This window comes from Erpetoichthys calabaricus, chromosome 9 (genome assembly GCF_900747795.2).
Source record: "Erpetoichthys calabaricus chromosome 9, fErpCal1.3, whole genome shotgun sequence".
NCBI classification, from domain to species: domain Eukaryota; kingdom Metazoa; phylum Chordata; class Cladistia; order Polypteriformes; family Polypteridae; genus Erpetoichthys; species Erpetoichthys calabaricus.
Window position 1 is genome coordinate 46,525,486 of NC_041402.2, and position 60,948 is coordinate 46,586,433.

The 60,948-nt window shown below is 37.3% G+C and overlaps 1 protein-coding gene across 1 annotated transcript; it reads right to left on the reverse strand.

Moving 5' to 3' along the window:
• Positions 1-11,608: 11,608 nt before the first annotated feature.
• slc38a7 (solute carrier family 38 member 7) lies at positions 11,609-60,527 on the reverse strand. The gene is made up of 11 exons (XM_028809555.2): positions 60,413-60,527; positions 48,935-49,372; positions 42,206-42,404; positions 34,288-34,432; positions 33,444-33,542; positions 27,365-27,422; positions 24,008-24,122; positions 18,685-18,832; positions 15,848-16,047; positions 14,220-14,274; positions 11,609-14,132 (listed from the first exon to the last, which is right to left on the reverse strand). The coding sequence occupies exons 2-11, from the start codon at positions 49,193-49,195 to the stop codon at positions 14,030-14,032; spliced, it is 1,383 nt and encodes a 460-aa protein (XP_028665388.1). The 5' UTR covers positions 49,196-49,372; positions 60,413-60,527; the 3' UTR covers positions 11,609-14,029.
• Positions 60,528-60,948: the final 421 nt, after the last annotated feature.

Sequence of the window (60,948 nt, forward strand, 5' to 3'; positions counted from 1 at the left end):
TTAAACTGCTTGGATTCATAACATGTCTGTTGTAATTGTATTACAAAAAGAAAATCAACAGTACTGTACAGCATTATAAATGTTCGACCTAGAGCACTAACATGCCCTAGAAGTGAACAAGGTGTTTCATTAACTTCAGATTTTGGCTTCTAAGTAAGAAACTGGCAGGAGCAAAAACTACATCCGTGGCAACCCTCCAACTTCTGAGCTGGCCCCGGGTGTCAGGACTTTATAACCTGTTAACATGACGGGCCGCTGCAGGGGATGGCATCCACTGAGAGGTGATCATTCATCCCAGGATCCCAGGGTCAGTGTTTTGGAATAAGACAGCTTTACAAGTTTATGTTTCTTAAGCCATTTTTCTGATAAGATGCTTGATGTAAAATTTTTCATGGTACTTTAACAAAAAAAAACAAATATTTGCAAAGCTTGTCTGTGAAGTTAAGTTCTAGGCTTTACTCAAAGGCAAATTAGCAGTCAAAAAGGAGTAAAAAGCAAATATTATTGAATTAACTTTTCTAGGGACACCACTTGTTTCACCTCTAGTGACTTCTGTTCATTAAGATCCAGTTTAAGGCTTTTAAAAATTATTTATGCTCAACTTTTCGCTTACCTGATCTTTTTCATAATATACCGTTTTATAGTATTATTTTTTAAAATATTCCTAATTGGAGTGTTTGATAGTGACCAACTTATAAAATCCTGCAATTTCAAAGTGAAAATATATGAATTAGCATAAGCTGCTCTAATTCAGGGTGTTAATAAGAAATGTAATGATTTACTTCATGAGGTAGAAGTACAAAATAAACAACAACAGTTGCACCAAATATTTGAAATATTAAAATGTGTGCTTTAATTTCAATGTTTAAAGTCCAAATATTCTCAATTGTAACAGAAATTTATCAGTTCCCCCCCTCTGATAGAGGTCTGTAAAGGGACAGAACCCCTGTAAGGAGTCAAAAATCAAAAATAACATCATATTCAGAATCACTGACCTTGAAATAGTCTAAAACAATACCCCATATATTATATTTGAAATTTGACATTTTTAACCTTCTGAGATTGCCTCTTAAAGGGCAAGTCCACCAGAAAAGAATCAAATACCAAAACTATCATATTTGTAATCAGCAACTTCAAAGCACACCTAAAACGACAGTTCACACGCCTATATTATTATCCCCAATTTTTTGAAGTTTTGTGACAAGGAGTAATTTTGCCCCCTCATATCTCACTAGGCGGTGAACCCCTGGGGTCAGCTGGTGTGGCATGCACAACGTGGAAGTCCTTTTGACCTTTTCTGCTAAAGGCACCTATTGATTTACGCTTTATCATAAAGGTGTATTTCCTACACAAAATATGGCCAAAAATGGCTTAAGAATAAAGTTTGTTTTGGGTCTAGAGGCCCAGAAAATGGGAGGAAAACCCAAAAAGCTCATTGTCTTGTACAGCTAGACATCAAGACGAGTGGAGATTTTCTCGTACTAGTGAGTCACGAGGCGCGAGACAGAAAAAAAACAAGTGTTCCTAAGTAATTCCTATAAACACAAAAAATCTTCCTTTATTTTATTTAGAAATAAAAATAATAATAATATTCTTTGCCATTGCTATGATGCACTTTAAAAGGGTCTATAAAACAGTTCGATGTGTGGAAGAAAATTTTAAGCAGACACCCCCCACTAGAATGCCCCGATTTAAGCAATAAAACACAGGCGGGAGAACATGTCAATCATTGTTCTTTATGTAAATCTCGCAAGAGGCAACAAGTGCATATCTTATTAGCAACAAGTTACAAACAAAAAAGTGTCCTCTGCACTATAAGTATACAATTCATTGATGAGGTCACTACTCAAAAAAAGGAATTCATTATATAATTAGAAAACTTGTAACATGATTGGTTCCACCTAATTGCTAACAGGACATGACAAACATAGATAGATAGATAGATAGATAGATAGATAGATAGATAGATAGATAGATAGATAGATAGATAGATAGATAGATAGATAGATAGATAGATACTTTATTAATCCCAATGGGATTACATTGATACCTTAAATGACCACAATTTAACCCTGTCCACTAGGTTGATTGATAGTCCTGTTTGTTTAGGGTGTACGTTACTTTTTAAATGTATTATTTTTATTCTTATTTTAGGAGACGTGTGAGTTTCCTTGCAGGCTTATCCTGTTTTGAATACATAGGACAAACATCTAATTTTTTATGATCCAGGTGGGTACAAAAAACAGGAAACTTAGTACTAAGTAAAAACATAGAATAATTATTATGCCATAAAATATAACATTTTCTCTTAGGGGGTTATATAGAATAATAAAAAATGCATTTATCATAGTGAATAATAAAATAACAGCATCAGTTTTTAAGCATAAGGTCAGAAGGATATGAGACTCCGACACATGCTAGGTGCACATTGGACCAGGATTCAAATTCAAATCTTCCAAATGTACAGTAGTGTCTTCACTAATTGACTAAAGTCTATCAAGTCAATTCAAGGTATTATCAACTGCAAACCTAATCTGGGTAGCATAACCCTTATTGACCATCAGAGGACGCTACCATCACAGCAGGAGGCCATTCAAGACTCAGAATATAACCCAAGCTGTAGGGTTTGTGGTTCCCCAGTCCACTAGGCGACGATGTGCTGTGTAGCCCTACAGGCGTACGGGGGGACAACCAATCTGGCCCTCTCCAATACACCTCTGTACTGAGACTAACATACAGCAATCTCCGATGTTGTTAGGGGAAGTTCTACCTGTAGGACATCAGAGATTGACGATGTCAGCTGAGACCCTGGAAATGCTTATGGGAGAGTGCCCAGAAGGTGCTTAAGGCACAATATATAAAAGGGCCCTGATTTCTTTGCTCAGAGAGCTTATATGTTGGGAGGCAGTGAGAAATAAGAGCTCAGCTGGTCAAAGAAAGGGAGGAAGGAAGGAGAGCCAAAGTACTGGAAGGTGAGCAGAGGAAACAAATGACAGAGTACCCAAGAGTTTCTCTGAAGTTGTGTATCACAGGTAATTCGCAGTAAAATCAATTCTATTATATTTATGTTGTTCACATCACATGTGTGTTTTTTTTAACATACATGCTGCATATTTTCCACAAAAATACACAGCAAAAGGCACCATTGTGCACCTTACTATGGCTTCTACACAGGAAAATGCACTACATAGGAACTTACCTCTTGCTGTTATCTAGCTACCACCCTTTCCTGTGCTGCGGAGGACTGAACTGAACAACGTTTCAGTCTGTAACACATCATTAGGATTGCAATCACCAAAACTGTCATCAGAATTAACAAAACGGGCATCATACCACCAGTATAACCATAACACACATCTCATTTTGTCTGCACATGACAGGAAATGAGTGCAGTTTTTTTTATTCTCAATATAAAACTTTATTTAAACACTAAATAACAGGACGATGCATTCAGAATTAGCACAAGAAAATGTTTCCAGACTCAAAGTTGTACATTTCATTGATTGCAAACAATCTAAAAACTCTTAAGTCCATGTCCACACTAGTAGATTTTTATTAAACAATCTTCATCTATACTGTTGTTTTTACAACATTTACAAAAGTATCTCCGCCTACATTAAAACAAAAATGCATATGATATAACATGTGGCAGTGAAATAATTCTTTAAAGTGTGGTAATGCCATCAGCCACTGTAGAGAACAATATATTTTTTTTGCTATTTGCGCATGTATGCAGCAGATAAACTGTGCTAAATGCAATTTAGGCATATGAAAAAGTTTGGGAATGTAGTATGAATTTTTTTTCACAGTGATCTAAATTAGGCAAACAGGGTATCCGACAACTAGTGTTGATCAGAGAAATTCGCAATAGAGCTTTTTGCAGTGAATCGGTTACCCTGTTTGCCAAATTGCTGTCTGAAAATTCACTAGGCAGCCATCTTAGGCAAATTTTTTTCCCAGTGTCCCAGCGTGCAAGACCAGCGTGACATCACAGAACTGTAGCAGTCAAATTTTGGATGAAGACTTCACATCTGCAGTATGTGCTTGGGCTTTGTCACATGTGCCTAGAACTTTAACGCATGCATACTGTAAGCGTACTCCACCTTGCATTTTACAGCGTTGCCCAGTCTGCTGTGTGCATGCGTGAATAGTTTATGGCATACAGTCATATGAAAAAGGTTGGGAACCCCTCTCAGCCTGTATAATAATTTACTCTACTTTCAACAAAAAAGATAACAGTGGTATGTCTTTCATTTCCTAGGAACATCTGAGTACTGGGGTGTTTTCCGAACAAAGATTTTTAGTGAAGCAGTATTTAGTTGTATGAAATTAAATCAAATGTGAAAAACTGGCTGTGCAAAAATGTGGGTCCCCTTGTAATTTTGCTGATTTGAATGCATGGAACTGCTCAATACTGATTACTTGCAACACCAAATTGGTTGGATTAGCTCATTAAGCCTTGAACTTCATGGACAGGTGTGTCCAATCATGAGAAAAGGTAATTAAGGTGGTCAATTGCAAGTTGTGCTTCCCTTTGACTCTCCTCTAAAGAGTGACAGCATAGGATCCTCAAAACAACTCTCAAAAGATCTGAAAACAAAGATTGTTCAGTATCATGGTTTAAGGGAAGGCTCCAAAAAGCTATCTCAGAGGTTTAAACTGTCAGTTTCAACTGTAAGGAATTCAATCAGGTAATGGAAGGCCACAGGCACAGTTGCTGTTAAACCCAGCAGGTCTGGCAGGCCAAGAAAAATACAGGAGTGGCAAATGCGCAGGATTGTGAGAATGGTTACAGACAACCCACACATCACCTCCAAAGACCTGCAAGAACATCTTGCTGCAGATGGTGTATCTGTACATTGTTCTACAATTCAGTGCAATTTGCACAAACAACATCTGTATGGCAGGATGATGAGAAAGAAGCCCTTTCTGCACTCACACCGCAAAAGAGTCGCTTGTTGTATGCAAATGCTCATTTAGACAAGCCAGATTCATTTTGGAACAAAGTGCTTTGGATGATGAGACAAGAACTGAGTTATTCGGTCATAGCAAAAAAGCGCTTTGCATGGCAGAAGAAGAACACCGCATTCCAAGAAAAACACCTGCTACCTACTGTCAAATTTGGTGGAGGTTCCATCATGCTGTGGGGTTGTGTGGCTAGTTCAGGGACTGGGGCCCCTGTTAAAGTCAAGGGTCGGATGAATTCAACCCAATATCAACAAATTCTTCAGGATAATGTTCAAGCATCAGTCACAAAGAGAAGTTACGCAGGGGTTGGATATTCCAACAAGACAATGAGCCAAAACACAGTTTGAAATCTGCAAAGGCATTCATGCAGAGGGAGAAGTACAATGTTCTGGAATGGCCGTCACAGTCCCCTGACTTGAATATCATCGAAAATCTATGGGATGATTTGAAGCGGGCTGTCCATGCTCAGCAGCCATCAAATTTAACTGAACTGGAGAGATTTTGTATGAAGAATGGTCAAAAATACCTCCATCTAGAATCCAGACACTCATCAAAGGCTATAGGAGGCGTCTAGAGGCTGTTATATTTGCAAAAGGAGGCTCAACTAAGTATTGATGTAATATCTCTGTTGGGGTGCCCAAATTTATGCACCTGTCTAATTTTGTTATGATGCATATTGCATATTTTCTGTTAATCCAATAAACTTAATGTCACTGCTGAAATACTACTGTTTCCATAAGGCATGTCATATATTAAAAGGAAGTTGCTACTTTGAAAGCTCAGCCAATGATAAACAAAAATCCAAAGAATTAAGAGGGGTTCCCAAACTTTTTCATATGACTGTATATGTGAAAGCAACACAACAAGCACAATAGAAAGCAACTCATCTGTGCCAGCTTGTTGGAATAAGGTTTTTCTTCCATGATGGGTGACCAATCAAATAATAAGATGTTGGACCCAATCAGGAAAGGCCATGTAATAAGCACAAACCAATCAGAGTTTGATTAGAGTCCACATTTTCACCCATCAACACTTAAACCCCAAGCTGGCTCTGGATAGCATATTAAAAAGTATTCATTTTTGTGGTTCAAAAACACAGGAGTAGTGTGGGACCTTTGCCTGAATCACTGGCTCATCGATAGTTCTTAGTACTTCACACTTTCACAGACATTATGGCTGCTTTCTAACTCACTACATTATCTCTCCATGCAGCAGGCATTTGTCTTCTTTACACTTACTTGGTTATTGTCTAATGGTTATCTCCTTCTAGCAAGATGTATTTATTTTTTTAATATTTTTTATTGATTTTAATTTGAAACAAATAACATTAAATACAATTAAGTCAAACTGAACAGATCAATATTCAACCCCCACCCAAGAGAAAGAGAGGAGAGACAGCCTACAAAGTAAATCTTCGAAACGGCAAGGAAGGAAGAGTATCCTTTTCCCCAATATGGACTTATTCTAAAATGTTATTGATTAAATTCTGTCATATTTTTTTAAAAAAAAAAGTTTTGAACAGATCCTCTAAGTGAGAATTTGATTTTTTCCAAACTCCAATAGTATAGGACATCAGTTACCCACTGACTTAAAAGATGTGTGATGGGATTCTTCCAAATGAGCAAGATAAGTCTATGTGCTAGTGGTGAGGTAATGGCAATTACAGTTTGTTTGTCCTTCTCCACTTTAAGCCCATCTGGGAGTGATTGTGACCCCAGGGCTGTCTGATAGGCAGATATTTGTCCAAAATGATGTTAATTTGGTGCACGCCCAAAACATGTGGCCTAGTAAGGCTGGAGCTCGATTGCAATATTCACAGTTTGAATCTTGCCGTGGATATATTTTGAACAAATTTAAATGAGATAAAAGTGCTTGGTAAAAAATGTTTAGTTGAATGATTACACATATGGAGCTTGAGTGTATTCTGTGCACGGCTGGCTTCCACTCCTTTTCCAAAATATTAATTGAAAGGTCTTTCCCCACTGTACCCTGGGATCTTTGAAAGGAAAGGGCTTTAAAATTTTTTAATATATTGTAGAGATGCTATCCGAGTCTTCAAGACTGATCAGTATTTCTTCTGGAACAGAAATAGGTTGGAGGTGAGGAAAATTGGAAAGGATCCATTTAGCAAAGTTTCTAATTTGAAAGTAATGCAAAAATTGCGTTAATGAGGAGTTAAATGTGAAGCTTAATTTTTCATAGGATGCAAAGGCATCTATGTACAGTATGTGTATGTGTTTTAATTCCAGACATTTTCCAAACATTAAATACTGTGTATGTTTGAGAGGTTAGAAAAAAGGTGGTTGTAATGTAGAGGTGCAACAGATTTTTATTGAAAAAGAGCTTTATATTTATTTGTGATATTTACCCCTAGGTATATAAACTGATCTGTTAAGATAAATGGGAAGGTGTCCAGTTTAATATTGCATGCTAGAGAGTTCACTGGAAAAAGCACATTTTAATTCAAACTGATTTTAAGGCCAGATATCGTTTGAAAATCTCCTAGTGCTTTTAGGACTGCTGGCATAGAAGTTTGTGGGTCAGATATATACATTACCATGTCATCTGCATATCGTGATATTTTCTGTTCAAGTCCTTCTCTGATCATCCCCTGTATCTCAATGTATTTTGAAAGTACACAACCCATGGCTCAATGGTGTTTGCACAAAGTACTGATGATAGGGGGAATTTTTGTCGAGTCCCATGTTCTTGTTTGAAGTAGTATGAAATAATGTTAATACAAACCAAGGCTTTTGGAACATCCATCCATCCATTATCCAACCCGCTACATCCTAACTACAGGGTCACGGGGGTCTGCTGGAGCCAATCCCAGCCAACAAAGGGCGCAAGGCAGGAAACAAACCCCGGGCAGGGCGCCAGCCCACCGCAGGGTACACACACACACACACCACGCACACACTATGGACAATTTAGAATCGCCAGTGCACCTAACCTGCATGTCTTTGGACTGTGGGAGGAAACCGGAGCACCCGGAGGAAACCCACACAGATACGGGGAGAACATGCAAACTCCACGCAGGGAAGACCCAGGAAGCAAACCCGGGTCTCCTAACTGCGAGGCAGCAGCGCTACCCACTGCGCCACCGTGCTGCCCGCTTTTGGAACAGTATAGAGTAATTTGATCCATGCACTTATGTTTGGGCTGTACCCAAATTTGTGCAATGTAGTGAATAGGTAGTCCCATTCAAATGCATCAAATGCTTTTATTGCATCCAAACATAATAATATGTCTGTGGTGTTAGATTTAATGGGTGAATATATTACATTAAACAAATGTCAGACATTAGAAGCTAAGTATCTGCCTTTAATAAATCCGGCTTGGTCTTGTGATGTTATAGAAGGAAGCACTTTCTCAATTCTTTTGGCTAGAACTTTTAAGAGTATCTTAACGTCATTATTCAGGAGTGAGACTGGTCTGTATGATGCACATTGTAGTAAGTCCTTATTTTTCTTAGGAAAGACAAAAATGAATGCTTGGCAAAAAGTTTGAGGTAGAATTGTGTTGTCTCTAGCTTCTATAAATATTGGTAATAATATTGGTATTGGTAATAATAGTGGAGCTAACTTATTTGAAAATGTTTTATAAAATTCCACTGGGCAGCTATCAGAGCCTGCTGCTTTCCCAATTTGAAGTGAGTTTATAGTGTCTAGTAATTCTGAGTGTCACAGGTTTATCCAGTTCCTCTGTAGTAAGAATATCTAGCTGTGGTATCTGTAATGACTCAAAAACTCATTAGATTGTGTCTTATCTTCTTTAAACGGAGTTAAATATAAGGACTTACAGTAGTCTCTAAACATGTGGGTTATATTTTTATGGTCAAAGATTTTATCTCCATTTGCATTTATGTATTTAAAATTTAACTTCCAACTCCCTTTTCAACTTGGTTTAATCTTTTTTTTTTGTAATTGATTAATTTCATAAAAGGAACTCCAACACCAAAGCAGCAAAACCTGTACTGGTTTATATTGTTTTGATCAGTTAGTCAATTGGCTACTTTTTGCCATTAGTCTTATCAACAAATAGAAATGAGCAAGAATCACAATTTTAATTTCATAAACCTAGAAATGAGCAAGAATCACAATTTTAATTTCATAAACCTAGATTTATATAATATATTGTTATTGTCTACTAAGTTCTCTAATCAGTGAATATAAAATTGTATACATAAAGCATTTGTATACAAACATACTGAATTAGACAATTACTAGGGGGCTCCGCCCCCTGCTCGCTTCGCTTGCCAACCCCTGGTCTTGGGTAACCCGAAATACATTTGAAAGAGATTACTGTCTGTCTCGGTAATTGTTACGTATCATGTCCATTGTCACGATATCTGTAGGTCTATGTAATATATGTAAATGAGAATAGCAGTGTAAGTGTTATGTTATGCAAGTATAGAATGTCTGAGTTTGTGCAGATCTATGTATGAGATATATTGAAGTGTAAAGGTGTAGATGACGTACATAGGATATCTTTATACACAACATTTGTAGTAAAGATGGCGTGTTGTCCTTGAATGAGTATTCCTTGGTATGGAGTTATTATAATCTTAAAATCACTTATTTATGTTAGTTGAGCTCTTTCATTTCTGAGCCGTGGCTCCTTCGCTTGCGGTGTATAGGCGCATGTGCCCTCCGTACTATCTCGGGTGTGACCATGCTGTGTTTTGTGGACGTTTGGGGACTCCATACTTTCTCTGGTTTGTCTGTGGGGCGGGACGAAGAAGCCTCTTCTGTTTGTGTTTTCTGTGAGTACATATATTATTGAATTACTGTAATGTGATTCACATATGCTGTGGAGTCCGGATCTTTGGGGCTTCTGTACTATCTCGGGTTATTGCTTGCGGTGCTTTAGAAACGTGTTGTAGGCGCCTGCACCTTCCGTACTATGTCGGGTTTGACTATGCTGTGTAGTGTGGACGTGTAGGGTTCTGTACTCTCTTTTTGTATCTCCGTCAGTCGAGCTCTTTCTTTTTGGAGCCGTGTCTGCTTTGCTTGCGGCATTTGAGACGCGCGTTATAGGCGCTTGCGTTCATTGATTTTATCCAGGCAGCTCCCTTAGTCGAGCTGTATCGTTTTGGAGCCGTGACCGTGTCTCCATTAGTTATACGTTGTTTACCGTTAGTAATATGGATATTTGCACTTACTGTTAATATGGAGCGTTTTCTGTCGTTGTACTGTTAGTAATGCATCACTGTAATGTGATTCACATATGCTGTGTAGTTTGGACGTGTGAGGATGCCGTATGTTTAATACGGAGCGTTTGTTTATTCTTATTACCCATCTGGTGTCGAGCCTGTGTTATCTGTGGTTGTACTGTTCATATTGTAGTACTGTAATGTGATTCACAAATAAGTGATTTTAACAGAAAGTGCAACACAACATATATGTTAGTTGAGCTGTTTCGTTTCTGCGCCGTGGGTACATCGCTTACGGTGTATAGGCGCATGTGCCCTCCGTACTATCTCGGGTGTGACTATGCTGTCCTTTGTGGACGTTTGGGGACTCTGTACTTTGTCTGTTTTGACTGTGGGGTGGGACGCTGAAGACTCTTCTGCTTGTGTTTTCCGTGAGTACATGGAGCCGTGACCGTGTCTCCATTAGTTATATGTTGTTTACTGTTAGTAATATGGATATTTGCACTTACTGTTAATACGGAGCATTTTCTGTGGTTGTACTGTTAGTAATGCATCACTGTAATGTGATTCACATATGCTGTGTAGTTTGGACGTGTGAGGATGCCGTATGTTTAATACGGAGCGTTCGTTTATTCTTATTACCCATCTGGTGTCGATCCTGTGTTTTCTGTGGTTGTATTGTTAATATTGTATTACTGTAATGTGATTCACATATGTTGTGGAGTCCGGATATTTGGGGCTTTTGTACCATCTCGGGTTTTTGCTTGCGGTGTTTTAGACGCGCGTGGACCATACTGTAATGTGCTTAATATTGTATTACTGTAATATGATTCACATATGTTGTGGAGTTCGGATCTGTGTGGTTTCTGTACTATCTCGTGTTTATGCTTGCGGTGTGTTAGAAGCGCGTGGATCATGCTGTGTAGTGTGGATGTTTAGTTCAGAAGTGCGTTGTAGGCGCCTGTGCCTTTCGTACTTTCCCGCGCCTTCCGTACTATCTTTGTGGACCTGTGGGGCCTCTATAGCCTCTTCCGTTTGACTCTGGGGTGCAGCACAGAATCCTCTTTTTTGTGTGGCTGTGTCGTTAGTCGTTAGCTATGGGCGCGTTGTTGCTTCATTTCTCATTCACGTTAGTTGAGCTCTTTCGTTTTTGGGCCGTGACTCCTTCGTTCGCGGTGGATCAGACTTCGCTTGCGGTTTATGAGACTCGCGCCGTAGGCGCCTGCGCACTATGTCTCATGGTTCCATCGCCGTGTACCTGTGTCCATGCCTTCCGGTTTACCATTCTCGGTTAGTAATATGGATTGTTACTTGGAAAATAACTAATTGTCTACAAACATGCCAGCATTTGCGAACATGCATTTTAACAAAAAACTGCTTCAGATTGCAATTTACAGATTGAAGTCTACTATGTCTGTGCACAGTAGATATATTAGTACTATGTGAGATGTATAGAAAGGCTGAGAAATGCAAAAAACAAAAATATCATAAACAGCATTTATTTGTTTTCATAGACAAGAAATCAATAACAAAATATATAAATTGTAAACATATTATAAAGCAAATTAAAAAAGAATTTTCACAGAAAACTTGCACTTAAATTTAAAAAGCAAAATAAGTCAAAACATAAAATATTGCACCGACACAGAGCCTAGTTGCAGCCCAAATTATTCTTTATTACTTCTGAAGGTGACTGTTCACAAAGGCTGAAATAATCACTTTTATTTCTTTATACACAGTAACAAAGCTGTAGAAATACATAGAGAGCATGTATTTGTGTACAGTAATCCTTATTTTATACCCGTTGGTACAACCAAAACTAAATGCCATTCTAAATTCAGAGGAACCCTATATATTTGACCCAGCAGCTCCACTGACTGCAGAAGGGTGCATAAAGTCTAACAGCAGTTTCCATCTAGTGCTACACTTCAAACTCCACAGAGGATTAGTGTTTTGTTTATTTTTACTTTTATTCTAGGATTTGTATTTGTCAGATTCTTAAGGTTTCACCTGCTGCTGTTTCTGCTCAGCCAATATGCACTAACTAGAATACTGCAACCTGTGGTACAAATCAAAAAGATGGGTTCCCAATCAAAATGTGACTCCCTTTTAATTTAAAAATGGCAGGTATGCCTATCTAAGCATTCTTCTTGGTTATCACTTTGCAATATATTACTTGGTCCTAAATTGTCTTGTAATAAAACTGCAATATAATATTCCCTGGTAATGCTTGCTAAACACATTCTGCACATAAATATATTATTCCCTTTCCTTTCACTAAATAATATGCATTTTCAGAGTCCCTGGTAACCAGATTGAAGCAAATATGATGGAACGCAAGTCCTTCACCCACATACACAAGTGAGGGTTAGAGTATATGGGTAGTCTGCAAATTTAAATGTCAGAGGAAGTTACGTAATTTAGCAGCTTAGCTGTAAAACTGTTCACACTGCAGGAACAAAAACAAATGAGCTCACCATTTTTTTAAATATAAATTAACTAAATGTGATTGGGTATATTATAATAAATGTGTGAGTGACATGAGCCAGTATGACATTAGACGTCTGTTGATACTTCCCAACATGGGTCCTGTAATTCAAATTAAAAAATGAAGGAAAATAATTGATTAAAAAAGTTTTATTCCTTCACAAAAGGAAAGAAAATATTCCATACTTTTCATGAATTAATTCTACATTTGAACTAGAAAAAGATACTAAACATTTAGTGTATGTTAAATTATAAAAAGCAGAAGATATTTAAAAATCACTCAAAATTTGTAGTAAGATAAAATACCCAACATAAATAATATAGTTCTTCTAAAATCCAAAAAACATGGATCTAAAGAACATGCAGCACCTTTTGCTAGCATTCATGCTCTCATTAAAGAACAATTCTTCCCTTCAATTTTATGATTTTTTCCCAAAACCAATAAAAAAAAAGCTTAACAGTAACCATTCTGCTAAGTATAAGCCATAATTCTTTCTATGTATTTGTGTTAAAACTTTTTACTTTCAATAACTGATGTGCAAAACTAGTCATCTAATTAACTTGAAATGGTATTCTGTTAAACTCCTGTGTCCAAACATCAGACACTGTAGCATGCACTGCAATGTTCTACCCAACTGACCAATTAATAGAAGCTGGAGATACAGAAAGTTAAAATAACTTTCCCAAAGAATTGTATCTAATAAATGGTTCTTGATTTTAAAATATAATATAGACTTGGATTGTATAGTTACTTTCAATTGTATGGCAATGAAGCCACAAACTACAGTAGGTAACTGATGACGTTCCAAACTGTGAATATAAACACTAACATCACACAATGCAACTGTAATCAGACATTGCTGGCCATACAAGAACAAACCTTATTAGACCCAAAAAACAGGGCTCCTTTCTCCTTTCTTTCTCCCTTGATATATCTGAAAAATTCTGTTACATTGTGAGAAGAACCATTTCTTGTCATGAAGCTGGATTAAAAATTACATTATTACAAAAGGAGACTGAAAAGCGCTGACAAACTTGTACTTCTAAGGAACCATTATGTAGAAGAAACAGAAACCACCAATAATAATGACTGTAATACTCTACAATTAAGGCTTGTACACCAATCACAAGTAAAATGAACATACTTGCTCTGGTTTTTAATACCTGTAAGGCTCAATTTAATAATCTAACCTGTACAGGGTGTACATTTGTGTGGTATAATAGTAGAAATATAATGGTAATATTTAATATTTTAAAGAAATTGGTTTTCATGGAATGATGATGCAAGTTATTCTCACTGGAGGAAACAGCCACAAAGTGAAAGACAGGAAGGACTCCATATTATCCAGTCCTGATCTTTCACGTAATGGGAAGCTTGTGTGAAGGGCTCTGCAGTCTTCAACTTAATAATAAATGGTGTTAGGAAATGATATCATGGTAGATGGCATTAGTGGTCGTCTGTCCAAAGATGAAGGCTCCCAGAGTCACCATAAAGATTCCATAAAACACCATGACCCACCATCTGTGATGGAAAAAAAATTCAGTCAGATTTTAGATAACTGCATTGCCTGCATCTCATTCATGTAGTAAAGTGGACAACAGGACTCACTTAGCAGGCTTCACTTCTTGGATTTCTGATAGCTTAACTTGAATTAAACACAACCCTGTAGGAAAAAAAATTATCTGTAATTTTACATTCTGCTACATTCACTTTGTTGACAAACAATTATTTATAATAAAAACACAAATGTAATTAAACGACTTGAATAATTTTAAGAATACTGATAATTATTCACCTATGATGAAAGTTGCAGGTTATTATATTTACTGATGTTGTACATTTTACCTGAAACTCTCTCCATCATATTACCAACATATTTCTCCTAATGTCTCTTGCATTGCCCCTTTGGTTGCCTTATGATCACAACAAGGGCATCTGCGGTTCCTGAGCAGATCACGTTACACCTATGCGCTCTGCTCCCCAGATGCCTCAATGTACAAAAGCAGCTGATAGTGTAATTTGGGGAAATACAGTAAAATACCATTCAACAGAACATTTGTTCGCAATACATGGACATTTTCATCCATCCATCCATTCATTATCCAACCTGCTACATCCTAACTACAGGGTCACGGGGGTCTGGTGGAGTCAATCCCAGCCAACACAGGGCGCAAGGCAGGAAACAAACCCCGGGCAGGGCACCAGCCCACCACAGATGGACATTTTCACTTCTGTAAATTTCCTGAATGTGTAGAAAGATTGCTGACGGAAAGACTGATTCTTTTATTGGTATATTGCATGAGATTAAGAAAGAAAACACATTAACTTTCATGGCCTACTAACCAATCAATCAATCAATCAATAGGCGGGAAGGTCATGGATTTTAAAATGCATTTACACTGAATTGCCATTCATTTTAGGTACACTGCCAACCTTCCAAAGTGCCGGTGGTGTGTGGCATAAATTAGGCAGACCAGTGTTTCTGGCATCAGTAATGTTAACTTACTTTAGTTACTCACTTAGATGTATAGTGAGATACTGGATGCTGTGCAGCCTCGTTTGCGATTCTGTTTCATCATAAGTGTAAGTGACAGACACCATATACAGCCGGCGACAATGCATCTTTCACTTTTACTACTAACCCAGTGATGTCTTTGAAGGTTATGTTTGTTTTAAATGCCTGTAATGTATGCTCCACACACACACACGACACACATTTATATGTTTAGAAGTGGTCTTTTTAGGTGACTTTTCAGCCATAAAAAGTTTATCCATCATAACTACAGCTTTGTTGCACTTTAGACCAGGTTAACAATTACTCTTTGCTGTTTAAAGATGCCATCTCTACTTTGCGCTCTGCTGGATTAGTTTAGAAATTTGAAACTGAGCGAACTGCCTAATTGTTTTCATTGTCTTTTATGCCAAATACACTCATTATGTGCATATGCATTATATGTCTGGGTCTGTAAGACTATCATTGACTATCCTGCAATTTATAAAGTGATATTTTATGGTTAGCAGTAGAAAAATGGCACTGCACGGATGGTGATTTTGAACACCAAGTTACTATAGGGAAGATCACTCATCTACCTCTGAATTAATAATTTCAAAACATTTAGTTTCAAACTCTGAATGAAAAATTCACCCACTAATACAATATAGTATATCTCCGGGTTAATGACAAAGACTTTTCACTGAATTTCAGACAGGTGCAACAATTAAAGATAATCACATACCTGGGAACACAAAAATGAAGCATGCTGCAAGTCCACCAATAACTGAGATTACACGACCAATGTCTGGGATGAATAGTGCCAGCAACAGTGTCAAAGTGAACCAAACAATGGTCTGAATGACCCGTCTTCTACGCTCACGGGTGACATCCACCTCCAATGGCTCACCCCGAAATCTCAGCCACAGTCCTTCGACCACAGCTCTGTGTAGAGAGTGAGAGGGAAGGATGAACATGGCAGATTTAAGTCTCTTAAATGTTTAAATTCATTTTAAAATTACACAGGTAAACTCTGATAACTGTGCTTTTACAGGGGACAAGATAATTTGGATTTAACATAAACAGTACTTTATAATGAACTGGTTACCCCTGGACAGTTATTGCACTCATTTTTGTTGCTATTAGACCTCATAGCCTTGTTATAATCTACAGTTCCTCTGGATATACCCTATATATTAACCGGTTTGTTCATAGACATACTGTACACTCAAGCAATTATAATAAATCTAACATGTTGTTTGCTTTATGAAGCACTGTAAAATTTGCTCATTATTTGTCTATATTGCATTACTTCCTTATTTCTTTCCTTCATGATGTCTTGACTTTTTGTAACTTTTGCTCTCAACATTGACTGTATACAACATAAAGGTTTCAGAAGGTTATTGGAAATAATTGTTTACATAGTCTGAACAATACTTTTGTTTATGGAGATTATGCATAATTTTATACAGTAATTCTTACCCTACATTCTTGTGTTCATTACTAGTAGGTATTAGAGCTTAATAGCAAGGTGTTTAAATGAATACAGTATAAGAGACAGGACAAGCAATATGGACAACTAAAGCAGCTTCCACTTCATACCTATGGAGATTCCCAAGGCTTTCAATGAACTCCTCAACAGCACAATGGAAACTAATTCAATTGGGTATTTTCAAGTTTTAATTGAGATAAAATAAGTACATCCCACCCCTTATTCCAACAAGAAGACATATAAAAATAAAGAGAAGCAGCAGGCAAGATTAAGCCTTGAATGGGAAGCCACACACGTTCACTGACTCTGTGCCAATCTAGTGCTTCTGATCAATTTAACACACATGACAATGGAGTCACACTAATCATTTAATGGCAGGCATTTCAAAACATCAGACAAATACTGAAAAACAAGGGAAAGGATTTCAGACCCTTCATGATAGAAATGCAAAGTATAAATCCTAATCAATGTATTTCTAGCGGTTTCATGAAGCAACTCTACCAGTGGTGTTACTAAAGGTAAGTATATGTACAACACTCATAATATAAAATGTCTTCATTATTAATTATGATGACAAACAACATAGTTTATGATGTAGGATTTACTGAAAAAATGCTACGGTTGGAATAAAGATAATTTCAGAGCATTTTATACACTGTAATATCCCTTGCATTAATTAGCCATTTTCCTTAGATAAATTAAATGAGACTTTTGAGTGAAAGATAATTTTGGTTACCTTTTTAAGAATTAAGAGTTCTTGTTAAAGTATACAGCCTATTTTTGCAGAGGACTACATTCAATGCTCTGTTGTTGGATGATTGATTCACTTAAGTAAATTTCACTAACTTAGAGCAGGGTTAGAGCGCCTTGGTCCTGGGGGCACACTGTCGCTGCAGGTTTTTGTTCCAACCAGTTTCTGTCTTTAATTGGACTCCTGGGCTAATTAAGTGAGGTGTTATTGCCCAAGTTCTGTGTTTTGGGAACAATATAGAAATTAGAAAACTAAGTTTGGAAAAAAAAAAAAAGAAAAAATTAGTATATATATCTTTTTTATTTATTAAAATGTACCAAGCAGTTATATGGAAAAAATGTATTTTTTTGTTTTTAACAATATTTTCATCTCAATTTTCATTCTACTTTTCTACGTGTTCCAACTGTTTAATTAATCCATTATTTACAAATTAGTGGGTCTTATGCTAAAGTAGTTGCAGCCTTTGATTATTTAGTGTTGTTTGCCTGCGTGTCTGCTCTGCTCGTTTTAAATTGTCATTAATAAGATACAACAAAGGGGAAAAAATGCACAGAGAAAGGGCAAAATATAATGAAATAACAAAAGAGAGTCAAGCATTTAAATCTAGAGCAAAAATAGAAATATTTCTAAATGTCTTATAAATGTAAAAATCATGCTGCTGTGCTTTTCTGAATGTAGAATAAAAGAAAAATACCAGCTAATTGAATGAGATCAGTGTTATCAGGTGTCGTCACTGATTAGGAATCTGGTTGGAACAAAAACCTGTAGCCACAGTGAGGACCGAGGTTGGGAAACACTGACTTAGAGCATGCTTTTTATTTACTGGGCTCACAGGCACCATCTAGTGGATTTTCAGTACAATAAGGCATTTTAAATGTGCTAATTACTTGCATTTCTGCCATGCAGTAATAGTAGTAGTATCGTCATGTGTACAAAGTACAGTGAAATCGCCACTTTCTGGTGAGATTTTAAATAAAAATGTGTTAAAATGCAGAAGCATAAATCAGATCACCTGACATACTCCTTAGCATTAGTTTCTAACCAAATATTATACTGACAGCAGTAAACTCTACCATTCATTTTTTTCCCTAACACTACTTATATATTCCTTATTTCTGTAAATTATACATTAACCGCATTCCCAGTCAGTATAAGAAAGCTGCTGGCATATATTTCATCACATCCGCCTATGTTTGGTGTATAAAACTGAAACATAAATACAGTCTTTCTGAATTTCAACTTTCTAAATTTTAATTTCAAATAAATACAAGTTTTATAAGACTACAAGGTTTTAAGTTATAAGAGAGCACCTCTCTGACAAGAGCGGGTTACACTGTACCTGCCACAGAAGTGTAGGATGGGATAGGAAGTAAGCACACATACTATGATGAAAGCTCTGGCAAAGGCCACAGCAATGTCATTAGAAGGATAGGACATCAGCACATCTTGATTAACTGTAGAACCAAACGTCAAGAAGCCACAAACCCCTAAAAGGCAAAAGAAAGAAAGAAGAACCTATCAGTGTGATTTATCCCTGACACAGATAAAAAAACAAAGTGATATAACATATGAGGTTGATTAAAAAAAAACAAAAAAAAAAAAACTTCACATTATACATTACTAATAAAAATCCACTTAATAATGAAAGGGTATTAATTATATATCTCTTTCCTTTTCTTTGAAACAAGCAATAATTTTTTCATAATGTACCAATAGATACACTGAAAGGGCTTCCAACAAAGAGACCAACATGGATCTCCAATAAGAAGTATTCTCAAATAAGATTTAACAGCAAGAATCAATCCATCGTCTTACTTCCATCTGAGGGTTTCAATGTCAATAATAGTATATCACTTTGAAAGATTTGTTGACATGTGCAATTGAAATTTCAGAAAATTTTCCAACACACTGAAAAAAACTTTCTACACTTCACCTTGTCAAAAAATATCTCTCAATAGAATCATTTTTCAACACTGATGAAAACAAGTTTTAACATGTAAATCATGTAACTATATAATGAATTTATGCTTCTTCAATTTTATTTCTGTAAACATGCTGCCAATGCTCATATCAAAAAGAGTAAGAAATTAGACTCTGGCTTGACTTTACTCTGTAATGGAAGAAAGAGATTAAGCATGTAGATGGATATTTTTCAGTCAGCCTCGTATTGTTCATGTGTAAAACCAATGATAAATACATGCATAAATGTATACATTCTCAAACCTGCTGAAGACAGTTTAGGGACATTAGGGCCTGGTATCTATGCCAACAGCACATCAGTCTATAAATGGGCCCATTCACATACAAACCTACATTCACCCCTATTATATACAGGTGCTGGTCATAAAATTAGAACATCATGACAAAGTTGATTTATTTCAGTAATTCCATTCAAAAAGTGAAACTTCTATATTAGATTCATTCATTACACACAGACTGATGTTTAATCAAATGTTTATTTCTTTTAATTTTGATGATTATAACTGACAACTAATGAAAGTCCCAAATTCAGTATCTCGGAAAATTAGAATATTGTGAAAAGGTTCAATATTGAAGACACCTGGTGCCACACTCTAATTAGCTAATTAACTCAAAACACCTGCAAAAGCATTTAAATGGTCTCTCAGTCTAGTTCTGTAGGCTACACAATCATGGGGAAGACTACTGACTTGACAGTTGTCCAAAAGACGACCATTGACACCTTGCACAAGGAGGGCAAGACACAAAAGGTCATTGCTAAAGAGGCTGGCTGTTCACAGAGCTCTGTGTCCAAGCACATTAATAGAGAGGCGAAGGGAAGGACAAGATGTGGTAGAAAAAAGTGTACAAGCAATAGGGATAACCGCACCCTGGAGAGGATTGTGAAACAAAACCCATTCAAAAATGTGGGGGAGATTCACAAAGAGTGGACTGCAGCTGGAGTCAGTGCTTCAAGAACCACCACGCACAGACGTATGCAAGACATGGGTTTCAGCTGTTGCATTCCTTGTGTCAAGCCACTCTTGAACAAGAGACAGCGTCAGAAGCGTCTCGCCTTTGGACTGCTGCTGAGTGGTCCAAAGTTATGTTCTCTGATGAAAGAAAATTTTGCATTTCCTTTGGAAATCAAGGTCCCAGAGTCTGGAGGAAGAGAGGAGAGGCACAGAATCCACGTTGCTTGAGGTCCAATGTAAAGTTTCCACAGTCAGTGATGGTTTGGGGTGCCATGTCATCTGCTGGTGTGGTCCATTGTGTTTTCTGAGGTCCAAGGTCAATGCAGCCGTCTACCAGGAAGTTTTAGAGCACTTCATGCTTCTTGCTGCTGATGAACTTTATGGAGATGCAGATTTCATTTTCCAACAGGACCTGGCACCTGCACACAGTGCCAAAGCTACCAGTACCTGGTTTAAGGACCATGGTATCCCTGTTCTTGATTGGCCAGCAAACTCGCCTGACCTTAACCCCATAGAAAATCTATGGGGTATTGTGAAGAGGAAGATGCAATACGCCAGACCCAACAATTCAGAAGAGCTGAAGGCCACTATCAGAGCAACATGGGCTCTCATAACACCTGAGCAGTGCCACAGACTGATCGACTCCATGCCACGCTGCATTGCTGCAGTAATCCAGGCCAAAGGAGCCCCAACTAAATATTGAGTGCTGTACATGCTCATACTTTTCATGTTCATACCTTTCAGTTGGCCAACATTTCTAAAAATCTTTTTTTTTGCATTGGTCTTAATTGATATTCTAATTTTCTGAGATACCGAATTTGGGACTTTCATTAGTTGTCAGTTATAATCATCAACATTAAAAGAAATAAACATTTGAAATACATCAGTCTGTGTGTAATAAGTTTCACTTTTTGAATGGAATTACTGAAATAAATCAACTTTGTCATGATATTCTAATTTTATGACCAGCACCTGTATATTGTGGCAGACGGCTGGGGACCCTACCCAGCTGGGACGCCTGGATGATACCTTCCCTGGGAAACGAGAGGGCAGCTGCCCTGGTCTGCGTGGGGGCCACTGGAACAGAGCTGGGAAGCTCATCCCTATTCCCGGACGGTTATGGAACCCTGGATGGCAGCACTTCCCCCACACCAGGAAGTGCTGCCAGAAGAAATCCCAGGGGCACCCAGAGTGCTTCTGGGTGCTCATCTGACACTTCCACCATACCAGGAAGTGTTGTCAGACGGAGTACCTGGAGCCCATCCGGGTTATTATAAAAGGGGACACCTTCCTCCAGTAGACAAGCCAGAGTTGGGAGGAAGGAGACAGAGCTTGTGAGGAGGGGAATGGAGGTCAGAGAAAGAGAAAGAGAGAGAGAGAGAGAGAGAGAGAGAGAGAAATATACATTCATATCTTTAAAGTAAGAAGCTTGCAAACCTTGAAAACAACTGCAAATTAAGGGGGTGATATTTCCTTATCTATATATAAATAATATACGCTTTAATATTGTACACTCAAATACAGTATTCACTATGGATTACTTCCCATATAAAATACAAGAGGGATAATAACTAAATCGTTGTGGACTAAAAGTGCTTTTAAAATATTTAATTTAACGTGTCAAAATAACATAGTGGTCAGAGCTGCTATATTATGGGTTTATCATACTGAGTTCGATTTCCATGAGAAGCTATTTCTTGCAAGGAGTTTGCATGTTCTCTCCATGTATGCATGGATGTTTTTATGGGTACCCTCCAGTTTTTCTCCTACTGTATATCCTAAACATGCACATTTTAGGCTATTTGGCAATTCCGAATTGCTCCTATGTGAATGTGACTAAGTGACTAAGCAATAGACTAGCACCCCATTCATGGTTGGCCTCTCCCTTATGTTTAATGCTAGTAGGACAAATTGCACACCACACAATCTTGAATTGGATTGTGTTAAAATTTTTTGCTATAAACCCAAAGTTCTCCTATTTTGGTAAATCTGAAAACAGGCAAGGACACATTATGTACAATATGCATGTTAAAGCGTTATTACATTCAGTTATAAAGAACAACACATACTATTTCACATTTTTCAATGAGACATTGGCTTTCACTTTGTCAAGTATACAGTAAGTATAGGGTAGCATCTAATATGATAAGCATGGGATCAGTATACCACATATATTTTTCATTAATTCTGGAAATGGGATTTGGTTCACTGCATCACTTGATCTGTCTTGAAGACTCAGATAGCATCTCTATAATATATAAAAACATTTTAAATTCCTTTCCTGTCAAAGATCCAAGGGTATGGTTGGGAAAGACCTTTCACTTAATATTTCAGAAAAGGAGTGGAAACCAGCCATACATAGAATACACTCTAGCTCCATATGAGCAAAGCATTCAATCATTCAACTTAAAATCTTTTATCAAGTGCATTTATCTCATTTAAAATTGTCAAAAGTGTATCTAGGGCAAGATTCAACCTGTGAACATTACAATCTAGCTCCAGCCTCACTAAGCCACAAGGTTTAAACCTGCACCAAATTAACATCATATTGGACAAAAATCTTTGAATGTCTCTCAGACAGTCTTGGTGTCACAATCACTCCTAACCCACTAACAGCTGTGTTTGGTGTTCTCCCAAATTGGCTTAAAGTATAGAAGGACAAACAAACTGTAATTGCCTTTACCTCTCTACTAGAATGTAGACTTATCTTGATCAACTTTTAAGTCAGTGGGCAACTGATGTCCTATACTATCTGAAACTGGAAAAAATCAAATTATCATTTAGAGGATCTGTTCAAAACTTTTTAAAAATATGGCAGGATCTTAACAATAACATTCTAGAATAAGCATCTTTATGAGGGAAAAGGATACATTTCCCTTCTTGCTACATTTCAGGATTTGCTCTGGCTGTTGGCTCTCCTCTCTTTCTCTTGGGTGGGTGCTGAATTGTGGCTTGTTAAGTTTGACTTGACTGTATAGGATGTTATTTGCTTCAAATAAAATTAATAAAAAAATATATGAAATACTCCATCACACAAAAATACTGGTTAGGGTGCAGTCTTTTAATATACCAAAGTTTAAGACTTTGGGGTCTTTTATACAAAATTTGTAATTATTAGGAGAATGCAATAAAAAAGCATTGCAACAAACATTAATGCAAGTGTTCTGTTGCACATACTGTACATCACACATATAAATAACTCATTATGGCATGTTATTTTGTATGTACATAGTACCAGAGATTTATAAGTAAACATGAATAATTTTAATATGCATAACAGTACATAGTGAAACACTAAATGTACATATTTTAATCTCTTACTGAGAAAGAAGTAAAAGTCAGAATGAGATTCCTGAGAAAATCCTGATTATCCTAAATAAAAAGAATTCATGCCAAGAGTGATATCACACGTTTTAGACTTTTTTGCACTTTAAGACACTTTTTGAAGTTGCATCAATTTTTATAATTTTTTTTATTTTTCACATGAAAATTATCAATGCAAATGACTGAAGCAGCTATTAGTTTTACAGTGAATCACAATGAATTTTTTTTTAATAAAATCTGGCTCTACTGTAACCATATCACTGAGACAGAAGATAAACAGGAGGGAAATACAACATGTGTGATACAAAATTACTATTAAAGGCCAAAATATATCTTTCTTTAAAGTGTTTCTTCAGGAAGTTATCCAATAATTACATGTTTATAAATAATAAAAAAAGATTTTACCTGTGCCAGTATACACAAAAAGACACAGTATCATGCCAACTGTGACAACTCGTCCCCAGGATTTTATTTCTGGTTTCTTCATGCTGTTGAATACTGGTACACTGCTCACATGACACTGTGGAAAAAAAAATAGGTATGAAGAAAAACAAAAACACAACACTACTTCCTAAATTGTTAAATTAGCTCTTCATTTTCTTCTTCTAATGCAATACTGTATTAGAAATTGCTACTTAATATATAAGTTAAAGAACAAATACAAAGTTCTCATGAACTACTTAGGAACTTACCTAGATAACAATCTTAACTGGAATACTAATACAAAAAAAAATATTCTCTAAATGCAGCCAGCGCTTATTTCTCCTCCATAAACTCAAACTATTTAAAGTAGACGAGGACCTCATGTTGTCCTTTTATCGCAGTATGATCCAGTCTGTGATCACTTTCAGATTCATTGCCTGATTTAATAGTCTGACAAACCAAAACTCAAAAAAGCTCCAGCAGATTACGAAGTATGCAGCTAAAGTTATTGGGGCTGATGTAGATGATTTGACTAGTGTGTGTCAGAAGGCAATGTCAAAGAAACTGGAAATCATCTCAACTGATGACAGACATCCATTACATGTAGAACTAAACTTCAGTAAATCAGGAAGGATAGTCGCTTTGAAAACCCACACAAATCGCTCCAGAAATTCCTTTCTTCCTTGTGCCATTCGACTTTTCAATAAGAAATATCGGAGATAATGATTAAGGTTTTGATATATATCCTGTAACCTTTTTGTTTGGTGTAAATATGCATTATCTAACTGCCTTACCTTAACCTGTCTTGTTTCTATTTGTTTGTTTTATTTCATTCTGTCTGTTATTAGATGCAACTGAGAAGGCAAATTTCATGTTTTCTTGTGTAAACATGACTAAATAAAGAAACCTTAAAGTTGTCAATTCATCAACAGAAAACAAAGTTAATAGTATAATCCATAAAAATGTTATTCATTCAGCATGACATTTGCTAAATCAGCTTAAAAATATAATTTAGTTTGTCTATAAATACAGTAGCAGCCTTCTCAGTGAACAAATACATCCTCCAGTACAATGAATCAAATGTAAGCTAATAACAAACAATGCAATATACATGTATTACAATGCACTTAAAGTATCAGCTTTTTAATATTTTGTTAAATCCTGAAACTTTTTTTCTGGTGGTATAAAAGTGACAAAACAAATGTTTATTTATTTAGCTCTGTCATCAGGTATTTTACAAAATAATACAAGATAATAAGATAGACTAAAGATAATAAGGGCACCATCCAATGATTTCAGTAGTAAATGAGATTCAGAATGAATTTTAAAGTTGTTTATGACTGTGAAAGGTACAGTACATTGTTAATTAAGTAAAGTTTATTTACAAAATAAGCCTTCACAAAACATGAAATGAGAAATTTTGAAGCTGCAGCTTTGTCCTTGGACCTGACTGATGGCATATGAATAAATAAACATACTATTAGGTAATGTAAAAAAATGTATCTAAATCACAATCAGAATTTTGTCATAAAAAATCTGTTTCAATATGGTTAACCCTTAACTACTTGCGCTGGTGTATTTTGAACACCAATCTGAGTTATTTTTGTCCAAAGCTATTTTACTTGAACCTACCGGCAGCATCTACCACCTGTCATCAGCTTGATTCACTACAAGCACAGTGTCACAATGGTTTCCCTTCAGTGTGCCCACAGCTAGTTTTACGAGTGGATGCACAGTTGCAAGTTCCATATGGTGCATTTGGTACACCGCACGGATACTTACGTATATATGACAATGATGAGATGTTCTTCTTGCAATGACTTTGTCTGCAAAGAACTTTAAACAACTGAAGTGAAATGTGATGCACGTGCAAATCCTGCAGTGGATGTAAGTGTGACCAGTGACGAATAAGCACTGGAGAAGTGGATCAGGTTTTAGTTCTAGACTGAGTCGCACTATTCAGTAATATTGTATTAAATTACATTAAAAGCACGTACAATTTAAAATTATTGCAATATGTTTTATTACAACCTCATAGCATGCATATAAATAGCCATTTTAACACTGGTGCATAAAGTAGACAGAGTGAATACTTATGAGATGAGAAATGGTGTGAGTAGTTAAGGGTTAATAAAGTTAAATGGGCCATACTGACTTCCTAGTACAAAAATATTGTAAGCCAAGTTGTACTCTCTGCAAGCCCTTTCAGTAACTCACAGGCATTTTTTAGCATGTTTAGTAGGACTGAATACCAAAACCTCTCAAGATGTCAATGGCATAGAACAAGGAAAACATCTAAAAAAATTGATACTGAAGAACATTAATAGCCTCAAGGTAATATTTTTAGCAAGCCCCCAAAAATACTGGTTATTAAACTATCATAATGGTTAAGAATATTGTATCACTAACGTTAAAAAAAAATAAGCCAATGAGAAATAACCTGGCAATATTTATTGCATTGCCAAATGTGGTCATCTTTCTTTTAACCAGTGCCACTCTTCTTGATTCTTAAGTTTTTTTTTTCCTTATTCTGGCACTAGAAATTTACTTATTGGACTTTTGATACCCATTATCACAAACAACACAATTTGACTGGTGTCCCGAACAGAATCATTGGTTCCTTAACTGACTGGGGTGAATTTATAATAGAGGAACATTGATGGGAGGGTATCCCAGCCACTTTGCTTGCTGGTGCTTTTTCTGGCTTGGAGGTCATAAAACTGAAAGGGCAGAGGGAGACTGCTTCCTGGGCCAATGTATTCCCCCTATACTCTGGGTGCCAACATTACTCTGTTAAAGCTCCAATTTGTACAACCACAGGGAACCATGGGAGCTGTAGTCCAGATGGGCAGCCCTGCAGCGGTACTTTTATACCACCAGGGTAAACACCAGGGGGAAACTGCTAAGAAATAACTGTGCACAATTAAGAAGGTTCTTAATTATAAGTGCTTTCTGGCTGTAATTCCACACTGGAGGTACCTCCAGGTCCCACATAAAAGGAGCCAGAGGTGAGTCAGAGTCGGGAGGGGATAAGGACGAGACTTGCATGGGAGGAGTAGAGAAGGAAGAACAGACAATAGAAGGGTGGACTGGATTGTGTATTGATGAGAAGAAGCCTGTGAAAATGTACTTTGTGCAAATGAATTTATTTGAATCTGGGACTGTCTTGTGTAATTGTGTTTGGGACTCAGTTTCCACACAGTATTGATCACAATATTCTCTTGACAGACACTGAAGACATTCATTTGTGTAGAAAAAGCCCCGATTGTAATTCATTTTACAACCCCAACAAATCAGATCACAAATATAAAAAATACATGTAAAATTTAAGGAGATTACCTGAAAACCAAAGCAGATAGTTGGCATTGCATTAAAAACTGCTGTCCATGAGGGAGGCCTTCAAAAAGATTAGAAATAATATTTGTTAATAATCACTTTCTTGTTATTGCAAATTAACTTTTAGGCATTCTATTGCATCTTATTTTATAAGTACATTAGAGCTCACAATGGAGTGAAATAAAAATGTCAAATCAGCAGAAAAGACAGTGCCCTAATTTTCATGTCATAATATGGTGGCTCTTAAAAGCATCCATCCTTCACGTAGAGCAGTGGTCCTCAATCACGGTCCTGGAGGGCCAATGTGGCTATGGGTTTTCATTCCAGCCAGTGTCCTAATTAGAACTCAGTCCTTGCTGATAATGATAGTTAGTGTTTCACTCTATGCCTTGTTAGTGCTTTCATTCATCAAATACAAATTTTAGTTACTTTGTAGATCAGAGGTCCTCAATTACAGTCCTGGAGGTCTGTTATGGCTGCAGGTTTTCATTTTAACCAATTTCTTAATTAGAACCCTTTTATTTACTACTAAAGCAATACGTTTTTTGAGTTTAGTTTTAGTTCTCTTGTCTGTTACCATTCAGAACCCTTAATTGCCTATTTTAGATTGTAGCAGCTGCATTTAAGTTTTAATTGTTGCGTGTTTTCTTAATCAGACATTAGTTAATAATGAGATGCAGATAACCAATAAATCAGCAGTTCTCCAGCTCACGTGCTTACCATGAAGTACCTGTGATAAAAATGTTTAGAAATGAATGAGAGGGGAATTGGAAGGACCAATAAGTTTAAATCTATTCTGGTCCACAAAACACTTGGATAATGTTCTCACAGAAGGAAACTCTACAGTGCAATTAAAATTGCTCTTGGATGAATGCAAGCATTAAAAGCCAAACAGTTCAATACCAAGTTTCATTATTAGCATGGACTGCTTTCTAATTAGGAAACTAGTTGGAATAAAAACCTGCAGGCACTGCAGTCCTCCAGGAACGTGATTGAGGACCCCTGACCTACAGCTTTTCCACAATTTGTTGTGGAACCATAATGTATGTGTCTGAGTTTGGGACATTGATTAACAATAAAAATAGATTTCAAATGGAAAACAAACTACAGTGGACCCTTGACTTACGAACTTAATTAGTTCGCGAGGGCTGGTTGTAACTCAAGTTGGTTGTAAGTCAAGACTATTTTTCCCATAAGAAATAATGGAAATACCCATAATGTGTTCCGAACCTCCCACTGCAACACTTACTTAACCTTTTCATTATAAAAAAGGGTTGTATAATGTGCATAATTTACCAAAACACCAATAATTTTTCTAATGTACTAACCAAAAACTTATAAAAAGTGCCTAGCCTACCAGAAGTAGGCTAGATTAAGCTAGGAGCATGGCGGTGCGCATGGTCGCAGCGGCTCAGGGCTCTCCTTTTCAGTGCACTTTTTTGTTTTTGTACTTTTTTTTTCTTGCTTGTTTGTGCACGATCGGTTCGGCGAACATCCGCTACACCTGTCAGAACCTTATAGACATCGGTGTCCAGAGCCAGACATCTGTTTCGAGTGTTTTTCATCACACGCACAATATCCCAGACAACACAGCGAGACCAGCGGGCTCTCCGTGGATTGTTGTTGGGTCTAGGAGACGACGCAGACGGAGGAGGGAAAGGAAGCAGAAGCGGGGCCGCAGATCCGGCGTTATGCTAAAGCTAAAGAAACAACCATACAAGCCCTATGCAGAACTTTTTTTTTGCAACTTCTTTGCATCTTTTCGCACCATTTGTTTATTTGTTTATTTACTTGTTGTGTTCTACACATATGTCTGCACTGAAGGAGCTGCTTTTAATCTCATTGTACATGTGTATAGTGACAATAAAAGGCATTCTTTCCATTCTAGAAACAACATTTTCATACTGTACTCACCATTTAATTTGACATCTTTGGGCTGCAGGAAAGGAGGAGGAGGAGGTGAATGAAACGGAAGGTGGTTGTTTAGAAGGAGCCTCCTTATGCAAATCTTTTCTTTGTAAAATTGTCGAGATGGTGGATTTCGACATGCTGTACATATTAGTGAGATCGGTCACACGAACAGCACTCTCATATTTCCACACAATTTCCTTCTTCGTTTCGATTGTGATTGCTTTCTTTACCTTCGTTACCTTCTCTTCCTTCCTTAGCAATTATGTGTCTTGCTTGCATGGTCTTAGTGAATTATATATATAGGTAAATCACTGCAATGACCGAAATTTCGTCCATAAACACATGTATCTGGGCTCCGACTGACGCTTACTAAAGCTCTCGGATGTTTGTTTACAATCGCGCAAGCGGATACACGTGACTGCATTCGGGTCGTAACGCAAGATGTTGGTCGTAAATCAAAACAAAAATTTTGGCCGTAAATCAAGTTGTTCGCATGTCAGGCCGGTCGTATATCAAGGGTCGACTGTATTATATGGTCTTTAAATCAAATACAAATGAAAAGCAGAAAATAACTGATTCTGCATATATTCATCTCTATTTTATCAGTATTTGGGTGCACACTTGTTGAAAATTATAGCCACTAGTCTTTTGAAATGTAACAACAAGCAATCCTTATCAACCAGCCAAGTTCAGAATCTAAAGGTCAAGTTCCCATCACCCTGTAACATTTTCAGCTCTGATTTCTCACTTATGTATGAAGCCTCATTATTGTTGATGATCACACCACTCACTGTTGTGCTGTCAACAAAGTTCATGGATTGTTTTTTAGCCATTCCAATGTGGATGGATGAATGGATGAAGACTGCTTGGTAAAAAGTCTTGATTTTGACTAGAATATGCTGGAACACTGACTAACATGTATTTTGACTGTATAGTTTGTAATATTGTTCTGTTGAATATCTACATACAGAAATACAGTTAAAAGGATCCTTCTAAAAAACTGCATCTATAACAACACATTAGGCTCCATCATTGCTACCAGAGAACCCATGCTGTACCACGTCCATTGTCAAATAAGTGCTTAGGATATTATCCTGTAAATCAGACTACTAAAATAATGAAAGTTGTCTAAATACTGTGCTCACCCAAAAAATGTACAAGTATAATGTGCAGCATCAAAACATTCTAAACAAACAAGAAGGCCTCTCAATGATACTACATGACAATTATGACTGAAAAGTACAAGGGGCGTACAAAAGTACAAATCCTCTATTAAGGATTTCAAAAACAAATTACATCACTTTTCTACATAGTCACCGTCCTCTGAGATGCAATTTTCCCAGTCACATGATACTCTCAGATACGACTAATTACTGCTCCTCTCACTTTCACCGTTTCCAACAAAAAGTGCGGAAATGTTTTGAACGTCCCTTGTAATTTACATCAAAAAACTGACATTAATAAACACACAGTTTATACGTGTGAGAAATTGTTATTTACTTTTTTACTCTCTCTCTGTTCTACAGTTATATAAAAATATGAATTCCAAGTTGACCTTTGGGTGGAGTATTCTCTATCCTTTTATTACAATTAGTTTGCAATCATCTGTTGTTTTCAAACAATAAAACTCCAAGACACAAGAATTCAGTGAAGCATGTGCAGATGACTTCAGAATTGGTTTAAGCACTGAAAACAGTATACAGGTAAAATTCCGTTATAATGAACTCCCAGGGACCTAAAAAATATTTTGTTGTAATGAGATTCTATATTTTGTTACTATAGTGCTTTCTTTAACTTGTATCCTGGCGTTTGCAATCATTTCAATAGCTTCTTTCGCGTTATTTTTAATCTCCTCCTGCCTACAAGTTATGCTGATGAGAATTTTTCTCAGCATTTCCTTGCCATAATACACTTTCAGGGTGCAAATGATGCCGAAATCCAATGGCTGAAGCGCTGCCGTGCAATTGGGTGAGAGGTATTCAAAGCGAACATTATCTGAATGTGGAAGCATGTTGTGGGAAGCACAGTTATTAGTCAGGAGCCGAATCATTATTTCTTCTTCATATTGTGAGGTTTCTGAACTCTTTCGAGACCCCCCACTCTCCACCCAACGGGACGACACGCTGAAGTGCGTCCTGAAGCGCGACTGCAGTGTCTGTGGAAGATTGTTTATCCGTTGCTGGGGCAGGGCAATAGGAGGCTCACATTGCTGCAGTGAAGTGCCACAGAAGCAAATCATAAAAGATCGGGGTTGTGCTATAGGTCCCTGTCTTGCACCCCAAAACACGAGGCTGAGTCTCAGTACTTTAGCAAAACCAGCTTTATTCAGCTTGAAACAGGAACGGCACAGTTATTTATTGTAGCATGATCTGCCACTCTGCTATACACAGACATAGCAGTCAGGCAGAGTCGTGGCCAGGTCAGTGATCAAGTAATCCTGTTACAGTATCTGCATTTACAATTTACGTGCTCCTAACCTTGCATCACCCATCGAGATCTTTTCTGTTTACTTTGGCGGAGAGATGCAGCATATCTGTGAGCCTTCTACTGCCCCGTACAGACGCGGAGATCGCACTTCGGGACGCTCTTCGGCTTGCTGTCTAGTTAGGGGAGGTCCCAAGAGAGTTTACAAACCTCACATTTTCTTGAATGAGTGCCGCATTAATAGGAATGTTTCTTGAACAAGCATCACTGAACCACATAAAAATTGCTTTTTCGACGTCTTCAAATGCAGCAGTTCACATACGTTTGCAACCAGAGAATTTTCTACTTTTTTTGCTCTGTCTTTCAAGAAAGTTGACAGTGTTGATGGCGAAATTCTGAATTCACTGGCAACGTCTTTTTTCTTTTTACAGCAATCGAGAGCTGCAAAAAATTAAATGTTTTTTTTTTTTCTAATATGAACTGTTATTGTTTTCCATGTCTGCCGTTTCTATAGGAGGGTGACAATGAGTTAAATTCCAATGGATGTTTTTCAAATGTTGACGAGCAATAAGTAAAAGGTATCACTGAAAACCACAGGAAACAAAAAAGGCAAAAAAAAAAAAAAAACAGTATGAGGAAAGTTCAAAGAAAGAAAAAAAAATTACAATGTTTCTGTTTGGGGATCGTTGTGCACAACTGAGCTGCGGTCACAGAATTAACTGCTCTGTGGATGATTCATTCAGGCATTTTAAGGTCTTTTGTGCACTTCGTTATAATGAAAGTATCTGCTGAATGTCCTTTGTACTAACAAGATTTCTATAGACTCGTGTCATATGGGGAAGCTGTCGGGACCATAAAAATACTTCGTTGTAATAAAAATTTCGTTGTAAAGATATTCGTTATAATGGAATTTTACCTGTATAATGTTACAAGGAGCTTTTTTCCACAATTAGGTAATGACAAGTGAAGATTTTCACGAGGGTCAATCCTGAGGCTGCTGAAAACTCGTATGTATATTTAGGCAAAAATATAATGAACACATTACTTAAACTTATGGATAGCGCTAACTTAGGTGGATTACCTTATACGCTAATGTCAGCAGAATCCTTGCCAAAGAACCAGACATGTGAAAATTACAAAATAAAGTTTAACTTTAATAAATATAAAGTCTCACCAACAATATAGTTACACAACGGGGGTATGGAATGGAGAATGCAGATAATAACAAGAAGGAGCTCTAGTAGACTCATCACTGTATACAGCCAGACCAAAGAGAAAACAGTGCTAAGAGACTGCTGGATTACATGACAAGCTTGGGGGAGTATAAGAAATTTAAGAGATAAGCAATAAAATTAATTTGTGAGTCCCTAACAGGAATACCATGCATGGTACTGGTTGCCATAATATAAGAATGTCACAATAATGCTGGTAAATATCCGGAGAATTCCTGCTAAACTTATTTTAGGATTGGCAGGTATGGGTTAATTAGATTACTGTAATGCTAATGCTGGAAAAAGTCAAAGGAGTGTGTGGAGATGAAATGTTTACATTCACTATACATTTCATAGAAATGAACAAACAATTAAGATGAGTTGCTAAGAAGCTACTGTTAGTACAACTATAAAACCTCTACCATTGGCAATTTCAAAACAGGAAAAAAATGTTACTTTGTTATTAATAATAATTTAAACATGAAACATTTTCATAGAGGCATATATTCACCATGAGCAATAATCTAAAAACTAACCTGACTGGAATGTACCCTGGGGAAATTTCCTTATCTGGCCAAATATATTTCACTATGATAACAATAGTGACATACCAGGTTCCAAGAACACTCAGTGCACTAGAAGACAAAAATGTTTACAAAGTCAAATATCTTTCCTTGGTTCTGGAAAATATAGACAATAAGAAATGTATTTTATGCATATTCAGGTATACATATGATTTACAATATTCTGCTGCTCTGTTGTAGACACTCGGTAAGAAGGCTTTGCTAAAGTTATATCTACACCAAAATGACCATTTGCAACATCTTCCCCTTGTTAATTGCTCATTTTCTAGCCTTTTACTAAAACATATGACATGCTCAATATAATATACTGTACTAGGCTAGAGGTGAGAACTTAACTGGCAACCTTCTCATTTAAGACTTTGATTTTTAGGCCCTACCCCACTTTGTCCATTTTCACCAAAATAATTCTAATATAATCTTACTAGGTTTTATTACTTCATCAAATGAATGTAATTACAATATCAACTGCTAAAGAATTGGCTTGCTGCGAATTTCTTCAACTAAATGACTATATAACAAGCAGTGTGACATTCTGGAAATCGATGTTATGACAATGTAAGCCATACATTTTTCTGTACAATAATGTGCTGTACATGAAAATTAGTTTGCAATACATATCTGAGAATCAAACCTCTATTACCTATGTTACAATTTTTATATACATTCTCCACCTCCCTTGTCATGTTCTGGATTGTACTGTATTGTAACCTTGTTTGGCTGACACATTGTCTTGAGATGGGGATTATTGTAAAAGAAGGCACCGAGTAATTAGAAACAGACTTAAAATTGATCGTACCTGGCATATTTCTGGAAACCAATCTCTTTGGGAATAGAGAGTGGCAAGATTAGCAAGATGGATGTCAGGCTGATGGTGAATTTGCGGTCAATATACCAGTGCTTGCTTGTGACTCCATCTGTCTCATGAGCAACTGCACTAATCACTGCACAAAGAAAAACAAATTAAATGTTAAAGACTGAAATTGAGCTGAGGCAAGGAAAGAGTAAAAAGAATAATAAAATAAAATGCAACTCCTGATAATTTGATAAGAAAAAGACTTGACTGAATTTGAACAGTCTTAATTAAATTCTCGGAGATAATTTCAACTCCTGCGAGACATAATTTCAGGTCCCGCGAGACAAGACTTTTTGCCAAGAGATTTTGACAAGTCCGCCCTCCTCTCAAATATTTACAACCATGCCCACGGTCCAATCACTTCTCATTCGCGTAAATGCTATTGTCAGACATAGTTCCTGCACTCTCATCTCCAAGCGGGGTCAGAAATAAAAGACAAAGAGTAGAAGACAAAGTAGAATGTCGTAAAGAGGTTCAAAAACATTGGTGCGATACACATGCAGAGCAGGATAGAGATTATGAAAGTACTAATATTCGAAAGTCTCAAAAAATTGACAGTAAAGATTGCATTAGCGCTAACAAACAGAAACTATTACTTGGTGAAATAATGGAACAGCGAAAAGATATCGAATATATGGACATACTGTAGGTGACATGACAGAAGTATGCACATATTGTTTGGCTTTAAACTTTAAGTCGGAGACTTGTAGATCATCTAATTCATGTTGCCATCAGGGAAAAGTAGTGTTTCTTCCCAATAAAGCGGCGTATCCACAAGACTTAAAAGATTTGTTAACAGTGAAATCCACATACGCGAGCGGCAGAGACGCAAAGTGGCTGGCACGTAGAGCAGGCTGTTGTATTGATGAGCGAAGCGAGCAGGGGGCAAAGCCCCCTAGTAAGTGTGTGTGTATATATATAAATGACTTTTAAGTGACACAATTTTATTCAAAAATAAAATAAAAAATAAAAAACTACATTTTTTTCTTGTACTAAGATTTTGTTGGTCATATATGACTAAAAATTAAATCATGGGGCACCCATAAAAGAATTAATTTAATTCAATTAAGTGTCAGAGCTTTATTGAAGTGAAATTTCTATCTAGTTTAATTATGGAAAGAAAATTATACATTATATAAAAGTTGATTAAAGTATGTAGGATAATGGTTATAATTAGAGAAATTTTCAAATTTTAAGAATTTTTTGGAATCATTTAAGGAATGTATGAATTTTAATTTAATTAAAATATTTCTTTCATGTACATTAATAGCGTGCTAAGTACCTGTAAACTGTTATGATTCTTAATTTGTCCAAGTTTGTGGATATTGTGACTTATCTTTATGATTCAATCTCGTTTTTTCTGCTTAATATCATTCAGTTCTGTTCTTTGACTTTGATGTTAAATTTCCCTTTTTAATTTGGTTTTGATCTGTGCTTCATTTTGATTTGTTACATTTCCTGGTCCTTCTATTAACCTTATGCATATCTGTGTGGTGTCAGAGCAAAATCTTCAACATAATTAGAATAACAGAAACAGCAAAAAAAAAAAAAAAAAAAAGTTAGCAATAATGGACTACAGTAATCCCTCCTCCATCGCGGGGGTTGCGTTCCAGAGCCATCCGCGAAGTAGAAACCATATGTTTATATGGTTATTTTTATATTGTCATGCTTGGGTCACAGATTTGCGCAGAAACACAGGAGGTTGTAGAGAGACAGGAACATTATTCAAACACTGCAAACAAACATTTGTCTCTTTTTCAAAAGTTTAAACTGTGCTCCATGACAAGACAGAGATGACTGTTCAGTCTCACAATTAAAAGAATGCAAACATATCTTCCTCTTCAAAGGAGCAAACAAATCAATAGTGCTGTTTGGCTTTTAAGTATGCGAAGCACCGTGGCACAAAGCTGTTGAAGGCGGCAGCTCACACCCCCTCCATCAGGAGCAGAGAGAGAGAGAGAGAGAGAGAGAGAGAGAGAGAGAGAGAGATAGAGAGAGACAGATAAAAAAAATCAATACGTGCCCTTCGTGCTTTTAAGTATGCGAAGCACCGTTCAGCATGTCGTTTCAGGAAGCAGCTGCAGCTGCACAAAAGATAGCAACGTGAAGATAATCTTTCAGCATTTTTAGACGAGCGTCCGTATCGTCTAGGTGTGCGAACAGCCCCCCTGCTCACACCCCCCTACGTCAGCGCAAGAGAGAGAGAGAGAAAGTAAGTTGGGTAGCTTCTCAGCCATCTGCCAATAGCGTCCTTTGTATGAAATCAACTGGGCAAACCAACTGAGGAAGCATGTACCAGAAATTAAAAGACCCATTGTCCACAGAAACCCGCGAAGCAGCGAAAAATCCTCGATATATATTTAAATATGCTTACATATAAAATCCGCGATGGAGTGAAGCCGCGAAAGGCGAAGCGCGATATAGTGAGGGATTACTGTATAAGGAATGAAGTGCACATTAACAAATACGAGACACCAAAAAGAGAATCAGTACACTTAAGGTGTTATTTGCAAAGTGGAGATATGATGTAAGAAAATAGCATAATAAATCATGAATAGATTTTTTAGCAGGCTACTGGAATAGTTAACAAAAGCAAAGCAAACAACATAATTTAGTTAGAATTTCAAAAGGCATTTGATACAGTCTTTCACCAAAGATTCATTTTGAGAGTAGAAGCTGCTGGAATCTGAGGTAACCTACAAAACTGGATCTCAAGTTTGTTAACCAGCAGAAGACAAAGAGTACAGAAAAAAGGAGAATGCTTAACAGGTTCATAAGTGGAACCCCTTAGGGTCTGCCTTTGGACCACTACTGTTTCTTATTTTAATGATATACATAGATTCCAGTGTAGTTATTAAACTTCTGAAATTCACAGATAATACTAAAATTGGAGGAATGCCAAACAATGTGGAGGTAGCAAAAACAATTCAACAAGACTTGGACAATTTTTAGAACTGTGCAAACAAACACTTGGAAAAATGCAGTTTAATGTAGAAAAGTGCAAAATGCTACACATGGACTGAAAGAATGTCAATTATAAATACAAGATGGTAGACACTGTCCTACAGAAAGAAACCTCTGAAAGGGATTTAAGAGTTTTAATTGATATATTGTTCTTATTGTTTAAGCAATGTGCAGAAACAATTAAAAAAGCAAATACAATATTAAGGTACATTGTTAAATCTATTGAATATAAATCATGGGACATTATGCTTAGACTATATAATGCACTAGTGAGACCACATCTGGAGTATTGTGTCCATTTCTGGTCACCACGCTACAAGAAAAGCATAGCAGCACTTGAAGTGGAGAGCAACTAGGTGCAGTGACAGAATTTAAGGCCATTTCCTCCAGTGAAAGTCTTAGAGAATTAAACTTGTTTAGTCATGAGCAGAGGAGACTGTGTGGGGACCTACTCCAGGTCAAGGGCATTCATAAAGCAGATCTGCCCAAATTTGTTCACCTAAATGGCAAATCACATATGTGATAACACCAGTGGAAATTATGTGGCAGTGAAGCCATGAAGCACTTTGTTACTCAGAGATGTGGGAATTGCGAACAAACTGTAAAGGACATATCTTGGACCTGATCTGCTGGTCTGGTGTTGTTCCTTTTGATCTTACAGCAGATGAACTCACTATAACCGACCATTTTCTCCTTTCATTCAATGCCAAACTTACCTTTTCTGTTCCTAAGCTTCCACGTCTCATAGCCTTTCGTAACATTAAGAATATTAACTTGAATTTGCTGTCTTCTAGAATTGATTCCCAAATGGACTTTTATAATTTATCCACTCCCATAGAACTGGTCTCATATTATAACACTTGTCTTAATGGTATTCTTAATTCTCTTGCTCCGCTAAAAAACAGATCTGTTTGTTTTTCTTTTTCTGCCCCCTGGTTTACTCCTGAACTTCGGCTTCTGAAAGCTAAGGGCAGGCAACTTGAAAGGTTGTTTAAAAAATCCGGACTCTTTGTCCACAAAGAGATGTATAAAAATCATCTACTCTATTACAAGGATTGTATAGCCCAAACCAAATCTAATTATTACACTCAGTTAATTACTTGTAATACAGGAAACACCAAGTCTTTGTTTTCTTTACTTAATAATGTTACACAACCTCCAGACTCTTTACCATCTCACCTTTACTCAACTGCTTTCTGTAACTCTCATGTCTTTTTTCAATGAGAAAATCCAAAAGATACATCAGCACCTTGGTCCAGATCCTCTCTGTATTCCTTCTGAACTACTCTCGCCTATTCACTCTTTCTCTTCTTTCCAGCTTCCCACTTCCTCTGAAATCTCAGATCTCATCTGCAAATCCAAGTCATCCACTTGTCAGCTGGACCCCCTGCCTACAGTTCTGGTTAAAGCCTGCCTCCCCTGTCTAGTCCCTCTCATTTCTGCCATCATTCACTCTTCTCTTACTACTGGTTTTATTCCCTCATCTTTTTAAACTGCTGCTATAACCCCAATACTAAAAAAACCTGGTGCTGATCCTACTAATTTCAATAATTTTCGCCCCATTTCTAACTTGCCCTTTATCTCCAAAATTCTTGAAAAAATAGTATCTATCCAACTTCACACCCACTTATCTCACAATAATCTATATGAAAAGTTCCAGTCTGGTTTTCGCCCTCTTCATAGTACAGAAACGGCACTTGTTAAAATTACCAATGACCTCCATATGGCTGCTGACTCTGGTCTAATTACTATTCTCATCCTCCTTGATCTGAGTGCGGCCTTTGATACTATTTGTCATACCACTCTCCTTAACAGATTATCTTTGATTGGCATTACTCACACTCCACTTGATTGGTTTAGATCCTACCTCTCAGGCCGCACTCAGTTCATACAGCTTAAAACCTTCACATCCCAACCCACCGCTGTTACTTCTGTTGTGTCCCAGGGCTCTGTCCTGGGGCCTCTTCTTTTTATTATTTACCTTCTTCCCCTTGGCAATATTTTTCGTAAATATAACATTAATTTTCACTGTTATGCTGATGACACCCAGCTCTACCTTGCTGATAAACCCACCTCCTCTTTTCCACCACCCTCGCTTATTGACTGCATTTCTGAAATTAAATCCTGGTTTTCTTCGAATTTTCTTAAATTAAACAGTGACAAAACTGAGGTTCTCCTCATTGGTTCAAAATCATCATTATCCAAAACCAATAATCTTTCTCTTATTATTGATAACTCTGTTGTTTCCCCATCATCTCAGGTCAAGTGTCTGGGTGTCATCCTCGACAGTACTCTATCTTTCCAATGTCACATTAATAACATCACCCAGTCTGCTTACTTCCACCTACATAATATTAATCGCATTCGCCCCTCCCTCACTCCTCATACCACTGCCATTCTTGTTCATAGTCTTGTCACTTCTCGGCTGGACTACTGCAATTCACTCCTCTTTGGTCTCCCTAATAAATCTCTTTATAAGCTTCAGTTAGTCCAGAATTCTGCAGCACGTATCATCACTCGAACCCCATCTATTCACCATATTACTCTGGTCTTGCAGCAGCTTCATTGGCTCCCGATCAAGTTTCGTATTGATTTTAAGATTCTGCTATTAACATTTAAGGCCATCCAAAACCTCGCCCCTCCATATCTGTCTGACCTTCTTCATGTTGCCATTCCATTCCGTAACCTTAGATCCTCTTCCTCCACCCATCTGACCGTCCCTCCCGCCCGTCTAACCACCATGGGGAGCAGAGCTTTCAGCCGTTCTGCTCCCAAGCTCTGGAATTCATTACCTGCGGAGCTCCAAAATATCAAATCATATTCATCCTTCAAATGTAAACTTAAAACACATCTGTTTAAAATGGCTTTTTCTTTTTCCTTCTGATTATAGTGGTTTTGTTTGGTTTTAATTCTTAGATTTTCTGATGTTTTAAGTTGTTTATAATTGTGTCTTTTATTTATTTATTTATTGTTTGTTCGGTGTCCTTGAGTTCTCAGAAAGGCGCCTTGTATAAATAAAATGTATTATTATTATTATTATTATTACTATCGAGACATGTAGTTAAGCAGAAACCTTGACAACCTTTAAGAAGTATCTGGATGAGATACTGGGACAGCTTAGCTATTAGCTAAACAAACATGCTTGATGAACTGAAGGCTTTCCTCTCATTTGTCAAATGTCTTCTGTCCTTATGATTTCTAACTTTTTTCCATTCAGCTATTTTTCTGCTTCCACTGCCTTAATTTTTATAGAAGACTAGCCAACCCGCGGCGTAGCATACTGAAAGACACAGTTGTCCAAATGGGGTGGGTTTGAGGATACGACTGTAAGTGAATGTAAAGATGGAACTCTGGAGAGAGGGTGGGGAAGCAGGCCCGAGAGGTTTCGGGTCTTAACTGTCCAACTACAGGTCAGCACAACCGGTAACGATCATTCCGCAGGTTCATCTACGGAACCCGTGTTAGGACATTTACATCCCCTAGATAGGCAAGTTCGATCGTCTGACGCCCATTCCGCTCCCCGCCATTCTAGTCTGCCGATTTCTTAAGTCATCTCTTAGTCATCGTTCAGTACGCACTGCCTGCTCATGTGTCCGCCCCCAACTCCTCACATGAATTGCTTTCGTCTCTGTACAGTCCACATGGCACTTGTGAGTCACGTTGACTGTTCATTTTCCACACACTGCCTCAGTCGCATGCACCTGTGAGCCACGTTCGGGCCGGGTGAGGTTTCCCGTGTTGAGTCCAATTAAGCCAAAGGCTCCACACCTGGTGGTGCCCTTCCATCAATTCCTTTGAGTTTCAGCTTTGCAACCATACGCTACAGTTCACATGCACCTGTGAGCCACGTTCGGGCTGGGTGAGGTTTCCCGTGTTGAGTCAAATTAAGCCACAGGCTCCACACCTGGTGGTGCCCTTCCGTCAATTCCTTTGAGTTTCAGCTTTGCAACCATACTCCCCCTGGAACCCATAGACTTTGGTTACCCGGTTGGCTGCCCAGCGGGTCATGGGAATAACGCCGCCGGATCGCCAGTTGGCATCGTGTATGGTCGGAACTACGACGGTATGTGATCTTCTTCGAACCTCCGACTTTCGTTCTTGATTAATGAACACATTCTTGGCAAATGCTTTCGCTCTCGCACCATGGTCGGCTGTTTAGTGAATTGTTGGTGGGCAGGGCTCTGTGAGTTGGCAGGCGTGGCTGTCTTGCGTGTGTCTTGCTTGCCATGGACTTAGTGAATTATATATTGTCACGCTTGGGTTACAAGATTGCACAGAAGACCAGTGGAAGTTGAAGAAACTCGAATTTTTATTCAAACACTGCAAACAAACATTTATCTTTTAAAACTGTTTCAAACATGCTCCTTGAAAGAGTTTACACCTCCGCTTGTCATTTAAAAGCAACCAAGGATTTCTTCTTCGGAGGAGGAATACATGCCAGGAACACCAGAAGTCAGAGAGAGAGAGAGAGAAGCAGAAAATCAATTTATAACCACAGAGAGAAGTTGGCACAGGCTTTTTGACAAGGTGGAGTAGCACGCGGGAGGCAGATTACGCGACAGAGCCGGCCAGAAGGAAAAGGAGAAATGTAAAGGTAGTCTGTTTAAGTTTCCTAGGGGTTTCCTAGGGCTTTTTCCAGGGGCATCTGTATCTTTTTGGGGGTAGGATTAGCTTCGCAGCTCACAATATATAGATGGTGGTTTCTTAAAGCCAACCATCTATCTGACAAACCTCAAATTTGAAAAAAAAAAAATTGCATTCATGTTTTCTGTCAGTTATACTAATTACACCTTTCCCGATATAAACATTCACCTTAAACTTGTTTATTGACCTTTGGCAGGTAATTATATTCTACCCTTTTCTTCATTTTCATAGACAAGCCAGAAATACAACTCACACTTGTCAAGCTGGTCTCCAATGATGATGAGGAAGGCAATGCATGTTCCAAAGGTGTAGACAGCAATTGCTATATCACAAATTACACCTGGGATGCGTCCACATACTGCCCGGATCACCTCCTGATAGGTGCGCTCATTGCTAACTTGAGAAGAGTAGGCCAGGATCACAAGTCCACTGATGATGAAGACCAACATGCACTGCAGAGATAAAAAAAAAGATCAAAAGTGCACATTAGACTGTGTTATACAAAAATCAAAATCAAACAAGTTTGGTGTGTGAAATTCTTAACAAGGAAAAGCCCTGGAGTAAGCCAAGAGGTTTAAGTACTGACAAATACTTTCAGGACTCCAATGTTCTCTCAGCCTTTGGACACTCTCAGACCAGAAAACCAAGAAAACCTACACTTCTCTTTGGTGTTCACACATACCTCTCTGACACTTCTCATTAAACACCCTCAGGCCTTTTTAACCTTACCTCACACATATTTCCAAGAGTCTGAACCTTTAACTACAGCCTCTGAAAAACACTTTTTAAAAGTGCATACAAGACCCTGTCAGAGACGGTGTGCTTTCTAAAGTGGACTTTAACTTGGGCTATTGTTAGTCTACAATTATAATGACACAAACCCTTACTTGATGTTTTTGCAGAAACAGACTCATCTTAAATAATGCTTAGGGTTCACTCTAACAAGAATAATTTAAGTAATAAATATTTCCTGCTTGCCTTGAAGGGCTTCAGAGTGTCATAGATAACAGCCTGACATACTGGCCTAGCATCAAATCTTGCATTTGTTTGTGTTTGCCTGGGTAGCTCCTGGTTACCTGCAACCTAATAGTGGACTAAGTAGATTCAACAAGCAGACTGATGGACAACATACTTATTTCGTACTTCTCTGTTTATGAGAGATCTCTCTTTTGCAAAAGTATTGTGTTATTCCATAAATATATATTGCCTATTTCGTGCAAGTAGTAACATGGATAATGTGATTTGTCTATATTAACAGGTAGGAAATGGTTCAGATTTTCTTAGTAAAATAAATCTACTGCATTTTGAATCTCCCTCCCACTTGATTTTTCACATCCAATTTAATAATTCTTGATGAGGCAGAGACTTGCATGACAGTGTGGACAGATGTCATGACTTATAAGATAAGCAGGGAACAGAAAAGTATGTATTGTACAGTATATTCAAAGTAAAAGAAAAAAGGATATACTTAAGAACCACTGGGATCATTATAAAATACAAGGGGGCTCCGCCCCCTGCTCGCTTCGCTCGCCTACCCCCGGCGTTTTGAACCCGTGCCCGCTGTGCAGCCGTCCTGCTTCTGCGGTGTGAGACGCGCGTTGTAGGCGTCCATGTTCATTGTATGTGTCTATGCGGGCTCGTTTCTGCAGCTCCGTTAGTGGAGCTGTATGGTTTTGGAGCCGAGACAGTTATGCTTCTGCAGTTTCAGACGCGCGTTGTAGGCGCCCACGTGTATTGTGGAGCTGTATAGTTTTGGAAACGTGATCGTGACTCCAGAAGTTCTCCGTTGTGTACCGCTAGTAATATGAATAATTGCACTTGCTGTTAATACGGAGCAATGTCTGTGGTTGCACTGTCAATAATGCATCACTGTAATGTGATTCACCTATGCTGTATAGTTTGGACGTGTGAGGATGACGTACGTTTAATACGGTGCGTTCACCCGTGTCACTCTGGGGCCCCCCACTGTTAATACGGAGCTCCGTCCGTACTATTATGCGGTGCATTGTGGACCACTGCGGACTCCGTAGTGTTTCCCGTTTCACTTTGTATCTCGGTCAGTTGTGCTCTTTCTTTTTGGAGCTGTGCCTGCCTGGTTTGCAGCATTTCAGACGCACATTGTAGGTTTTATTATGTCTCCTGCGTCCATGGGCATGTACCTGCTTCCATATTACTTCTCTCCCATTTCACTCTGGGGCGGGGGGCTTTGTGTGGCGCCTGCGCACGTTCGTAGTCTCTCCCGTTTCACTCTGGGGAGGGGGGCTTTGTGTGGCGCCTGCGCACTATGTCTCCTGCGTCCACGGGCATGTCCCTGCGTCCATATCAAGTTTACTATTCTCAGTTAGTAATATGGATAAGCAACAGCCATGAATTTAAACCACCAAAAATATTGAAACAAAATAATTAGAAATACAAAAGTTAATTACAAAGAATTCATATACGGTAGAGAATTTATGGCATAGTAAAATTGGCTGTAAGACTGTACAGACAGTTCTTCAAAGAAAAATAAAAGCAACTTTAGAGATATTAAAACAAAAGCAGAGCTTACATGCATATCTATATATACACTACTGGTCAAAAGTTTTAGAAAACCTCAGTTTGTCTAGTTTTTTCTTCAAATTAAATCAGTTGAAAGGCAACGAATGACTTAAAACACTGAAATGGTAAGCAGTAAACTGCCAGAGATTTAAATTTAAAGTATAAGTAGGAAATTTCATAATATTACAAATGGCTCTTCTCTAGGGAAAAACTAATAGATTACAACCTACAGATGCAAGTTGAAGCAAACAATTTGCACAGGTATCCTATTTTCTGTTTTTTTTTTTTTTTTTTTGTGATCACCTTTTTATTAAGTCAAGACAAATTGACAGGATATATCAATAAATGGACATAACATACAAAGTAATCCAACCCAGCCACTCCCACCCACCATTAGTGGGGTGTGATTAAAAAAAGAAAAAAAAACATCTTGAAATTACAAGCCAAGATTTACACATCTGAGCCACAGCAGACCAGGATTCAATTACTGGAAGCACCGTTAGAAGTAGGACTGCCAATTGTTGATGTGCAGTAATGCCTTCAGCTGTCTTCCAGTGGGAGGCAATAATTAGTATGGCTGCCAGGGTACCTAGACAGAATAACTTGAGCTCACAGAGTTTGAGAAGAAGCCTAGAAATATTACAAACAGGAAAGATTTGAGGTAATACGGCAGGATAGAAAGGAAGACAGTAGGTGACATACGTGTGTCCAAGAGGAAAAGACAAAAGACAGTGCCAGAACATGTAGAGAAAAGTGCCAAGGGAACATAACTGACAGAGAGGATCAGCAGTGAGGACCATCAGAAACCACTTACGGGGACTAGGATAGAGTCTGTGTTGAATTTTGAACTGGGTGAGCTGGTAGTTTCGGTTTCTAGAACAAAACCTTACGTTGGAGAGAAGAGTGTCCCAAGAAAGAGGTGAAAGGAGAGGAGAAAGGTCTCCATACCAAAAAGAAATCAAGGGCAGAGGCTTATAGGATATTTTGCAAAGTAAAGAGTAGAGGGTAGAGAGAGGTTTTTTCTTGGGAGAAAAAGAACAAAACAAAAAGTACAATGAGTAAATTGGTAGGGGGGTAGACAGGGAAACCCCACATGTTCTGAGCACTGACAAGAGTTGCAGGTAGAAAAAGAAACTGGAACGAGGGAGATTAAAATGTGCTTGGAAAGACCAGAACATCATAAGCTCCAAACTATTACACAGATCCCCCAGCACACTGCCAGGGAGAAAATAAACAGGGCCGGCCACCTATTGAGAGAGCACAGTTATGAAATATAGGAGTGACAGAGTGCCTCATTTCCCTGAGCGTGCAGGTAACTTTTCCACATGAAGCTAGATGTTGATGGCATATGGAACAATATGTCACAGATTCTCTAGGGAGCCACTTTGGTGAAAAAGGGGGAGGAAAAAGCCATGACCAAAAAGGGCAGAGGGTGAATGCCCAGTGGTATAGTTCTAGGTCAGGCAGTGCTACAGTATATCTGCATTCAATCTATCTCTAACCAGGGTTTAATGTTTAAGGTTTGGTCTCTTGCCATTCCAGAGGAACTTTGAGATCAGTGACCTAACTTTGGACCAATATTTAGTAGGAGGTGGAAGTGGCAGCATAGAGTTAATGAAGTTGAAGTGAAGTGCAATATTCTTTATGCTAATGACCAAACAAGACTGAAAAGAGAAGGGTAGTTTGGACTAGGTGTTTATGGAGGCTTTCGCATCAGCAAAGATGTGGCGATAGTTATTTATACATGTCTGAGCTTGAGAAGTAATGTAAACTCCCAAATATCTTATTGTACTAGATACAGGGATGACAGACGGTAAGGGGAAATGACAGCACATATCATTAAGGGGCAAGAGAGACCAATTTATTTTGTAAACGGACAGGGCATCAAAACACCTGAACAGTTCTTGCATGCTAGGGATGTCAGTCGGGGCATTACCTAGGTAGAGGAGAATGTCATCAGCATACAGTATAAGGATATTATATGACTGGAATTTTAGACTGTAATAGGAGGTAGAAGCTTGGAATTATGGATGGCAATGGCAAGCAGTTCGAGAGAAAGGACAACATTACCTAGCTCCCCTACTAATGGAGATGGGACACGAGATATTTGAATTAGACAAGAGAACTGCAGAGGGGGAGGAGTAAAGAGTTTTCACCAAATTTGTAAAACTTGGAAAGAAGCCCAATCTGTCCATGACTTGCCATAATAATTGCAAATTCATGTGATCAAAAACCTTTTTGGCATTCACAGAAAGAAGCGCAGCAGGGCTAGGAAGGGAGGGGACTGAATTAATGACATGCAGAAATCTTCTCAAGTTATCAGAGGGTGTTTGTAAGCTGTCAAGTTGGTGAAAGAATGGTTCCTTAGTGTGTGACATCAACTGGTCTGGGGTTCTTTTCCTGGAGGCAGAGTTGGTGACTTGCAGAGTGGCATGCTGAATCAAAACGGTCACCACAGTTTGGCTGTTATATCAGCAAAATGTGGCTACTTTCAGAAAAATCTGAATAAAATGTTGTACACTTGATGATTCCTTGACCAGTAGTGTATATAACAAACAAACAACTAATTACAAGTATAATATTTTTTACTTATAGATGAGTTATACAGCACAGTGTGAATGACAAACTATATTTGAATGGTGAGCCAGTCTATTTCAGGGCACACTACCTTACACTAATCAATCCACACACACGTGCACACACATGCATAAACTTTATGTAGAAGTTCACAAGGTCAGCAATCAAACCTGAGGTGCTGATGCTTTTAGTCAGGGGCACAAAATTTGTACCAACATGGTGCCCACTTTACTTCTGTATAAACATCTGTACTGAATAACACAATTAAAATTAAACATATTTGTATAATGTCAGGCTAGTTTCTCTGACTTAAGTGCCAGCCTGCCACTAAAGACAAGCATACTGTATGTGCATGTACAATGCTACTGTTAGGAGGCAGGCAATATCTCTACAAAACAATTAAATACTTTTGTGAAGTAACGCAATCACAGTTGATAAACAATACAATTATTTTTGCAAACACACAATCATGTGAGAAATAATACAATATTTTGCAAAATACTTTTGTATAAATAGCAAGAATAATCTTACATAGGATATAGTGTGGATTACCAGAAATCAAAGAACTTTTTACATTTTTTTTCATCACTGCAGTGGCTCCAGGTTCTTCTACTAGCACAATTGCTTATTTAAAAGCTAATCATTGCAGATAACAAACCTTGCTTCACTTTATGTCTGAATTATAGTTTTGTGGTTTTATTCTGTCATATCAGATCATTCTTAACTCTTTCAGCAGATTAATAATTCTCAGTTCTTATCTTTTTTATTTATTAAATCAGATGCCTCATGATGGACATACAAATATAAAAATGGGGAGTAATTTAGACAGTGTGTCCTTTGTTATTTGCACCTTATTGTTAAATGACAGCTAGTTAAGATAATAAAAAGAAATAAAAATACTGAATGCACATGATTAAGATTAAAAAGGCAAATACATGTTAGGAATCTTACCAAGTGAGATAACTAAAATAAAGCAAGGAAATAAAACAAATCAACCTGTTTAAACTGGTAATTTTATACTATTGGAAATTATACAATTAGTATTGACTAATTAGAAGTAGGGCAGATGTTTATTATGCTAACCACTGTGGGTTGCTTTCTGCCCCTTGTGTCCTTTTTGTTATGTAAATTAATGAATTAGAACAAAAGCTATTTTTTTCACAATTATGTTATGTAGAAAGGAGAATAATTAATGCATCTGGTCATTATTTAATCAGCAACTGGATTTAATCACTAATTTATAAATTTAATAACTCATTTAAATTGTTTATGGTCATAAGGTGTAATATGAAATAACAAATAATCAGTATGTTAGTGTAATTTAAACTGTAAAGGGTTTATGTGGACATTTATGTGATTTTTTGTTATATTTACCACTGTTTTAGCTTGTATTTACATACACATACAAAAACATTGTTACTTCCACTCTGCATCTTATTCAGTGCAGACATTAGGATCATTTTTAAGCTGACAAAAAATCCTTTTCTAATGTAAATATTCACATATATATATTCGATTCCCGAGAGGGAGTGCAGTGGAGTGATGAGCCCAGAATGAGGGCGAAACACGTGTCGTGTACTCTTTGCATTTATTTGACAGTAAACTATTTCAACCATATATATATATATATATATATATATAAATATATATAAAGATGTGCTATAACTAGGTTTGAAAATAAACCAAATACTGCACTGTCCACTAATTCCATGCTGAAATTTCATACACGAAATGGTAATTGGCAGTGATAGGTAATCTTAATGTAACCAAAGAAAATGATAACTGTTGGTTATTTTCACATATGTTTATAGAATACAATAAAATAGGCAAACTAGAGTCACTACAGAAGGACTTAGCAGGTACTCACCATTTGTAGGACTATTCCTGAAGTTATGCCACCTGCTGTGCTGAAAGCTGCTGGGAAGTTCAGCAGACCAGCTCCTAGAGCTGCGTTTACTACAATAAAAATGGCTCCAAGAGTGGAAGTGCCAACGGGTTTTTTGATATGTACCACCTTGCCATCTGTTTCTACACTAGGGCTCTGTAGTAGCCGGGCTCTTTCTCCCGCATCTTCACTCCAGCTCCAGTCTTTGCAGTCGCTGTTGATCACCAAGTCAGGATAAGACATTATGTACTAAATTAAAACCTAACAATCTGCTATTGACAGCTAAATAATCTATTTGGGAATTGAGGGAAATAGCAGCTTAACATTTTTCCATTTTGGTTTCACAATAAGTAGCTCAGAGCAGCTGCAGCATTATATCTGTTCTCAGGCTGGAACTGCCAATCAGCATATATGCAAAACCTGAAAAAGACAAATGTGTGAGATTAATTAGTATATTAATAAAGATTGCTGGGTCTTCCAGGTAAATTTTAAGTGTACATACAATTAGGAAAAAATAGAAAAAACAAATATAGGTGAACAATAAAAAGCAAAATTTAAACACGTTTTTCTTTTTTTTTTAATCTTTCCAGCTCCACATAGTAAATTCAGAAAGTTGAATATGCATAACCACATTTAACTGCTAACTGATTCCTTTTATTGTATACCCTAGAGACTTTAGAATATCTTTTTGAAACAGTAATGTGCTGTTACTGTAAATATTAATTGAAGAAAATAGCTTTAAATTACAATATGTGAATCTTCTAGGTAACCAAAAGGCCTGCAGGCTTGACATACCTGCAGGAACAATGGCACTAGGCAACTAAAAAGTTATTTTCGGCAGATTCTTTAAAAGATGAGCTCAGCATTTTTCAGGTTAAGGTTATTTTTTCACATTATGAGATACAACAATTTGCCAAGGGAAATTGTGTTCTTAACTGAAGCATTTCTAATAAATTAAAAAATACCGTGCCTGTGCAGTTTAAAATACGGTATACTGTACAGTGAGTCATTGCGAACATGAAAAAACCTTCGAAACGTTTTTGAAGCAACAAAGGTTTTAGTTTCAGGAAACATGCCTTCTGCATTTTGAGGTATGTTTATGACAACAAAAGGAAACTGTGAGCAATAAATGATATCACTAATTGTTGACACTATTTTACTGAGTTAAGTACACATTCCTTTTCACTTATCTGTTCATAGACAACATCATACATGGAATATTCATGTAAATAAGGAAGTAAAATAACACAAAACCATGCATGGGTCTAAAGCTATTTAATATGGTGAGTGATGTGTAATAATAGCAATGGAAATGTTGTTTACTAACAAACTGAAGACTGTATAAATGAGGTGTGATTATGAGTGGCAGTGTATATGGATGTGTGCACAACTGGGCATAATATAACAATTTACCTAACTAAAAACTAACTCTAATCTAGGATTCAAAATCCAAAACAAAGCACAGGCTGCTATCCATCCAACATGTGTAAGGAGGCACCCATAAACACATGGGCTCACACCTACTGAAAATCTAACAGACACCACTGAATATTCTGTTTTCTGCAATACAAAATCATAAAATTATAAACAATTCTAGGCATACAGAGTCAAGAATGACTCTTTGATATCTTAGTATACCACACCGTGCAGCTGACATAGCTATTAAGCTAATGTTGCTGATGCACCGTCAGCACAGATGTTACCAGAAATTGATTTCAGGGGAGATAAAAAAAAAGTACATGAATCATAATTCCATCATGATCAACCAGTTGGAACTATGACACAATATATTTAAGGGGGAGTCCAAGACTGAAATCCACCCTCAGCTATGCCTATTACCATTGGCTTAAAAATTAGCTAGCAAAATATTTTTCTAGGGCGGCACGGTGGCGCAGTGGGTAGCACTGCTGCCTCGCAGTTGGGACACCTGGGACCTGGGTTCACTTCCCGGGTCCTCCCTGTGTGGAGTTTGCATGTTCTCCCCGTGTCTGCGTGGGTTTCCTCCGGGCGCTCTGGTTTCCTCCCACAGTCCAAAGACATGCAGGTTAGGTGGATGGGCGATTCTAAATTGGCCCTAGTGTGTGCTTGGTGTGTGGGTGTGTTTGTGTGTGTCCTGAGGTGGGTTGGCACCCTGCCCAGGATTGGTTCCTGCCTTGTGCCCTGTGTTGGCTGGGATTGGCTCCAGCAGACCCCCCGTGACCCTTTGTTCGGATTCAGCGGGTTGGAAAATGGATGGATGGATGGATATTTTTCTATAGTAAAACTGCTCCAAGGCTAATGTGTGATACTGCAAGGTTAGAACTACTCATATACAAAGGCAAATGTTGCACCACTGAACTTCCTAGCAGAAGAATGGAACATGTTAAGTTTGGGAACGGAGTCATTGCAGCAAATGTGATCAAAATTGCATTTTACTATTGTCCAAGAAAACTGCCACATTTTACGTCTTGTGCCAAACACACTTAGTTAATTGTTATTATGTCAATATTTATTATGTAAAACACATAAAAATATGTCCTTAGTATTATATTTACTCCATATATATATATATATATATATATATATATATATATATATATATATATATATATATATATATATATATATAAATATATATATATAACATAAGCATGCAAATACCAGAAGACCATCTTAAATACAGTAGGAAAACAATGTTTAGTGTCCACTGCGGTTCTGATGCAGATTTAATAAAAGTCCTTTGTGTGATATGTTTTGAAACAGTTACCAGTGTACAACTCAATGGAGCAATCTGGACAACAGAAGTGTGTTTCTTAGTGCACTGTTCTAAAAGTATTTTTCTAATGCTTGAGCATGAGAGGGTAGAATGTCTGTGCCTGATTTACATGATCGACACATTATTGTAGGCTACCACATTTCCCCTGACACGAACATTCACAGTCAATGCATTGTGAACAGTGCTTAGGGGGCTAGCATGCTTTTTGTTTTTCTACTTGATTGCAATCATTTTGCTTTTCTTGCCACACACCTACCTGCACCACAATGAACTGTCATGCTGATAGCTTCACTAAGCATATCACGATGGCTCAGTCGTACAGTGCTATACGAATCAATTTCACTATCTGCATCAACATCTGATCACATCATCATCACTATCACTTCATTCAACTAATGGTTCTGTGTCAGTTTGTCATTTTGTTTTTTTCTTTGTCAAAAAACAAAGAAATATTCATGATTGTTTTGCAGCATAATGTTATTTTATCCTCTAGACAGCACTAGAGTACTATCCCAAGCATTATTTGGCTGAACACTGTACATTGGATCACAACAGCTTATTCCCATAGGCACTCGGGGTTCATCAGTTTTACACAGAATTCTGAATTTGAGAAAGGCCCAGGGTTAACACCAGGAAAATTAAGAAATGTGTCTGAACATGTGCCAGCTATACCATAAGTGCTTAAATGGAAATTGCTGTACTAAGCAAATGTGCAAGACAAACCTACGGTAGTTGTGAAAGGTTGCCACGGAGAGAGATGAGAAATGAGGTGAGAACACTGCCAGACTTCTTTTAAAATGGCAGAATCTTATTATAAAAATATTATAGATTTTTTTTTCTGAAACGTGTTACAGTAAGCACACAATTGCACAAGGTGGATCACTTCTCATGTACAATCCTGGCTTGAACATGAACAACTTCTGTAAGTTTTAAGGCTTTTATTCAAGTTTGCACCATTTTTCTGTAGACTCTGTTTTAAAACTGTGAACATTCCTGGTTTCTAGAAGCATTATTTTATAAAAAGAAACACATCCTTGTTTTGCAGTGTACTCACAAATCTGCTGCATCTGCTTTCTGAGATTACTTTTACAGTTTCAAATTAAGATAGGAGATTTCAACATTACTGGAAACCAATACAAAAAGCAAATTTTAGGCAAATATATATTAAAATAAAACCTGCTTGCTCCTGATAATAAATTTTAGATATGTTAATATATATAATTAACACAACATAGACAAATATTAATTCTGAATTTCACAGTGCTAATATTTGTGTTGAGTGTCATTCAGTTTGAGTGATTTACTTTTGACTTATCAGGTCCACAGGACTCAGTGATACACACATGCACAAGCACAGACAGACATCATTCTAAAAAAGTCAAATCATTATCTTTAACATCTAAAATGTATCTGAAAAGTTTGACTCAAAGTCAAATGTCTGCTATGCATATATGTTCTAATGATCAGCATGGTTGGTAATGTTATCACTACCTATTTGTCATCTTCTTCAGATGGAAACATGCAAATGTTCTGGCTGGAACTCCAGCATTGCAAAACAAGGATGATATTTAGAAATTACATATTATATTGCCATTTGTAGAGCCTCCTACTTTATATTGTCACTGCAGGCCATTTGCAGAGCATCTCTCTCCTATATATCTGAATGTTCAACCATTGACGGCATCACTGAAGAAAATTATATTTGAAGCATAAGGGCAAGCAGCAATGGATTTCCCCTATATAAAAAAATGGGAAAAATGGGGTAGAATAAGCAGCACTACAGATTTAACTTTCTTTATACATTGAACAGCAGTGGACAGGAGGTTAGCTACAATAACTGCATCAAGAACTCTCACACTATTAGCGTTTGTTCAAAACATTTGTGTACCAAAAAGTTACACTTGCAAACCAAAAACATCCAACAAATGGTGGTCCTATGGCTGGAAATGAAGAGTTGATTAATCAAGACAAAGGCAGCTGACATGACTAGCCTCAAGTAACATGTAGCAACAGACAACTCATGGCAGACTACAAAGAAATGCCAAAAGAAGCACATCAGATGAAACACAGAGCTTGCTGCTATGTATAGAACATGGATGCCAATAACCCAGCTAAGTCTAAATTCTGATAGCAAAAAAACAAGACAATCTAGTTAATGTGGGCTAAAGAAACAGAAATGGTGGATGATCTGAATGCTACTGCTTGCTCTATGTAATTGTCAGCTGATGATTCATGCTCACAGGAGGATGAAGATATAGTGAAAGTCCACTACTTTATTTATCAGTCCTGCTAAGAATTAATACTGCAAATTGGTGATGGTGATGTAATGCTGTGAGGTGAGTTTTTGGGTGCCTTGTTGAAAATAAAGGGACATGTGAATGCCATAGGATATCTAAAAATTGTTGCCAATCAGATTCAATGCCATAGGATATCTAAAGATTGTTGCCAATCAGATTCATTTCATCATGGTACCAGTGTATCCATCTGCAAATTGGACATTACCTGCCACAAAACACTGAAAATTCTGTAATGGATCTAGGAAAATGACAGATGATTTGGCTTAATGCACAGTCAGTAGATTTCTATCAAATTGAGCATCAGCAAGATCAAACAGAACAAGCTATTACTTAGAATAGATACACCAAAATCTAGTTTGAAACAACTAAAGTTGATGTCACATGAAGTGACTTCTTGTTATGGGGTATGTTAGACTTGCCAACCACAGTTGCTGATCTTGTTGCTTAACCATGTCAATTGAAATAACTCAACATGTCGCATTTATCAACAGAGTGCCGACCATCCAGTGCAGTCATGCTTTGTGTGATAGCCAATAACATGTTGCCTGAAGGAGCGGTCATTCTACAAAGGGTTAACAGGTAGGGTGAATTAAGTGGCACTAATGGATGCTCTGATCACGTTCTTTTAAGGCTGATACCAATCACCAATTTCATGTTACTTGATCGGCCAATTCTGATACCAATTCAAATTTTTTTTTCCTTTATCCCTTTCAAAATGTTTTACATTACATTACATTATGTTATGTTCTATTACTTCACTTTCTTTAATGTAAAAGCTAATCTCTCTGGTAAAGCAAGCATTGACTGCAGGAAGTTTGCTGCAAAAAAAACAAAACAAAAAAAAACACAAGATAGACATGCATGCACGCACGCGCACGCGCACACGCACACACACACACACACACACGCTGGCTCAACTACTGTAATACCTTGCATAAAGAAACATTACTACTAAATTACTGTAAAGCTTACAAAAGCAGGAGCTGAAAAGATTGGATTTTGTGATTGGCCAATTTACTGATCACAGAATGAGACTTTTTTAGTGAAATCAATGTATCGGAGCATCCCTAGCTGCAGTCTTTGCTCTATTTTCTTTTTTCATTCTGTCATGGTACATAAAACACAAGACATCAGACAGACAAGCTTCTCTTCTGCTTGTGAGGTCCAAAACACTTTAGCATTCCTAATTCCTCATTGCTGCTTTCTATAAATTGTACTTCTAGATGAGCATTCATTGGTTGTAAGCTCCCATGCACACAGTCACTACCCCTATTACTAAAGACAAAAACAAACGTGCTTGATGCTATCCCAGTGAGTCGCAGACTAGTTGGAGGGAATTGTTGGGCATGTCATTTTATGCACCAGCTTCATGGGAGCATGCCACCGACTACCTCTGACTTGCTAAGATAATGAAAATTAAGGCTATGACTGAAAACTGCTGAAAAAGTTGCATAAAATGACATGGTTTTAAGGAACATATTAAAGTTAACACGTGTGACTATCCAGGTGCACTCTTGTTAACATTATGCTTGGATGAACTAAGGCCATTTTGTAATCAAATGCAGACTAGCAAACTACTGGATAAACTGGTCTCAGAGCATAAAAATGCAAATAAAATGAAAATCCTAAAGGTGGTAATGGGAAGCTTACTATCTGCCAAAAGGATGTGAAGATTTTAAGATGATACCAGAATTTCTTACTAGAGTATGAAGATTAAATAGACTTCAATAGCAACTTAATAATATGTCACACTGGAAGAGTTCCAAATCAACAAAGATGTTCCTGTTTTTATTTTAACATAACAAAACTAAAAATGGGAACATATTTCTGACTGTTGAGAAATCTATGCCAGACTGCATAATGACAAAACTGATGATAGAACTGGAACAGCTCTTTCCACAAAATATTCTCTTAATCTACTTACTATTTATTTAATTAAAAAATCCTCATATGTAAGGCCATTCAAAATGTGCAGTGCTATCTTAGTAAATAATCTTCTACATTCAGCCTTCCATTTGAGGTTATCTGTAAACAGATCAGAAATACAATAAAGACTAATTGTTAAAATGTATCAAATTTCAGCAGTAAGTATGTATTTTTAAACCAGGGCATTTATCAAATTAGGCATTAAAAATGTGATATTCTGCTACAACACTGATGCAATGTACTTTACTCTTAGGGCGGAGTGGTGGCTCTGAGGCTAAGGGTATGTGCTGGTATCCAGAAGGTTGCCGGTTCAAATCCCTGTCACTGCCAAAAGAGATCCTACTCTGCTGGGCCCTTGAGCAAGACCTTTAACCTGTAATACAATGGCTGACCCTGCACTCTGACCCCAAGGGGTATGCGAAAACGAACAAATTCCTAATACAAGAAATTGTATAAGGCGAAATAAAGGACAAAAAAAAGATACATGGGACACCTTCAATATCTGATTGCTTTTTCTCTTCTAAAAAACAAATGATAAGTAAAAAAATCTTAGACCTCCTTATAAATGTACACATTTAATTTCTTCTAGAATAAGATTGCTACATCATGACAGCTGATAGTAGCTAATAATGAAATACTGGATGTGCATTTTACAACCACATAAAATTAAATAAATAAAACACAATCACTGCTTAACAGTCCCTTGTTTCTTAATGACCAACAAGACTGGAATCTAAAAGAGCGGATTATAATTGGCAGAGCTTTCTCACTTTTAGCTAGATTTAACCTACTGACTCCACTGAAGATTTAATCTTCATTTTTAGTGAAATAGTAATACTTATATTAGATGAACATTTGCTAGAAATCAAGTTTTTATAAAACAGCAAACCTGAGAACATGACATGTAAGTAACATTTAGACTTTTTTTAATGGAGAGATGAAGCCCAACAATTAGCAGTGCTGCTTCCTCTGTTTGAATCCTGGTCTGGGAACTGGCCATGTTTGCTTGGGTTTTCTGACACATCTCAAAGATTAGCATGTTAGATTAACTGGCCCAGTGTGAGTGAGTGACACAGGGAAGGATAAGTACCAACTCCCTGTGACCCTAAACTGCAAATGTTGCATACATGATGAAAAAAGTAGATTATGGCTGTTATTCATACATGAGTATAGATGAGAATGCAGAGTTTTTGGGGTTTTTTTTTGACTTGCAGTTTCATCTACTCCTTTTAAGATAATTTTTGATGTGATAGAGAAGCCTGAAAGCCTCTGAAATCTTTACAACTATACTGGCAGGGACCTTGTGGTTTAGGTAAGATTTCAATGTATGGACTACAAAAACAGCAAGTCAAAAATGTGACTCTCAATGATTGTTATGCAAGTATTGAGAAATGGAATTCTGACACTGGCAGATAGGTTTGGTTTGGCAGTTGCTGGCAAGCGCCTTTTGGCTTAGGTCAGGGTCATCCTGAAGAAATTGTGGTGCTGTCATGTAGACTTATTACCAACATGGCAAATGTAGTCACTCTTGCTTCTACCCATTGCTTTGGATCTGTAACCAGACTAATTTCAAGTGGTCTTTCTCTGTCACTCACACTGCATATATTCAAATACAAAATTGTGCATAAATGTACCAATACCACAGGCCAAAAATCAGTTATTGAGAATGAACTTGTATTATTCAATTAAAGGCTGTACTTTGTGAACAATGCACATACTCACCTCTTAAATGATCTCCATTAAGGTCCCATCACACTACATAATTTTTCTAGCAATTTTCAGTTGCAGACTACATTTGTATTATCTTAGCGAGTTGCAGCCTGCTGCTGTGACCAACAATCATGTAGTTTGACATGCTCAGAGACTCAGTCCAATCATTTAAAAATTTTTCTAAAGTTTTAGAGGGCTGGTTCTTTGTGTGCAAGAACTGACAATCAATGAGTGCTTCCCCAGAAGTACAATGTATGAACAACGAATATGGAACATTGGTGTTTTGAACTGCACAAACAGAAGACATGCTTGTCTATGTGATGTTTTGTGTTTTTCATACCACGATAGTATGGAAAAAGGAAAAAAATGCAAAAATGAAGAGGAACTCATCATATCTAGAAGGCCTTCATAGAGCAGCAATGCTGTCAGAAAACCCGTTATTGTTTGTCATAATGTGGCAAGCTCACAATATTTTGAAACTGTGCTAGAAAGTTATCGTGGAGGTGTGGAACTTGCCATCCTCTGAGATGTTACGCTGTGTAATCTGACATCCTCAGGTGACAGGATTAACAACTGCAGTCCTCCAGCTTGACATCCACTCTAGCTAGAAGCAGCAAAACATGCTGCCAGATTTACTTGATGATTTGGTTCAGAGAACCAGTGTGTTCACAAGACAGATGCAAGTGGTCTAAAAACAGGTAGCAAGAGAGTTCTTAAAATATCTAATAGAAGACTTTATTCCAAATGAATGCAAGTCTCACCTTCACAAGTCTCACATCTTGGGGGGGAAATCAGTTTAGATAAATATAAAGGTTTATGTAAATTCTGCCTTTTTATTTTTCACAGCTGTAAACAGCTTTACCAGTCTTGAAACAGTAGATTACTGTGGCCTCTTCATAAATCTAATTTTGTGTTTACTCAACTAATTGTAGTCACTTAATTTAACAAGTTAAGACCAGTTTCACTCTTTTATTACAAATGCATCTATCTTATTAGGTCTCTGCAAATTTTAGCTACTGTCAATCAATGCTTAGATCAGAGTCCTTAGACTAAACATCTCCCACTGTGATGATTAGATTCAAGACTTTCTGACTGGAAGACCTCGGACATACACAAAAACCTTCCTTTATTGAGATTATATTCTTCAAAAGTGAAATGAAATATTTGTTGCTAGTTCCCTGTGTCAGGCACCCCCTAATAAATATGTAATACATTATTATTATTATTGCAAACACAAAGTATAAAATAAATAGACATACACAATTGTCATAATAAATTAACCACGGGTTTTGGGTACAAACATAAAATATATAACAGACAAAACAAGTAACATGCTGACAATACAAGCATTTGAGCTATACAATGGTCAGTAAGTGCACATAAGCAGTGCTAACAGATAGTACAGGTATTTTAAACAGTTACTTATCAAGTCAAAGCGATGAGTTTATACGGATAAGTAGTTTAATGATCTGAGGTTAAAAACTGTTTGTGAGTATGGGGATGTAGCTTTGATTTCCACAATTTCACTTACTAGATGGCTGGGGTACATACAATTTGCCGCTCTGATTTTTACATTAATGTGTCTTAGAACCTTCTTTTGTTGAGAAGATTTTTTCCATTTTAAATTGAGTTCATTGTTATGATGTTACAGTTTTTTTCCCCACAAACATTTTAGCATTGCATCCTGATTATTAATTTTATGTGTAAAATTTCTTTCATGATCTTTACCTTGTAAATGACTACTAAATCCCATATACAAGAAGCAGAATTAGATACACATTAAGTTAATATACAATGACTAGTAACTAAAATTACAAGAATAAAGAAACCAGTAACTAATGGCAATTAGTTACAGTAATCAATGCTTACATAAAGTGACTGGGCACTGAGAGTGGTACTGTACTAGCAATATCCAAAGACAGGAATCTTTTTCTGTGATATCAAAACCACTAACTGGCACCCCGATACCTTCAAGAAACAAAAAATTTGCAGATGCAGTATCCAAAGTATAGCTTGTAGCACTTTCTTCATAAATTGGTCAGAAACCTGAAACTAATGCTAACAAGTCACAAAATGCCATTAATCAGACTCAGGGAACAAAAAACAATGGTAAATATAGGACATGCAGATTAAGGGAAAAGACTCCCCAGACCGTGACGTGTACCTACAACCAGAAACCTCTAATATAATACAGAAGCTGGTATCCACTACCATAAACCGAATTAAAACGCTATTTGGCACACAACAACTAATGTCGACTGTTAATCCAAGTATGGAAATACACCAAAAAGACCAAACAGAATCAAGTGCTATTCAGGTGAAACAAACACTACATAGTTCTATAAAGAATCTAAACCCCCAAATAAGTATTATCTAACACGAAAGTTATAAGCAGTGCAAGTACCTATTAATAACTTGACAGAAAAAGCACAAAAATCTAAAAATGCGCAGGTGCCGATTCCACAGATCAGCAGATCTTACTGTACTGTGTGGTGCTGAAGTGGTTAAGAAATAGACAAGCAATATCACATTTTACTAATTCTGGGTTTAGATAAACCATAGATAAGTAATATATTTTCTTAATGTTGGGTTTAGATAAACCGATTTCAGTGGTGAACTCACGGAGGTGTTGGTTGAATGAACCGCATCAGTTGTACATTTTTCAGATCCACCATCAAAACCCCTTTAAACAGGAATTCGTATATTCGTTTTTGGGACAATAGCCTGACACATTTAATACGTACAAACGCTTATTGTGTTTCTTTCACTTACCAGCTGCATTTACAGTCCAGTTCGCCGTCTGTGTCCCTGCTGAGACAGCAGGAGAGCACGTGACCGGTCTGCTTCAAATCGCGCACGTGATCGAAACCTTAGCGGAAATCATGTGACCGATGGCTCTTGGTTAATGTAGTTCGAACTTTAAACGATTATCGGTTTATTTTAAAATCCCATTGCTAGGTAATATTTCGATACTAAATAATGTGAGCTTTATCGCTTCTCTACCCTGTACGTCTTGTATACGATTCCTAATATTTTCGCTCATTTCCAACTGTTTAAGAGATTAGGCTACTGTAAGGTTCTTTACATGGTATATTACAGACCAGCAATGACAATTGTGGCAAGACGCATCTGTACGGGTTCGTGTTGCATCGCTCATCAATCACACTTCCTTTTTCAGTTTTCTGTTTCCTACTAAATCAGCAATGCTGAGTATTAAATTTCAAAATATTTAGTGGACACGTTTACAGTTTAGGGCATCGTTGCTATGCGAATATTTTACTGGTCTAATCTGTGTTTCTTTCTACAGT

Coding starts and splice junctions, on each gene's coding strand:
- slc38a7 (XM_028809555.2), bottom strand. CDS start 49,195: ATGTCTTATCCTGACTTGGTGATCAACAGCGACTGCAAAGACTGGAGC. Junction 33,543..34,287: donor GGTTTCCAGAAATATGCCAG/GTACGATCAATT, acceptor TTTGTCTTCTAG/TGCACTGAGTGTTCTTGGAA. Junction 14,133..14,219: donor CAAGAAGTGAAGCCTGCTAA/GTGAGTCCTGTT, acceptor TTTCCATCACAG/ATGGTGGGTCATGGTGTTTT.